Source organism: Platalea leucorodia (assembly GCF_965183815.1).
Source record: "Platalea leucorodia genome assembly, chromosome: 4".
NCBI classification, from domain to species: Eukaryota; Metazoa; Chordata; class Aves; order Pelecaniformes; family Threskiornithidae; genus Platalea; species Platalea leucorodia.
The window spans coordinates 34342748-34414836 of record NC_138826.1 but is presented as its reverse complement, the minus strand read 5'-3'; the positions used below and the strand labels follow the sequence as shown (position 1 = coordinate 34414836).

General features: G+C 40.8%; 1 protein-coding gene across 1 annotated transcript; it reads left to right on the top strand.

The window, feature by feature from the left end:
• Positions 1-32896: 32896 nt before the first annotated feature.
• RHOBTB1 (Rho related BTB domain containing 1) lies at positions 32897-56852 on the top strand (the record flags this gene model as incomplete). The annotated part of the gene is made up of 9 exons (XM_082309717.1): positions 32897-33088; positions 33432-33535; positions 46638-46823; positions 48565-49532; positions 49948-50066; positions 52470-52620; positions 54459-54547; positions 56066-56171; positions 56683-56852. 9 exons carry the CDS (start codon positions 32897-32899, stop codon positions 56850-56852), a joined length of 2085 nt encoding a protein of 694 aa, XP_082165843.1.
• Positions 56853-72089: the final 15237 nt, after the last annotated feature.

Below are 72089 nucleotides of genomic sequence, written 5' to 3'. Positions count from 1 at the left end.
TTGTATCACTTCCCTACAAAACAAAAACCTCTCCCAAATCTATTATCCTTTAAGAACTCAGGTGTTTTATGGAAGACATGAGTCATCTGGAGCTACTATAGTTAGAATAACGTAACTGCAGTTCATCTACAATGGTGCAGCAATGAAAAGACTCACAGCCATAAATATTTTTGTCACCACAGTATCTTCTGTGAATGGGGAGCAATGTAATCACAGTCTTGACATCATGACTGGTATCAGTCAGTCTGTCTGGTGACCGGGTTCAAGAGATATTGTCATAAAAGTTACGCAACTGTCAGGCAACAATTATTCTTAACAGCAAACTTAATAAAATGCTTTGGCATCCATTCCTGGAAGCCTAGAACTTACACAGCTTCTCATCTGTTCCATGTGCACTTCGAAGGATGATATCACACTCTCTGTCTCTGCTTATAGCTTCAACACCTGCAATTTTGCACAAAAAAGAAGCTGCATCTTAAAAGCATAAATGAATTTGTTTGCAAAAATCAATAAAGACAAGAAATCGAAGCTGGTGAAAACAGCAAGTGTGCTGAAAAGACCGTTAGCTTTCCATACTACTGCCTAACTAATTTAAGACTGAAACAGAATAATCATGCTTTAAAAAGCAGATAACTTACTAAATACTTGATTTTTCTGCATTAAACATGCAGTCTTAGTATTCAAGGTATAGTTTAAATGTAACAAAAATATCCTAGACCCAGTAACTACAGGGCAGTGAAGAAGTGGCAAATCTTGCCTTTGCTGGCATGAGAAAGTAAGTGAATGGGACTATCCTCAGCCTTGCAAAGTTTCCTCCCTGGTAGCATTGAGAAACTTCCCTGTGCTGGACCCAGCCTGGGATTAAACATGGGAGTTCAATTTCCAAAACTGTTGGTCAAGAACCTTTCACACAACCTAAATTAATTTTGAAGTGCCAAAGGAAATAGATGAAATAGAAGCAAGTCATTCAGAGTTCACAAAATGCAGCTGATTTAAAGCAAACTATATAACCGGTTGCGTGGGTTGACTTTTATCTCATATAGGTTTACTTAGCAGAGCTGAAAATGTTAGCCAATACAAGGTTTGAGGCCGTCTTCTGAACAGACGCAGATGATAACCTTGTGAGCTCAGCTGTCTGCTCCAATCGCCTTGCAAATGATAGTGTGTTTCCAGCACAAGTTACAGGAATTTAGACAGTTTGTTGGTCCTAATTGAAATTGCACAACTATACATTTCTGCACGCAAATGCTGTGGAAGCACTGTGGAGGCTTCCTCATTGGGGCTCTAAATATGAGTTACCAGAACTCTAAATAAACTCTTCCCAAACAAAATAATCCTTCCATTCCTAAGGAGTAACTATGGCTCAGCAATCTTTCCTTGCCCTTGGTACCACACCTGCAACAAAGGTCATTCTCTTTCAAGATTTATTAAAAATCTTAAAATTTAGCCAAGTTGTTAACACTTTTTCTTTTTGTTCCCTTAACGAGGGGCTCACAATACCAAGTATCATTTATTTTAAAGGCCCAGCTCCTGGAATCCTGTGATTATCCTCCCACAGTTCCTTTACAAAGTTAAAGCACAGGGTAAGACGGTGCTTGACAGTACTCTAAAGCGATGATTTATGTGCTGCAGACAGTCTATCCACAGCAGCATGGAGTTAGCCAGATAGGCTAATTCACCCCTGCTGCACAGTTCAGCATATTGATATAGCATGTAGTGATACAGTATGCATGTATACAGCAGTATTGATACAGTATGCATGTATACAGCAGTATTGATACAGCGTACAGCACATAAGTTTCTGGCCTTCATGACTCCACAGGAAAGCACATGAAATAAAAATCATCAAAAGAAGAAAGCAAATTCAACTAATTCCACTTTTGTTCTGGTTTTCATGATCTGGGGGCTACATTCATTAGTTCTAAACAGGATGCCTGACCTCTGCCATTGAAATAGGAGAGCATTTTGACAGCAAGCCTAGCCTGCCTCTGCCTGCTACATTGCCAGCTCCTGCTGTCTTTAGGCCCTGTATCACTTTTTCTTTAGCCTAGAAGAGCTATGTTGTCAGAAACTCTCCATAACCAACATTAAATGTCACTGCTGAGTGACATGAAGCCCTGGCAACTGCACTAAGGCTGAGGACCTGGTCTCCACAGTCCTCCAAACTCCTCCTGAACCCACAAACAGAAAGATCCAGGGCGGAAAATCAAGTCCAAGACATGGAGTAAGCAGAGAATTCCTTTAATACCATGCTACCGGGCCATTCCCCAAGCTTCACCTAAGCATTTCGGCAATATGCTCTACAACCCTTTTAGAAAACATACGGTGCTGGATTACTTATGACTTCCCACTATTGTTCTCTTTAAAGAGTTCTGTCGGTGTATTATTGATACAGAGGTCAGGCACCCTGAGGACACTGTAAATGGGAAACATCCTGGTAGGAAAACAGGCTTGCTGTTGCTTTTTTAGCTACGATTCAGCATGAAAATTCTTTGTGGGGAAACTGAGGTGAACAGTGTAGTGTAACTTACTCAGCAGGCTGAAATGTTAAACACACAAGTATACACCCTCCATCGAAATATACAGACCCCAATCCCACAACCGGATTCAACATTTCATCATGCGTGTGCTCACGCAGAGCGCGGCTGTCCTCGCTAGCCATACCGAAGAGGGGGACAGGGGACCTCCCGGCTGCGGGGACGCCCGAGCGCGGCCCCGCCAGCGCCGCCGCTGCCCTAACAGGGCCCCGCAAGATTTCCTGCCCCGGCACCCCCTCAATTCCTGGAAACGACCTCTCCCGAGGGCGGGAAGGGCGGCGGGGGGCGCAGAGCCCCGCGGCGGCCGCGGCTACAGCGGCGCCGGGGCCGCGGGAGCCCTCGCACCTCACCTGAGCGGCGGCGCGCGGCACCACAGAGCGCAGCGCCGCCCCGCCCCCTCCCTCCCCCCTTGCTTCCCGCCGCCGTCGCGCGCGGCTGTAACGGCCGCAACGGCTGTAACGGCACCGCGTGCTCGAGCACGCTCACGTGACGGCCGGGCGCAGCCCGCCCCGGGGGGCTGGTTGGCTGGCTGGGGCGCGCCGGCCGCTCCGCTCCCCGCCGGCTGGGCCGGGCCGGGCCGGGCCGGGCAGGGCGGGTCGCACCGCACCGCACCGCACCGCTGAGGAGGCGGGCCGCGCCGCGCTGGGCAGAGCGCTGCGGGCGGCGGCGGCTGGCACTTCCACCCTGTCTCCAGCGGGTCCCGCTCCGCGCTCAGGTGAGACGCGCGGCCCCGGTCGCGCTCCCGCGGGGCGGGCGGGAGGGAGGGAGGGAAGGCAGGAGGCAGGCAGGCGCCGCTGGCAGGCGCTGCCTGAGTCTCTCCGGGGCGCTTGCCGGGCCGGGCGCGTCGGGAGGCGGGTGAGCCAGCGGGGCCGGGGCCGGAGGGGGTGGCGAGCTCCGCTGGACGCGAGGGGAGCGGGAAGCTGCCGGGGCGGGAGGCGCTGGCAGCCGGTGCGGAGGAGGGAGCGGCGGGCGGCTGAGGCGCCGCGGGGGCAGATTCTGACAGGAGCCCCCGGCCCCTCCGGGCCGCTGAGCGGGGCCGCCGCGTCTCGCCCCTGGGGGAGAGCCGGCACCTGCCTGGCCCGACCTGGTGTCCTGTTCCCTTTCCCGGTAAGGCTAAAAATGCTGACGGCTCCCTGGGGTGTGCAGGCGGTCCCGCTGCAACGCTATTGAGCTATTAAATACCGCTATTTATTATTTCTCTGGTCGAACACGGCGTAAATAGTGCGCTGGGATATTTATCACTACACCTGATAGGACTTTTACTTGTTTGTGCAGAGGGCTTCTTTATACAATTTATTCTGGCTACCCCCTCTTTTTGAAAACTCGATGGACAAAACTGAAATCTGTATTTCTCTTTCTGGATATTGACCGGGCACGCTCGTCATAAAAATTAAACTTTCCTCTCATATAGATTCTCCAGGCGCTTTCTGAATGCACTTTGTTTGAAAAGCAATTTACTGAATTAACGTAGCATGCACAAAGATAACTCGAGTTGATGTACTAGCAAAGTGACATCTATCACATGAGCAAAAATGGAATATTCCTGCCCTTAGGTTCCTTTTTAATCTTAAATTATTAATGGGTCTCTGCATTACATGAATGAAATTTGCAATCGGTACAGAGTGCAAATGCATGTAGAGAACCAGATACAAGAGGCGCTGGTTATGAAGAAGGATGTGACTCTAAAAAGACTAGCAGGAGGATGAAGTTAGAGAGCCCCTTCTGTTCCTTACAGTTGTTGAGGACCTCTGGGGACAAACAGTGGGCTGTACCCTGTCGAGCTCTTTTGCAGCTCTCAGAAAAGAGGAATGAGAAAAGGGCAAAACTTTTCCCTACTTGGGGAGCATAGAAAATTAGAGCTTTAGCACATACACTTTTGTTTAGCAGCTGTTTAACCAAGTCGTCATGGGTGCTGCTAAGGTAGGGTTAGTGGCAATCATAGCATCCCGTCTTCTTTTAGAACCTGATTGTCAACTTCTCACCAAATGCCGTCATTTGTACTTAGTTAAATAGAAGTATTTACATCGCATGTCATCAGTTACTTTTGTCTATGTAATCAACACAGGAAAAAATTCCTTTATCTCTAAGGGAGACCCCAGAAAAAGCACACTTGTCTAAACTGAAGTAGGAAGGGCAAAACACTTGCATTTACTATGGATTCTGGAACATTAAAGGTTTGAAAATATGTTGAGAGGAAATGTTGGTTCAGGTATCAATGGGAAGTAAAATTTCTACTGTCTGTTCAACCATGTAATGCACAGTAAGTGAGGTGTGTCATAGTAAAGATTACAACAGTGAAACAATGTTCTGCTTTTTCCTTTACTTGAACTTCTTCCAGTATTTGAACTTTTAAAGGCAAAAGTTTGACGTAAAACCATATTAAACAAAGCAGAAACATCATGCTTATAAGCAGGTACTTTTCTTTCACATAATCTCTCAAAGTTTGTTGAAGAGATTTTGAGCAGATGTACTGAAAATACGTGATGTTACAGAAACATGAAACCAATACCTAGAGATGATAGGCTAGTAAAAGGGAGCTCTTAAGTAGGTTGAGAGGATGAAATTCTGCAATATTATTAGTTTTGTAATAATATTAAATAACAAAAAAACTGGGGCAGGAAAAAAGACTGGATCAACTTAGGCTACTGAATAACCCAAAGGTGAAGCTGGGGTGGATTTGAGGAGAAGATTGGGCTGAGTTTTCCTTGAGTTTTCTCTAGTGTCACTGTGTTAGAGGAATGACTTGTCCATAGCAGGAGAGGCTCCTAGGCCAGATCACACATGACAGGTTATGTGTTGGCGCCGAGGAGCCGTCCAGGGAGCCCAGTGTTCCACATGGTCTCGTCTGCATTCCTTCTGGGCCTGGGTTGGACTGCGATTGTATCACCTGCCAACCTGCAGGAACAACTACCTGCTCTTCCCCTTCTCACCCATTTAAAGGAAGTTCCCCACCTTGGAGAATTAGACCATATAAGTACATCCCTCACTGAATTACTCTTTGTTCCAGCTGGCTTTAATTTCCTTCAGCATACGGTGACCTTACTGAATGTCCTGCAGACAGTACCGTAGCGCGGTTGCTGTTGTGGGTGAGCATTAGTTCAGGTAATGCCTGCCTGAGTGAGGAGCAGATGGGAGAGAGAAGGAATTGCATTGCCATGACCAGAACTGGTGCTCTCTGGTGCAGGCACACAGGGTAAGAGTCACATACAGCCAGCTCTCTTTTCAGCTGTGAGCTCCTCAAGATTCAGATAAGGGAAGTTCTTCTGACTGCAGACCATCATCACAGAAATAGAAGATCTGCCTCCACTACTGTGGTAGGGAAGATGTTTATAATTTGGAGTTGTAATCAAGCAGCACAATGCTAATTAAGGTTAGAACCTTTCTTCTGAACATGAGCCAGCAGTGTGCCCAGGTGGCCAAGAGGGCCAATGGCATCCTGGCCTGTATCAAGAATAGTGTGGCCAGCAGGACTAGGGAGGCGATAGTGCCCCTGTACTCGGCATTGGTGAGGCCACACCTCGAGTTCTGTGTTCAGTTTTGGGCCCCTCACTACAAGAAGGACAACGAGGTGCTGGAGCGTGTCCAGAGGAGGGCAACGAAGTTGGTGAAGGGTCTGGAGCACAAGTCTTAGGAGGAGCGGCTGAGGGAGCTGGGGTTGTTTAGTCTGGGGAAGAGGAGGCTGAGGGGAGACCTTATTGCTCTCTACACCTACCTGAAAGGAGGTTGTAGCGAGGTGGGGGTCGGTCTCTTCTCCCTAGTAACAAGGAATAGGACGAGAGGAAATGACCTCAAGCTGTGCCAGGGGAGATTTAGGTTAGACATTAGGAAAAACTTCTTCACTGAAAGGGTGGTGAAGCATTGGAACAGGCTGCCCAGGGAAGTGGTTGAGTCTCCATCCCTGGAGGTATTTAAAGAACAGATAGATGTGGTGCTCGAGGACATGGTATAGATGGACTTGGCAGTGTTAGGTTAACGGTTAAGGGTCTTTTCCAACCATGACGATTCTATGATTCTGTGGTCCCAGCTATCTTCAAAACCAGAAAGCGGAAGTAAAATTGAGGGACAGGGGGATGGAGGCAGAAACATTTTACTGTGAAGTGGAACTTTTAGGCTTATGCTTTAGTAATGATGAAAATCAGGTTTAACTACATTTCTATCTGTTTACACTCTTCAAACAACTGGTCTGACTTTACAGACAATTAAAAAAATCTCTCAGCAAGCCGGAGAGTCTCAATGTGGCCTTTAATAGGACAATAATGTAAATAATTAATGATTTCTGAAAAAAAAAAATTATGAATGGGCTGGTGGAAGGGCTCTGCATGTCTGTTTGAGAGGGAGAAGTATCTCGATGTATCCATGGAGGCCACGTCTGTGGATTTTAATGAGGGCAAAGCAGAGAAAGGCTGGTTGAAATGTGTGGGATCTCAGTGAAATAAAACGAGAGAAAGCTGTGAGTTTATGATCACATAAACAAGATCTCCCCCTTTTTTTTTTTTTTTTTTTTTGAAAAGAGATGTTCTGAAAGAAGCTGCAAATAACTTCTAATCTGCCATGAGTTCTGAGGAAACAAATGAACAGTTAGGGATGGTACAGTATCATATAAATAGGTATTTAAACAGTTTGAGAGCCCTGTGTGTGCTAATGCCACTATTTAATTAATTCTTTGGGGTTTTGTTTCATTGTGGGATAAGGCTGTTATTTGTAGGACTCGCAAAGTGAGCTATGCATGGAGCCTGTAAGGGCCTGCCTTGGAGAAAGTCAGGGTGAAGACAATAGAAAGATGGTAAGAAGGTTCTCAACAGTCATAGCTGCATGAAACATGGCAGTTAAGGAACACTGATATGGTCCTCACCACTAAAATGCTTATGGATAAGTAGCAAAGGTGCTTGTAGGGAAGGGAAGGACTTCTAGAGGGATATAAAGATCGTGCCTCTATCTCGATTGTCAATTCCAGTGGCTTGCCTATTCCACAAAGGTGGAATGAGGTGTTTCTTCATTTTCTATGTTTGCCCTCACTGTTGTCTTGTGTAGGGTATCTACAGAAGGTGGGAATTTCTGTGAGAAACTAACTTCATTCCTAAATTCAACTCTGAAATGTTGCTGATAAGGAGGGAGAAATGCCTAGAAAAGCGAAGCAGGCCGCTAGTCTCTTCAGCTGAAGAATCTGCATTTCACTTCTGCTTTTCAAGCTAGCATGAAACCTCTGAAAGATACTTGTGTCATTGAGCATTGCTTTTAGGGCAGCATCTGAGGTGAAATCAATGTTGCTCCCACCTTAGGTTCTTGGAAAACCTCAGCCGTGCTCCTGGATGGGAACAAAGCCACAATAATGCATTTACCAAACCCAACGAAGCACTTCTATAATTAATTTCATTTGGGATCAAAGGTGGGAGCAACACAGAAGTCCCAGTTCACATGTCATCAGGCTGTCAGCTCATATTTTAGAGTCTTGTCACCTTCTTGAAGGTGGGCAAAAACGCCTTCCTCAGAGTCTGTTAGCTAACCTATGAAGAACTGGTTAACTGTGATACAACAGTCTTTGGTTCTGACACATAAGGTGATTTTTTTTTTTTAAATCCAGAGGAAAATTATTTCTTCAGTGCATTGGAGTGAACAGTTAGTATTTTAATGCAGATATTCAATTTACCTGTTTGAAACTTTGAAGAACTGTTTTGTTGACCAAGCAGGCCTGTTTTACAATATAAAACAGATCATAAGAGATGTCTTTGGATTGCATGTGTTGTAATTTTAGGTTGAAAATAGTAAGGCTTATTCCCTTTTTTTTCTTTTTCTCCTTCAGGAGTGCCACAGTAAGAGAAAGACATGAAATATCTTTAATGGAATTCTGCTTTTGATCAAGTTGTTAAAAATGGATATGAACATTATTTTCTTCTGTGAGGTAAGTATTCCCAGGGAGAAATAAAAAAAACCAACAAACAAACAAACAACAACAACAACAAAAAAAACCAAACCTGACTCATTTCACTTAGTGTTGCCTGTCACCGCTCCTATTCTGTCCAGCAGCTTTTGGTCAGGTATTTTAAAGTTACAGCATCTGTGACTTGGAGAACTTTGTACTGAAAGTCTTAACTGAAAAGTCCTAGAATTAATCCTTTCGCTTACAGGATTAGTCAGCTTTGTTCTGATATTCCAGTAGATAAAAACAAATGTATAAAGGATCTGCATTGTTGCAGAGTTAGAGTAATGGGCAGCTTCTGCACATAGTAGCTTTTGACCCAATGTCAAGCCTTTCTTCAAAGCATCAAAGAAGCGGAAGCTGCTAAGTCTAATTTTCAAGAGAGAATACTTACACAGACTAACTGCAGATGCAGGAAATGAGTGAGATCCTGGGATGAAGAAAGAGCTTGTACCACAAATACACAGGTACTCTTTCATGCAACCAGGCAGCTTTCTCTGTTCCTGCTCTGTGCAGCCTAGGGAAAAGGTGGGGCTGTTGCCAGCCTGAATTACAGGTGCATATTAATAATGCTTTTGCCAAGTCCCACGCCCAGATCTTCACAGTTTCATACAGTAAGCCTGTAAGTTAGTAAAACCACATACATCTCCTTAATTTAGGATCACAGGAAAATTCAGGTTGTAAGGAACCTCAGGAGGTCATATAGTCCAGCCCCCTACTCAAATTTTGGAGTAGTCAATTAAATTAGGTCATTTTAACCCGTTGGCCTTCCCAGTCTGTTATATGTTCAGAAGCATTAACAAAAGGTGGATTTATATCTTGTCGTATGTATTAAATGTACATTATAATAATGCAGATAGAAACATAACATGCTACTAAAATTTGTCAGAAGGGAAAATATTTTAATTAAAACAGGATTGTACAGGAATGGTCAGTTTCTCTGAACAAAGGAAACAATAAATCTCTGATGTATTCACTTCTTGCAATTACAAATGAAACCTCTACAGGTCATCTAACACAGTGACATGCTGCCAATATTTTCAAGTTGGGTTCCCTGCAAGAATGACCCCTTCCCAGGCATCTCTAGGGAATCTGTTTATTTACTTTCTCATGTAAGCAAAATTGCTTTCTCATAATAAAGGGAAAGGAAGTGAAGACGTTGCTTATCCTGCCTGATACATGTTACTGAAACATTTCCTCTGAAGTATAAATATTTGTTCATGGGAAAACATAGTGACAATGTGAATAAAAATAAGCCTCTTGTCAGGAAGCTTATGGAGCAATCTCTCCCCCGGGCTCTCAAAGTAAACACAAACCAAGCATTCCCCCCTCATAATTGTGCACTACCAAACAGAATGCTTAGTGAGCCCTAGGAATAACTACTTCAGTGTTTTGGCCAGGGAGGGTCATACAAAGACGGGGTTAATGCTGTCAGGAGAAACAGATTTCAGCATTCAGAGCCTCATAGGAGGGTCACTGAAGTGAAGAGACACTCGGTTTACTTTGGATTTATGCTTATCTCAATGTGCTTTGAATTGATCCCTCAAAATTGGTAATTTAATAGCTTTAATAGTTACATTAGTAATTTAATGAACCCCCTCCAGCACTTCATCAAAGACAAACATATACTTTGTGAACAAAAATAGAAGTCATTTTATAGGTACTGCAGTTCCTGAAAGCCAGTATATAATATTACATGTATGCAAGTTGTGATGCTATGAATTATTTAATATACACTAAGAGTGATCTCAGCATCACAAAGTACTTTTTAAGGCAAATGGCACACCTAAGAACCCCAATATGTCTCTTCACCTGTGCTCCCAATGTCAAGTCTCACTTCCCAGCCTAATTTTCTGTCTCTAAATGAATTTCTGAGTAACATGCATAGCTTATGTAATTAAGTTACAGAATAATGTTCTTGGAAACTCTACACCAGTTTCTGTTGTTTCTGTGATTGGGTCTCACTTCTTGAAGAGATCATATCTGCACATCTGGACAAAAGTTAACTTATGTATTGTCATGTGCTTGAGTCAGAAAATGCTACATCTGTGGAAGGCAGGTCTTTGTAGAGGTGTTATTTACTCCTTAATATCCTGGTCACAGCTTAATTGCTTATGGGCTTCTGTGTCACTTGAGGCATTATGAGACAAGTAGTAGTAAATTTAGCTCTCTGCTTAAAGAAGCTACTGCCCTCTCTGAGAGTAGTTTTTCCACAGTCAGTGGAATAAAATAGGTACATGTGTGTTAGTCACTACAGCACAGAGTCTGGCAATTTAATTTAGCTGACAATTCAGATAGGTAAAAACAAAGTTCTGGACTATGCAAAACCAACAGAGGGTGTGTGTGTGAAACAGTAACCTTCAGTAGAATTAAATGTGGCTGAGCAAATCTTAAATTTTAAAACTGCTTGAGCTAGTTCTTCACAAGCTTATGATTGCTTGTGACTAGAGATTAGAAAATTGGGGGACTGCTGTGTGTCTGTGGTTGGGGTGTGAGGGGAAGGGGCAGTGTTGCTGTTTGTTGCTTCTAATCTTTGTAACTAAATTTATGTTCTCTAGCACTGTCTATCACAGACTGTTGAAATCCTGTAGTAAGCACTTTTCTAACTTCATCATGGGATTTCCTGTGCTTTTGATAAAGGATAAAGATTGATTCTCACAACACCTATACAGAATAAGGAAACAATGCTTTGTTATTGTTAGGTGGGAAATGAAGAAAGAAACGATGCAGTTCTGAAATGTCCATTAATTCAGGGACCTTAAGCAACAAGGTACCCAACACAAGAAATCCAAGTTGTGATATAAGAGCAGTGCTGTCACCCCAGAGCATCCTCTTGCCAACTGGAATTACCTGTCTCTCACACTTTTGGAAGCAAGGGCCTAGCACTCTCAAGATGAGGATTTACAGCCATAAAAACATACTTAGTATGGTAACAGTACCTGAGCTTTAGATACTTGCTTGTTTTCACCACTTTGTCAGTGATGAAATGTGCTTCTACACGGGCTCCTAAATGGGCAGATGTTCCATTAACTGACCTGAGCAACGGAGACAGATACATATGTTGTGGCCCTTACAACTATCCACATTTCATTCCTTGATTTATGGCTATTGCTTAACGCTTGAACTCCTTAAATGGGGCTCTTCTATTTCAGATACATGTTTTCAACTGTCATATGTGCTTAGGCATATATGTAGATTATTGATCACTAAATAAAGAGGAATGTTTAAAAAAATACTTCCTAGTCTTCTCGGGGAAAATACTTGTGGGTCAGGCTTTTCTTGAGGCAATGCAACTGTCTCCATTGGAATTTCGCCAGGTGTGAACTGGGTTCTTTTAATCCTTTTTTCTTTGTGCGTTTGCAACAGTGGTTCCTACTGGAAACACTATAATTAAGGAACTCCCAACATTTCTCTTACAATAATAGTACAATAGTATTTAAGCTGTAGTTCTGAATTTTAGCTAGAAGCCTAATGTGAAAAATAAGTGCTATTCACCTATTTTAAATTGGAATGGTGGAGAAATGTTTATCTTCTGTAACGGATATAGTTTGACAAAATTTTATAGGCAGTTGCTTCTGTAAATAATTCATACTTTTTCCTGCAAAAATATTTTGGAGATGAGTTGGGGGAGGCATTCAGTTCACTTGAGGCTTCTATAATGCTACAAAATGCTCCCTGCTCTAGCACTTTTGCCAATATGTATGAGAGCAAATGAGATTAATACCTTTGTAGTTCTTCTCTTCTACCCTTTACCCAGGCAAAGTACTCTTGCCTGACTCAGAAAAGACTGTAAAGGGTTCTTTAAAAATAAAAAGCTACATGCCTTGCTACTTTATTGAAAAAGAAAAAAAAACACCTGTTAGTAGACTTCATGATGCTTTGGCAATATGACTTCCAAGCAATGAGTGCATGAGAAATTTCAAAGCACTGGAATACTTTTGATTTTGTTAAAGCTCCTTGAATGCCTGATTAAGTTCAAAACCACTGCTGGTGGTTCTAGTTTGTTTTTAATTTTACAAATGTAAATTCTGCTCGTGATAGATTTAAATGCTGCAGTTATCTGGTTTTGTACGTGTAATTGGAAAGTGATGTCTCTTTCTCCATACTTTGCAAATCACACAGTATACATAGTAGCTTGAATCCTTTAAGCTCTCTGTCTTTTGCCTAATCTGTATTTCAAGCCTGTGACAATGATACTTTGACAGCTCCTGGAAGTAGTATGTTCCACACCCTCTGTAAAAACTGCAAATATTTGGAAGAAAGTTGTGCTTTAATGGTTGATGGCTTTTAAATGGTCGCACTGAAAAAGAACAGAATCCTTTTTGGTAACTATTCCCAATAAAAATAATTTGGGAAAGTCTCATCAAACAGCCTGCAGTGAAACATGCAAACTGTCTTCATTAGACTTGGATCTTATGCTTCTTAGACAATATGCTTCTTAGACTCGGAATCACTTGTGTGCATTCGCTTGTATGGATCACTTGTGTGCATTCCTCTGCAATTTCTGCAATTACTGTTATCCTTCAGCTACACAGTTTTGCTAGAATTTATAGAAAGTGTTTCGGGGGGAGAAAGATGTCCACCAGAACCAACTCCGGTAATAATCTTTCTGCATACGGTCTAAGGCCTTGACTCATTGGGGAAACAAAAAAAGTGGTAACTAGATTTGCTTAGACTTATTGAAGTAAACCCCTAAAATAGATGAGAAGTGTTTGGACAGTAGAAACCTTGTGTTGATATAATCCAGTCTAACCCACTGAATTTAAGTTTGTGTTGCAAAAGTACAGTCTGCAAGGCAATCTGTGCTAGTGTAACTTGTTGTGTCATTAAACTGGTGTAAATGACTAAGAGGCACAAGGTCTTACCTTCCTGAAAAAGCGCTCTCATTCAAAAAATGTATGGTTCAAAAGTAGAGAATGTGCAGAATGTAACAGAAGTTTCCAACTTTGAATTTGGATCTTGAATGATTAAAGCCACAGTGTTGTTACTGTGCAGAATCACACTATTCAAAATAAATGAAGAATTGTACTGTAATCTTAGGGGGGGAATTGTAATCCAAACCAGTACATTCTTTGAACAACCTAGTGGAAAAAATATTAAAGTGGTAGGTGTTTCATTCAGTGCTGTTTTGTTTCAGCTAGTTTAAGTTATATGTCTTCATCTTTCTAAGACAGGTATGTTGCAACTAATTCTATGGACTTTTTCTTCTTGAATTGTCACCTGAATTGAAGCTCAGAGGAGTCAATGGAAGCTTTTCCCCATCAGTTTCAGTAGGGCTTATATCTGGCTCTTAAACCATAACTGGGGTCTTTTACTTTCGCATCTAGCTAACTATGGGACAGAGGTGCAAAAGAGTAAGTTGTAGTTAATAAGTCTGTTTCTCAAAGATTAATGATGGTCGGATTAAGCTGCCCTTGATTCTGCTATTTAATCCTGCTCTGTTGGTTTGACACCCTATAAAAATCAGAATATGGCTGTTGGCTGCTGTTCTTGTATGCAAGCAGTGATTCAGAGACCAATAATACTAGTCTCTGGCAACTGTGAAAAAGAAGAGAAAATCCACTTTGCTTCTCTTCCCCTCACCACCCCTACCCTACACCTTCCAGCTCCTGTAATTAGAGATTTGTGTTCAAGACTTGTCCTCGTCATCTCTGTGTAGCACCAGTATAAGCAACTCACAGCAGTAATGGCATGTTGTTTCAGAGATCTCTGTGTATTGCTCCTGTAGAATTTATGCAATCTTTGACCAATATTTCAGCTTCTAAAATTTGGTCTACATTTTGTATCCTTCTGCATATAAAGCTACTAGGCTTTTAATACATCATTAGGTGATTTTTACAAGCCTCAAAAGGCAGGGAGAGAATTTATAATGCTTTAAAGAATGAGAGCTGATCCATTTATATATGGCTTTTAAAGCTCAATGGCTCGGATCAAGAGTGAGAAGCAAAGACTGTGTTTGCATTGAAAACTTGCTCGTGTAGTATAAAAGGGTTCCAAGAGATCATTCTCTCTTTGAAAGTCAGTACTCAGACAGAAGTGCATTTTGACTGATCTACATAGATGAGGGACAGAGACTGACAGCTAGCCAGAACGTCAAACAGACAAAAAATCTCCCCCAGCTGACTGGTTGCTACGACTCTCATTTTATTCCGCAAAGTTCTTTCTATTCCATTAACATCTGATTAGATGGCAGGAATGTTTTAAGAAACTCTGAACAGTTATGCAGATGCCAGCACTACAGGTGAGATAATTGGATAACATAGTACAGACATGAAATCAGTTCTTCAAGGTGAAGATTTGCTCCTGGGATTACCATTTCATATATGTGTGAATGTTGTCCTGTGAAGTGGCAATAAAGAGTTATTCTGGGCTGAAAATGTATTTCTGGTATGTCCCAGTGTGCAAACAGGCAGCAGCTAGGGACAGAATTGTCAAGAAATTAGAATAATTCTTCTCATATTAGTCAAACTTTCACTGCTGCATTAAGCATAGCATTCCCCTTAATTTTGGTTAGTGAGCTTTATAAAATATTACACTCCAATAGATTGCCATAGAGGGCAAACCGTTGATTTTGAAGAGGAATCTCCTGTACCTTGGAAAACCCCTTAAATACTGGAAAAAGCTGATACAGCAGGCATGCTTTGGATAGTTGGAAAAAAGTCTTATGACACTTTGGTGCAATCACTTCCAGTTTCATTTCCTTGCCAAACAGCAAAATGACACACATTCAAAAAGAAATCCTCCTACTAGTCAGTTCCTCCCATTTAGCTTCTGTTTGGAACTATCTTTATAAGCTGATTAAATCTTTCTTACCCATGTTGTAGTTCTGAGGATCTAGAAGCAGGGAGTATAGCAAATACAAGCTGTTGCAAACTTGTTACCATTAAAAAAAAAATTACACATCTAATACAAAACTGTGCTGAATTTTCAATACAGCCTTGTCCTCTCTGGGTTGTGAATGCAGCGAGCCATAACTCTGCCACTTCTTCCCTTGGGAGACTCTTATATAACCACTCAGCTGTTTCTCTTGCTGTTCTTCATATTAAGCCAAAATTTTATTTTGCTTGATTTTATCCTGGTACACCTAACTTTGCAAACTGGGACTATTCAAATGAATCCACTCCCTTTTAACACCAGACTATGCAGCCTGTAGAAAGAGAAGTGCAGCAGCAAAGGCAGTAATAGAGTTTTGTAAGGTTTCATGAGAGAGACTCTGACAGTATAAGTGAACAGGCTGAGGCATACCTGAGTCAGCAGAGTGCCCTTCCAGCAGCGAAGGCTAACTGCATACTGGGCTGCGTTAGGACGAGTGTAGCGAGGAGGTCAATGGCAGTGATTATTCCCCTCTACTCAGCATTCATCAAGCTGCATCTGCAGTACTGTGTCCAGTTTCAGGCTTCACAGCACTGAAGAGAGATTGACCAACTGAAGAGAGTGCAATGAAGGGCCACTAATACGGTTAGGGGACTGAAACACAAGATGTGACACGGAGAGGCTGAGGGAGCTGTTTATCTGGCCTGGAGAAGAGAAGGCTAAGAGGGCATCTCATTACTACCTCAGGTACCTAACAAAGGGTTATAGGGGAAACTAGACTCTTCTCACAGTTGCACAACAAAAGGACAAGAGGCAGCAGTGATGAGTAGCAGCAAGGTAAATTCTCACTGGGTGTAAAGAAAAACATTTTCACAGTGAATGGCTAAGCAATGGAACAGGCAGGTTGGAGACTGTGGGCTTACCATCCTTGACCTGATGAAGCTTTGGAATTAGCTGTGCATTGAGGGGGAGGTTGGACTGGATGGTGTCCAGAGGCCCCTTCACGCCTAAATTGCAATTCTGTTGTGGGGTGAGGTGGGCAGAGCAGGGTCTTACAGTTAACAGGTTAAATATGGAAGTGGGGAAAGGCAAAAGCCAACATCCTAAATGTGATTAGACTAAAAACTAAAGCATTGTTGAAATATAACCCTCTGAAAAAGTGGTAGGTGTCTAATTTTTATTCCAAATTTTAAGTATTGGCATTTTCTTCTCTAGATAGTCCCCTTCTTGTTTACCCAGCTCTTTAAAATGTGTGCCTATATTCAGCATTTTATATCCCTCTACTAGTGAAAAAGAATGTGGAAATAAAATTCATAAGGCAAACAACTGCTGTCATATATCATTCATGGAATGCTCTAATAAAATCTGGTGCATTGCAGGCTTCTTAATTGATGATCGTCTTGCACTATGTTTAGCATTCAGTGAATAACTGAAAAAAACCCTAACAAATAAATGTATAGTGGTCTAATGCACACAGTGAAGATATCATTGTATACGTTACGTGTCTCCGTCTGAGAATTGAGACAATTGTGTGGGATAGTATGAAAAGGGATGCAACCGGCCTAATCAGTTTGCACAGTTGGCTAAGAACAGATGTTGACATCACTAAATAGAAGCGCCTTACGTCAAACACTAAACTCTGTCCTTATTACACTAAAGAGAAAAAAGGGCTGCATACAATACATAATAGTTTTGAAAAGAAAGCTAATTGTGAATGCATAAGCATTTGGCATGGGTACATTACACTTCTGAATGCAAACCCATTAATACAAAAATTGTATTGACAGGAAATGACTTGAATTTTATTTCAATGTGTATAGAATATGCATTTACATAGTTTTTTCAGGCATTTATTCTCTTTATGAATTTTTTATGGATAAAATCTAACGGAATATATACTAATCTGTTACAGAAGTAGTTAGAAATGATTTTGATCTACCCACATAATTAAAGTCTCTAAGCCTAATTGTGGGGAAAAAGTAGACTTCAATGACAGGAGCTGGGTAATTCTGATATTTTAATTCACATGCTGCCAGTTGGCTGAGACTACGTATATCACAAACAATGGGTGGATGGCGAAGTCCATAACTGAAGTACCACATCTCCTTATTTTGGTTGTACATCATTCATTCATGTTCTTTTGTATTGTTGAAGGCAGGTTTCATGGACTGTAGAGAGCACCTTCTGTCCCTGTGAGACTGCCATATGCAACATGGAGCCCGTATGGGATAATTTAACTTTGTTTTACATAATTCCTTGTGTATTTAAACTTACGTCCACTAACAATCTTTTAATCTTAACATGCACTTAAAGTCTAATATGAAGGGCCCCTGCATTCAGGGATAAGGGAGAGAGAGAAACTCTACCTTGTCCTGTACTATTGATTTTCAGTTTTGGACTGTCCCAGGCTGCCTCTGCAATGTCAGATCTGCCCTCTCTCAGTGCGCACTCAAGCCCAGTCCTGTAACTGTCCATGCTGACTGTTGTCAGTGTGTGTAACTTGTCTTAGGAAACTGCGATCGTGCTTGGGTGTTACTACTTAAAGCAGAGGGGAAATAATCTCAGTTGTCCAAATTAAAAGCTTGAGTGGGTCCTCAGAGAGAGCAAGGGGCCACGTCACTTTTTTTTTTTTTTTAAGCAGGTATCTTATGGTAGACCCTGCCTAGACCTTTAATACAGAGAAGAACCCCTTGCTTTCACGTGGCCTCGAGTCTGGCTGGGTGTGGGATGTAGGCTTTCTCAGAAGACTGGTAAACAGTAATATAAAAACTAAACCCCAGACTTGCCCCATGCTTAGACTATCATTCTTCTGCAGATACAGCAGACTGATTATGATGGGGTGGTAAGAAGCATGGGCTAGTCCATTTTCTCCTCTTCCAGAAGAGTTTTGACAAAGAAGCTGAAGTAAATGCTTGTAGTCCCCTCTTCCTGCACCTCCTGTTATCCATGGCTGGTATTTTTTCAACCTGTCTACTCCTGAGTCTTTCTCTGGTGTCTCAGGAGTGCAGAGGATGGAAGGGCCTGAGGGCACTGAGCTTTAGCATTTCTGAGCTGGTAGAAAGCTCCCTAAGGAGTTCTGCTAACACTGCATGTTGGTGCAGCCTCTGAAGTTAAACTAACTCTCCAGATCCAGGAGTAGAAAGGTTATTTGTAAATTCAGTTACGGTTTATGCACAACTGATGTTCTCTCCTGATGTTTTTTAACCATCTGAGAAATATATTCTCAAAAACAAAAGGTTAATTTAGCCCCAGAGTAACAAATAAGATGTTGGAGCATATGGGAATATACCTTTACATTTGCACTTCCAAATGCGTTTTGTGATTTAGCAAAATTAAAATAATTCAAAGTAAGTAGAGTACTCCATGGGTGTGAATGCATTTTTTTAGTTATTATTTTATTCTTTTTTATCCAGTTATTCTCTAAGTTGTATGATAGTGTTAAAAAGCACATAATGGAGATGCAATGATGGGACACTTGGCAGCCCATAATCATGTTTTGGAAAGCTATACGGACTTGGCAAAAGCAGGGTCTGTAGTTAAATGCTACCCATGGTCCCATGCCACGTCCTTTAGGATTGCTTGCGAAGATGGAACTTATTTCCTTCTTTCTCTAGCTGTTATTCTCCCCTGAAAACAAACAAACAAACAGAAAAATCCAAGCTAGCTACCTGAAATACTTAAACATCTAATTGAGTAAAGGTTTACCACTCATATATTTTCAAGGCTTATGCAAAGTCAGTGGGAATACTTGTGGTTTATTACTGTGCTTTCTTGTATCAAAGCCTAGAAACTGTCAGTTACTCGACACCCTATTAGAGATGCATTCCAGCCACTTCTCAAGGTGTGTCACTCAAGTTTATGGTCAAAACTCAACTGTTCAAAAATTTGGAAAAATGTAAATACAGTTCAATAGGATTCTGTGTCAGAGAACAGAGAGCTTCTAGCTGTCCTGGGATTTTAATTTATACTTTGCTGGAAAAGCTGCAATCTGAATTATATAAGAAGTTATACGTTTGTGGAGGGAAAGCACTGAATGGTAAAATTTGCTGTAGATGGTTGTTAAAATAGAAACTACATAGTAGCATGTAGCTGTTTCCACAGCTGCAGAAGCCTTCAGACTCTGGGTATCCTTTGATGAAACAGAAGAAAAGAGAGAAACTTGAGACCTTTTCTTTATCTCCATCAAAAGCAAAGCCGTGTTTCTCTTTTCCCCATTTTTACCACCCGACTAATCTTTGTCATTGCAGTATTCTGCTAAATTTACTGTTGTGCACTAAAAATAACACTTTCTCCCTTCTTCCTGCCCTCTTCCTTTATTCCTGTAGAAAAGGTCTGTAACAAGCTGGCAAGCAGATCTAAAGGTTTGGTTTGGTTTTGTTTTGTTTTTATTGCAGTCCCATATTTCTTGAGTCAGTATCAGAGCAAGACTGGTTGCTTTGTATCAGTTTTCTCCCACATGGTGCTAACTTACCCATTTTGACAATAACATTCACTCTGCAGCAGTGATAGTCTAGGTGTGTTTAATAGAGACATGGGGTTCTACCTCTGTGATTTGTCTTCAGAAAGTGATCATTTAGACTGTAAAGCAAATGTACTGATAAAGAATTAAGATTTGCCATACTGAAACAGTCCAGTAAAAGGAATACCCTTTTTATCACCCTGCTTTGCTCAGCCCCCGAATTAATTGGGATGAACCTGGGCTGTATTTTTTTCCTAAAAGTTCCATGTCCTAGAAACAAGTGCATACACAGGGATTGTTGTTCTTGCAAAGAATGAAAATTTTTAACCCTCATTTGTGGAGAAAAAATTGTTCATGTAGGGCTTGAAACTTAAAAAATGGAAGGTAATTATACTATAAATTTTAAATCGGTTTGGTTTTTTGTTTTTTTTTTTACTTTTTGTTGCTGGCATTATCAATTTGATATTTCTTTGATTGCAAGCAGATGTCTGAGTGAGAGTTGTTTTAGTTTCTGATGCATTTGTCTTGTCCATCCAAGCTCTGTGCAAAGCCAGGAAAGTAACACTTAATATTTGCAATGATGCACATTGTTCTTCTGCACCTAATAGCCTCCAGTGATATGAAGTTGCAAACTGTAATTTTTTCCTGACATAGATGTACTCAATTGAAAATTGTTGCAGTCTGACCTGGTTAATGTAAGTTTGGCTTCTGGGTATTTGAAAAATGTAAGTAATTGACTATAACCAAATGCAGTTGGATGCTGTTAGTCTGTTATTGGTCCTGTTAACTGTTAACTGTTTTTAAAACAACTTTATAACATGTTTTCCAAAAATTACTGTATTATTGCTACAAGACTGTGCAATGTGTGAGTGCAGGTTGCTGTAAAAGAATATTTTCTTTCCAACAGTCACAACTATGTCAAAAAGTTCCCTCAGCTGCCACAGTTGTGCCCTTGCCCCTTACTGGTTAGTTAGTTACATTTTTCTTCATGTCAAGAGCCGGAGAGCAGTGTTTTAGCAGGGAGCCTGGTCTGAATTGCGAGTGCTTTTCCCAGTTACAGACAGGGCCTTGAGCCATTTTCACTGGTTGGAAAACTCCAAGCCTTGATTGTCAAATTAAGAGAAAGGAGGGTTTGTGGTTTAATTGTGCGTCTGTTTTAGATGAAGGGTTCAAATATTAGTGAAAATGGAGAGAAGTCATTTCACAACATAACAGCGGCACCTGCACTAAGAAATTGTGCACCCAATGTAGGGGATTATCCCGGGAGGCCTTCAGGATCTTTGCATTGTTTATGCATACACAGTATTTATAGAGCATGTCCATATACGTGGGCGTGTGGGTATTCATTTATTTTTGACTAGTTTCGTGCCCGACCTTTTCCCGTACGAGGCCGTGGCCGCAAGCCCCGCAGTGTGCTAGTGCCGGGATGGGGAAGGAGGGCGCGCCCCTGGGCTGCCCCCGCTCGCTGTTGCCGCCGTGCGACGGGCCGGGCCGGGCCGGGCCGGGCGGAGGCGCGGGCGCGGCTCCAGCCGCCGCCCCTTTACGCGCGGCCTCGGTTTCATGAATGAAATCTAATCGCCGCGCTAAAAATAGAACGCGGGGCCGCAGACGTCACAATGCGCGCGTCTCCCGCCGGCCCTGCCGCCGCCCGAGTCAGCGCGGCGGGGCGGGCCGGGCCGGGGCGGGCGGGGAGCCCGCCGCACGCCGCGGGGCCGGGCGGGCAGAGCGGCGCCGGCGGCATGCTGCCTCCCTGCCGAGTCGGGCCGGCTCCTGGCGCTGCCCCGCCGCTGTAAGGAGCAGCGGGGAGGGGGCGCGGCGGCGGCTGCCACCCCCTCCCGTCCCGCCGGGGCCGGGGGGCCAGCCCCGCTGCGTGCACCCCGGCCGCCGGGCGTCCCGCCCTCCCGGGTAGGTCCCGCGTCGCCCGGGCGCGATCGTGCTCCGACCTGCCGGCGCAGCCTCCGCGGCTGCGTGTGCGGGGCCGGGGCCGGCTGGCAGCCAGCGGCTCCGCAGGGCGCGGGTGGCGGCGCCCTGCGCGTCCCGTCTCCCCGCAGGTGCTCTCCCGCCTCGTCGGGAGAGAGAGGAGGAGGTAGCCTCCCCTCCCCCGAGTACAGAGGGGGCTGAGTCCTTGCTGAGGCAGATCTGTCAGGCTTCACCTTCCACCGAGGCCACAAGGCGCAAGGCAAAAATAGAGGGGTACGGGAAGCAGAAACCTGGCGCTTGGTACTTCTGAGTGTCATTTACTAAAAACCTGAAGGATTTATCTTTCTCCCTCTTTTTTCCCCGCCTCTTTCCCCCTGCTCTGTCTGTGGAGTCTGTTGTGGGTTGCTGTGACAACAGGAGGCTGCTGGGGGGTCTTGCAGCACACAGATTATCAGGTGTCTGTGTCGGGACCTGTTTGGGGGCCATAGAAAGGGGCTGTAGAGACAAACAGTAGCAGACTTTAATTTGTAAAGTCGACCTTGACTGAGTATTGTGGCATCCAACATCTAGAGCAGAGAAATCCGTCACTGGACAGACTGAGGTGGACTAGTCAGAGAGCTCCGAGTTGCCTTCTATTGGTCAAGGCACTACTCAGGCTTCTGAAGGCAGCGATACACTTGTTTAAAAAATGGTAATAATAAAAGAAAGCCCTTGAAGCTCTGCATATGGTCACAGCGAGAGCAAGGAAGTGATGCCAGAATATTCTCAATGACTTTGTTCATCCTCAGTTTGTGTACTATTTCAGGACACACATCTGACTCAAAGCCAAATGTTCAGCTTGAGCTGTAATAGAAGCTGAGGTGGAAATTAGTTTGTTTCGTGTGCTCGAGGGGAGTTCTTAAGCTACCGGTCTTTCTAGGCAAAAATAAAGCATGTGGGGAGAAAACCACCGTTGTTAGGACTACATTAAAGAGTTGCCATGTACGCATAAGTATGGCACGTATCTCTGTACAGGCTGTATTTCAGGACTGGGAGTCACAGGACACGGAAACAGAACAGCTTAGTTTCTTTTCAATATTTTTCTGAGGTCCTCTCCCATTAGGTTATGCTTTTCTTTTATATACACATTGGATTTTTATGCCTGATTCTATGTCTCAGGTATACAATGTATCTATATGCTATTAACAAAAAAAAACCAACTTGGTGAGTTCAATATTTGTATTAGGGTTCTTTACCTAAGTGACACAATACTTAAGGAGCATAAGGTCTGGGGCAGGCTCAGATGCATAGAAGTATTTTTATCCAAGAAGAAATAAACATCAATTTTAGCTCTGGGGAGCTTTCTAAAACTCCTGCCCTTTTAAAACTCCAAGCTTCACAAATACTGTAGAGCATTAGGCTGAGAGGAAGAGCTGATCACTTGACCAGTAAATCCCAGTGTTTGATTCTTTGCTAATACATTTTATTCGCTGGAAAAATGCTTAAGTCCTGCATCCAGATGTTGCCCTGTGCTGAAGGAGATGAAAGGACAGAGAAGCCTTGAAGTAGGAGAAGCAAAAGAGCAACGTTTGACATGCTCCTCCCTTGCTCCCATCTATCCTGCCAGAAGAGTACGCAAATGTTGTAGAATGAAGTATGTGCTTAGGAGGGGGGGAAAGGAAAGGCTGAGCCATCCTTGCTGCATACCGCAGACTTGCAGAGCAGCTTATAGCAAGACTGGTCAGACTGGTGTGAACGTACCCTTGGATCATTGGTTGGGTTTCCATAAAACAGCTCAAAACCTTGCGCTGAAGGAGTAAATGGTGGCATGGTGCGTGAGCTACAATTGGTGCAGCCTGCAGTACGTGTGGGGATAGCTGGGCCTTTGTTACTAGGGGTAGGTTCATGAAATAAAAGTATGGATTCCCTTTGGTTCCCATCCAGCACCATTTTGCTTTTCTGGTTTCTTCTCCCTTCTGTCTGACATGAAAGAGACAAGATAGCAATTTCTCTCTTCTTTTCTTAATTTTTTTTTCCTTGCAAATGAGTGTGGCATTAGACATTACAAGTAAACTCCACATCTACTCACCTCCTGCACAATTCAGTTAATTTGCTGGATGTGCATTTGAGACATAAATGCAGAACTTGACCCAAGATCTGAAAGTAGCATTTATCTGAAGTCTGCCATCCTGAAGCGTTTACTATTCTAGTCAGTGTTTAGGTCTTTGGGGGGTTTTTACCTGCTGTCATTACGAGGTCTCACTCTCCTTGTATAGTTTCCTTGTAGCAATCACATGTGGGAGTAAATAAAATCACATATATTATCTTTCTAATATCACTGATGAACAAAGAGCAGAATGCATGATAAATGTCACATAAAGTTCAAGAAACAAGAGCCCGATTCTGTCTTTTGGAAGAAAAACAAGCACAGAAAGTGAATTCAACAGCTCTTTGTGCTAGAAGGTCACCAGTGTCTCTGGAATATTTTTCTTTGTTTGTAGCTCTGGCAAAACTTGATAAATATTTTCCCCACAGAAATGCACAAAAGTTGGGAGAATGCCTTATTTGGTGGTCATTGTTGGGGTTTTTTTCCTTCTGTAGTGTTGGGAACACTGCTCAGAATAATGTCCTTACCAAACAGAGCATACAATGTCAACACCTGTCTTTATAAATGGGTAAAATCAGTAACAACCTATGCTACAGTATCAGTAGTTCAATGCTGTACAAGCTTCTGATGCTCTTAATTACAGAAGAGTAAAATCAGGGATTTCATGCAGTTTATTACCATGAAACCCAGTAGTGTTGAATCAGGCTTTTCCAGTGATTCTTCTCCCTTTAATCTCGACTTTCATATGTTATCCCAGATACTCTTGAGCACTGCAGTCACTAAGGATTCAGCAGCAGCTTTGCTCCACTTATGTTGATCCAAATAACAAACCAGGAGCCAGAGCATCTGATGCTCTGTCTACATTAGTTGGTCGTGTGATGCAGTAGCAGGGGACCTGGGGATGAAAAAGTTGGTGCTAAGGACCCAGTGTCCCACTGCACACGTTTCAGGGACAAAGGGTGTTACTTCAGATTACCTTTAATCTGGTCCTATGGACTGAACGCTCGCTCATTAGTGGTGGGTGGTACATCTTTCACTTCAGATTAATCTGAAAGGAATTCAGTTTGTGCACTCTGTGGCTGCACCTGATGTGAACCAAACCATGGTGAGTGGTGACGACTGGGATATTTGCTTCAAAAATGTGTTCTTGATCTGAACTAAAATGCTAGTAGAGGTGCACCCTTAATCTGCTCCTGCAGTGTCATTTTTTGTTGCAGAAGGGGGACTAATCTAAGGACTCAGTGCACAATGGCATTTTATGGGTGGCTGCTTTATAAAGTACCAGCTGTTTGGTGATGGTTATCACCATCAATGAGTATTGTCCGTTCTTCAGTTACTTGGTTTTCAGCCACTTTTATTAATGTCAGCCACAGTTAATTTCAGTTTGTGATGATATGACAGATTATGACCCACAGCAATGCCAGATCTTGGTCACTGCCTAGTCCCCTGTGTCTGCTGTGGTCATCTCCGGTAAATGGAAAGAGCAGTCAGTTGTAGCACCGCAAGAAAGAAGAAACAAAAGGAGGCACAAGGGACTGCCTTGTGTCGTGGCCTGTTCTTCAGGCAGACTCTGAAGAATTGGTGAAGGGAGGGGTGGCAGTGTTGCAGGCTCTCCCGCCATATAGAAAACACTCATCCCAGATTCTCACACATGAGGTTCTGAAACAGTTAAATGTCCTTCACCTGCTGTATGGATTAATTTCTAAAGAGATGATCTCGCAAGGTATGTCACACGTCAAAATAATATGTAAACTGCTCTGTGTGATCAGCTTGTTGATTTCTGCTCTTCAGGTCTTCCAGAACTTGTTGGAAAATTGACGTAGTTCAAGTCTAATGCTGAGCTTTGCATTTGGATCTCTATTTGGTCTGATAGACTGTGAGTGTGTATAACACAAAGACAGGTCCTTGTGGACTGCACGTTTTCAGGAGGCTCAAGAGAATCAGAAGTTGTACCTAAACTTGGATGTTTTCATGCTCAGCTATTGAGCTTCAGGGCAGTCTGTTTTATACAGTAATGTGGGAAGAATATGTATTTTGCTGGTACGTCTGAGTTTTGGTCATCTAAGGAAGTGCTCATTCTTACTAATCAAAAGGTGTTGTGTCATCACAGAGGTAGGCTGGGCTTGACGAAGTGTCTTAATAACCAGCCTTTAGAAACAAATAAATCTGGAGTCAAGCATGCTGAGAAAGAGCAGACTGGCTCTGATATTACAGGCTTCTGATACTACAAGCCATGAATTATTGTTCCCTGTCTCTACAGTTTCTGCAAAGGTTGTGGCAGTGATTTGACTGAGAAGTTTTCTAGGTAAACATAGATATGTCTGTTCTGTCTCCAACTTCACATCTTCCTTAGAGGCTGCTCCTTTCATTTCTGTGTGTGGCTATGGTCAATTTTTTGTTCCCTTTTAAAGTTGAGGGGATTATGGCAGCTGAATGGAGGCTTCTGAGAACTTCTTTCTTCCAGCAGGTAATACAGACTAAGGGGTAGCATCCAGGATTAAATCTGATGCTTGTTGGCCTAAAGCTGTCATGAAAGAAGCTGGTTCAGGCAAGCCAAGTGCAGTCTGTCTTGATGACAACCTCAGTACTTACCTTCTCCAGCTGTATCAAATTTTAGCAACATTCTGTGGGATTTATTTCTTTGTTGATACTGGATCTAAGTTGAAACACCCCAGCTATCCCAGAACAGCTGAAAAAGAGTAGAACCAGGTTCTGCCCTTGTGGAAGATAAAGGTGTTCCTGCTGACCTGCACTCTCCTTTTGTGGGCAGCAACAGCCAGGGGGTTCTCTCATTTATCACCTCATGCAGTAAAGCAACATTTCAGTCAGCTACCCTTCTCTTTCTACCCATGGTAGGTCCAAGGGTCTCACATTTGAGATCAGGTTAACGTTAGAATATAAGGGCTTTTCTCTGTTCCCAGTCATTGGCTGTATCTGTTGTCATCTTCTGTTGATGGGCCAGGTAGGACAAGTGGTTGATAAATTCCAGAGTTAATCTTTAATTTCTTCCTCCCGAGTCAGTCTCTTCCTTTTCAGTCTTTCCATGTAAACTGCCAGAACTTTAAATAATGGCAATAGAGCAATGCCTCTTCATCCTGGATGAGAATCCAGCCTGATATGCATCATGCCCATCTTTGTCCCCTGGTGACCTAGTGATCTGATCCCACCTTGAGTCTTATGATCCTTTGTCACCAGCTGGTTCTTTGATGCTGACAAGGAATAGTTTTTCTTTTTAAAGCAATCTCCCTATCGGCACTCCTGCAATTTAATAAAATACTAATATTAATTTATACCTTATGAAAAATGTTTTGTAATGGTCTTTCAGCAGCTGGTATAGTTTATCTGTTACTTGATACCATGTTGTGATTTATTTCACAAATATACTTGGTGGGGCCCTAAATTCATTGATTAAATTGAGCCAAACCACAAAACAGCGTTTTGGCCCTTAACCTTTCCCCAAATCAGAGCTGTCTGTGAATTCTATACGCTTGCATAAATGAACAGTAAGTCCCCCTGCTTTTTCCCCTGGCATATATGTGTTAATCCATTAAGATTCTGAAACAACACATGGCAGGTTATATATTGAGAACGAACACTTCACACGCTTGTTCTGGCTCATGTGCTCTTCGGTCCTTGCCAGCGTGCTGGTGCCTTGGGATTCTGCAGTGTAAGGTAGTGACTTCAGTGCCTGAAGAACTTGGCATTTTGCATCTCCTTTTCCAGTTTCCATGGTTGCAAGCAGTAATTTTGCAATTTGGGGATGGAGGTAAGAGCATTGTATAGTCTTGTAAATTTTTTTATACTCCTTTTGATATGTTATTGTGTAATGGCTCTCTGAAGGAGTCACTCCAAAACTATACTCAAAAATACATCTCCAGTATAGATTGAAATATGGAGTACCTACAAATGCTCTTTCATGTAGTTTCAAAAGACTGTGTTTTTCAGAGATAAATGTTAATGATCTTACTACCATACTGGTGGCCTGAGTTTTTCAAATAATTCCTACTCACACCATTCATGTTAAGAGGTGGTAGATTTTGGTGTCTCTTTCCCTTAGATTCCTTTAATAAAATTGTGATGTTGTAATTGTGGTTGGCAACTTGTTTGTTTGAAGGACTTTCTGGTTTTCATGTTTAGTCAGATTACTTGAGACAGGTTGGAATTATTATTTTTTTTTTCCATGGAATAACTTAAAGAAAAACTTTACTGAGCAGGCAAGGTTCTTACATGCTGTCACTCTGAACCTTCAGCTGAAGAGTTTGCTCTTAACACAAGAACTAAGTAACATGCTTGCTTGTTTTCAAGCTAAGAGGTGCTATCTCAGTCTTACTGGGCGTGTTTAAGTACTGAGCTAAGAAGTAAATACCTGCAGGATCACTCCATAATCACTGATTAATGTAGACACTCTTAGTGATTTGTTTGTGACGTTTTGCTGAAGAGAAAAGGGTTGATAATTAGCTACCACTCTTTGAAAAAAAAATCTTGGTTATGTTTTGTACATGCTAAGTGATGAGTTAAAATATCTGGAAATTTCAAAATGGGCAATTAGCTGCATAGGCGGTGAGATCCATAGGGGTGGATTCCTGATCCTGCACAGGGAATCCACTGTTGGGTTTGGATCTTCATCCACTTTCTTTCCATCAGAGAAAAATGCAGTTATAGCTTTAAATGTATTAAACTGCATTCTTAAAACAAGACAAGTTCATGGTTAGGACCTGGTTTTCCTTTGTATGTGAATACACCTACATTAATACATAGAGAGAGAGGGAGATTGTGTGTGTCTATTGTGTTTAATCTGTGTACCAGTGGAGTAGATAATCAAGTGATATGCTTCATCTACAGATCTTTTGGAAAATTTCTCTAGAAAGGCAGTGTTTCATTACTGAGGCCAACTAGCCAGAAGGATCTGCATGCTATGGCAACCACAACTGTTTTTTAGTGATAATAATAACAACTCATTCAGCAACAAGGAAAAACTAAACAAAAAACCAAGCACCCTACAGCAATTTGAGGTGAAACAACAGAGAAAGAAATCAGTAACTGTAACCATCTGCAAGCCATGATTCAGACCAGTAACCTTATACTTCTTTGGAAATAAATCAGCTTTATTTGGAATAGTTCTTTTCTGCTAATTGAGTGAATTAATTAAATGGCTTTATCTTAGATCTTGAGTCTACTCACATCTCCTGATTTTTGGCTGCCTCTGTCTCCTCTTCATCTGCAAACAATCACAGGTGACAATGTAAAAATAGAAACATCTTAAGAGATTTTTGAGATCCTGTGTTATTCTTCTGGGTATCTTTTTTCATTTCTATCCATCTGCTCATCTTTCTTTAGAACTGGATTAAGCAGCTGAATCTTTTGCTGCTTTCTTTTAGGAACAGCCATATTTGATCAGATCTTTCCCCTAGTAGGTTTCTCACTGCTCCTCTCTGATGGCCTTTCTGTCTTTCTCTGGTTTGTTTGGCAGTGTCCTCTCTGAGAATGGTCACACTTCCAGTAACTTTCCTCTTACTTTACCCTATTTTGTTTTGTTGGTAAACTAAACTATTGCAGGATGTAGGTTGGTTTTAGCGAGTTTTTAATTGGTCTTGGAATTTTACGCCTTTTTTTTTTTAATTAACCTTTATATACACTGGTTTGCTCTTGTCTATCCAGTTTTGTTCTGGTTTTGTTTCAGTTCCAGTTGGTCTTCCCAGATGTTACCAGACTTTCAGAGCTCAAATCTAGATTTTTTTTTTTTTGTTTAAGTTTTGTAAATACATTTTTAGCATTTTTAATCAGTGTGATTGTATAATAGGTTTAGCACAAGCTTAACCTAGAGGCTACCTTAAAAAAACTAACCGTGGCTGTATTTTTAAGATCTTGTACATATTCCTGGCTTTAATCATTCCAGTAGCCAGAAGGCTTCTGGCTACATTTGTAAGCATTTAATCCACATGTTTTGCTAATTGTTTATACTGTAATTTGTTGTTAGCATCTGTTTTTATTTGAGGTGTCTAAATAGCTGTCCAGGCTTCTGTCTGTTAGTCTCTTCAGGAGCTATTTCTGTTTTAATCTCTTTCTGAAAACTAGTGAACAATATTAAAATGATCTGCATTTTTAATACATAGATACTCTATATATACTGGACAGGATTTAAGAACTTTCCTTAACATAGCCACAAAGCTCTAGTTCTGTTTTTATTCCAAGTTTATTTTATTCTCTGTCCTGTGCAGTATTGAGTCACACTAAAAATATCTTCATTAGACTGCCATTGATCTACAATAGGGCATTCAGGCATGCTGTGTCTGAGTTCTGTGATAACTTTGCTTTAATTTAGTAAGTATATCAGAAATGTAAAAAAATAATAATTTTTAAGTTTTATTTTCATGTGTTCCTTTTCTAGGATTTTCAGATAATTGCATTGATTTCTCTTGTTACTTTTATTTAGATTTGCCTGTTAATTTTAAACTCGCTTTGTTATCCTCTTGGAAATTTTTTTAAGATTCCAGACTCTGTGCTTAATACATATTTTGTGACTGACTGAAGTGCAGTTTTGCAGAACTACCATTTAAGAACTCTTGAAGAAGTTTAAAATCAGATTGTTATATAAAACCTCAGCTAATCTGTGTAACAGCATTTTAATGGAATATTGGGTTGGAAGAAAAATTGCTTTGGCATCTCTCTGCTTGGTGGTTTAAAACCAACCAGACACACTGGCTAGCCACGCTCCTTCATTTTGTTTTCCAGCCTTGTAAACATTTCCACATTCCATCTGTGATGTCTAGTCCATGCATGAATAAAATATGAAGTAATTTAATACCACATATAATGTCAGGGGGTTGCTGTTTATTCTCAGACTTGACATGAAACTTTTTTAGATCACATACTGAAACCTCTTGGGTTTTTGCTACTCATTCAGGGCCCTGCCTTTGAGGCTGTGGTGTACAAATACGTCTTGTTCTCTATAATGTGGAAAAAAGCATATTGTTTCTGTACTTTTATTTATATCATGACTGTGTTCTCGGAAAGGATGTGGAGGAGGAAAGAGGAGTTACCTCTCATTTCTCTTATTGTATTTGGAGTCATGGAGATGGTACAGAGTCCATGGAGCACCCCAAGTATCAGCCTCGTGAGAGCTTGCATCCAGCAAGCAGCTGTGGTTGGGTCACAGACAGGTAACTGCAAGTCTCGTAGTCCTTCACCTCAAGACTAGTTACCTTTCAGGATGCAGGTTACAATTCAGATGGCGGGATAAAGGCAATATCTTAACAGGTTTGTTTCCTTATCAGCTAAAACCTCTGTGCCGACATAGCAGGTTGGTATCACAAGGCCATTAGGGTTTACATGCAGTAGATATTGTGCATGTATGTTTGAAGCCATGTTATTTGCTCTACATTTGGCAGATTGCAATGCTCTAGTTGTGCAACCATGTACTTGAGCCGAGATGAAGAGTTTCTGGGCCCGTGTTTCAGTCTAGTGTAGGACAACTCTCTAAAATGTATTCTTGCTACAGCACAGACTAGCATGTAAAAATATATTGGAAATGTATTTTCTTCTGGAAATGCTACAACACAGACTAGCATGTATTTCTAGCAGCATTCAATGTCTGTGAAAACATATCAGTGTGACACAGTAGTGGCATAAACTCACGCTGGCACCTTGCTGTCGGTGTGGTCCCTAACTCCTCCCATCCACACATAAAGATTATAACTGTACCTTAGCCATTATAGCTATTAGCATGCAGTCCATGCCTAAAATTTTAAATAAATGGGTAACATTTAGTTCTAACACTGACTTTTGTTTCTTGGTTTACATGACTTCAAATAATGGAAGAGTGCAGTTAAATTAGTGTTTGGCTAGTAATTGCTAAACATGCTTTTTCTTAAATCAGAACATAGTGCCTCTGACAGTGAAAAATGGACACGAAAACAGCTTGTATCTATTATTTTAAACAGCCTGACAGTTAATATATATTCTATATTCATGTGCGAATGAGATGTGAATATTAAAAAAAGTATTAAAATGAATCATTTGGCTTCTTTATCTGTAGTGCTTTCTTCTCAGGAAAAAGGACACCATTGCTCCAGATGATGACCTGTGTTTTGTCAATTAAATCGCTTTAGGTTTCCTTGCTGAAATAATTATTAGGCAAGCCTTCCTGAACATGTTTGTGCCTTTCATTTTCCCTTTTCTCCCTCCTTGATTACAATTCCCTGGCAGAGACCAGTTTGCTCAGCAGACTACTAGACATTAGAAAACCAAAATCAGATATATCAAACTATGATCCCGTATTCCTTTATATGAAAATGACAGACTGTAGTAAACATGCAGGAGTTGGTTTTAGTTTTTCAAATATCCATTTTTTCCAGCTTACATTCGTATCCAGGCATTTGTTCAATATGTTGCCATAGAATATTTAAGTACATGTTTTCAATAATAACTTTCCCTGAGGACAGTAGCTTCAAAAATCTCTTTCTCTTCACTTTCCATTGTCACGTAAAAAAGAATTTGTAGGTATAGATAAGTGTATTTGCAAGTTCCTGCTGGGCTGTTTGGTTTCATTTTAGTCCATGATCTGTACAAACTTCACCTTGGAAAATTAAGTGTGTGATACATGCAGGATATAATGGGAGTTGTGGTTTGTAAAGAACAGAGTCTCTGGAGTCATCTTACAAGTCAGTTTTATTGTGTGCATATAAGTAAAACCATCTGTGTGACTTGCTGTTAGCAATATTGTTTGGACAGCCCTAAATCAAATCCTGAATGGGCAAGATTACAGAAGGCAGGTTTACACTGGTATCCTTCAGGTTAAACCCACTGATGTCCAGTCTTTTCTCCTTCTTGGCATAAAAAGTATTAGCAAGCGGTAAGTTTGTGCTAGCTGCCCTTGTTTCACCAAGATCTGTCTTCTGCAAACAGGCTCGTGTTTACAGAAACCAAAGTGAAAATAGCACGTGAACAGCGTAAACTGCGAAACAGTTGTGCATTTGCATAACTGTGAGGTATTTAAAGGAGCGGCTAGCTTACTTTGGTACAGTTTGCTACAAGCTTTTCCTCAAGAGTTTGTCCGCTTCAGGTATCTCTCAAGAAGTGGAAGTAGAAGGCTCTGATTCTAAATAGCATTGGTTTTGCACAGTAGTAGAAAACAAGTTTAACTGTCTTGTTACAGTTTTTGATAAATGGACACTGACATGGACTACGAAAGACCCAACGTTGAAACTATCAAGTGTGTGGTGGTTGGAGATAATGCAGTGGGAAAGACTCGTCTAATTTGTGCAAGAGCATGCAATACAACCTTGACTCAGTATCAGCTGCTGGCAACTCACGTACCAACTGTCTGGGCCATTGATCAGTACCGTGTCTGCCAAGAGGTAAGGACTGCAGGTGTACAAAATATGGAGCACACGCTGTGAGGTTGTACTATTATTTATTGGCAAGCCTTTCTTTGTCAGGTTGCAGCAATGAGCTCGCAAGTCTCTACTGCAGCCATGGTCTGATACGCATCTCTCGGAGTCTCTCATTCCAAAGTAATTTTTTTACCAAACCTATTTTTAGGAAGATGCATATTCTGCCAGTTTTATAAAATACAGCATTTGCTGAAAACTGTATGTGACAGACTCTTGGTCTAGTATGTTTTGGACCTTCTTACGGGGCAAATTAGAACTGTACTTGTTTGATGGAGGGAAAGAGCATGCTATGTGTGTTCTGTTCTAGGTCCTTGAACGCTCAAGAGATGTTGTGGATGAAGTGAGTGTTTCTCTCAGGCTGTGGGATACGTTTGGGGACCACCACAAAGACAGGCGCTTTGCTTACGGAAGGTAAATTGATCCAAGCAAAATTTTAAGTGATATTTGTAGTAAAATTATAGGGCAGAAAAAAATTGCAAATCTTAATTTTGAAAAGCAAGGACTTAAAAACAATCAAGGGTATTCATATTCCTGCCTGCTGCAAAGAGGATTATCTGCTGCAAGGATTAAAAAGATATAAATATTTAAAAAGCAGCGTAGTTTTACTATGCTACATTTCCTTGAACAGCCTGCTAAGCTCTGTCAACAACTGTTGTCCTATTTTGAATTGTAAAGAACATTCCCCAAAATGAGATTGTAGTTTTACAAAATTGAATATCAGCATTCCCTCCCTGTATAAGCAGTGTATGATATAATTGCCTAACAAGCAACTAACAAGGAGAGATGTTGGGAAGCATCACTCTTACTCAATGAAATATTTATTTTATTAAAACCTGTGATACTGAATGGGCAGCTAACCTCTTGAGAGCACAGCAAATTTCATGAAAGGTGAGGCTCTTCTGTATTTTCTTAATTGAGGAAAGGAAAGTTTTTTCTTCTATAAATATCAAGTGTCTGCTGGTAAATCAATTAGCCCTGGAAATTTTAAAATAAATAAATAAATATGAATGTAATCTAGATTATTCCAGCATCTATAATATAACTTGAGCATAGTTTCAACAAGGACTGAAGCCAGTCATAGTCTTTCTGTTTTGTTTAATGGTAATTAGATCTGACCATGTAGCAGTACAGGCAGCAGAACAGCTGAGTAACAGGCATTTGAATATATATATAATAAGAACAGATTACCTGTATTTGGCAAATACTGAGCTGAAGATGGATTTTGGACAGATATTTTCATAACTGACATTTGAGCAAGGTCTCGATCCTTGCACATTTTTTCACCTTCTTGCACTTTTTCGTATCCTTTTCATATCTGCTTCAGTCACTGCAAATGATCAAACTTCCATAGACAGATATGTATTTTTTTTCCAGCTGGGAACGCCCTTCGTAGAGTGTCTGTCCCAGCTTTGGATTCCATGTTGTCAAAATGCACTGTCCTACTGTTTTCCTTCTCTCTGTGCTACCTGATGAAACAAGTGACTTTGAAGGATGACACGTTTTTGTATTCTCTAGCCCTTCGAACTGCTGGAGAGGGTTCTGTTGGTTGAATCCACCAGTTAAATTTTCACACTGTAAAACTCCATACGGCAGTTTGTACAAACCGTCCTTTGTATATAGCACTGTGTTAGTTGTGTTTTCACAGAGTCATGAATTACCTTGAATTTTGTGTCAGGAGCTAAAGTAGCAACGCATCTGGGCTACACAGCCTGTACCATTTATAAATAAGCTTTGTGAGTGAGGGAAGTTACTGACTTTAAGGTAATATTGACCTTAATATTTAGTGCTACTTGAGTATGTGAATAGATATTGTTTTACCTTTTGGCAGCATATGGAGCCTACTTTGATAAATACCAATGTAACTTAACATTTCCACTAACTGTTCTTCTCTGATACGGCCTCCTGATATTCTGCAACAGATACTGTGTCACTGAGAAGATTACTAGAGATTAGGAGAACAAAATCAGGCATGTTCTGAACTCTGATCCCACGTTTACTGACAGGATGGGAGAGGGGAGGAGGCATACTTAGATTCTAATCCTGCAAACGCCATAGGAGGACATGAATAACTTGAGATCTTGTGGGATTAAGCATGTGAACACAGTGATTCGTTTGTGATGTTAGCAGAACTAAACCTGGGTAGAATCAGGTTTGCTATACCCTGATTAACTTAAAAAGACTGTTCTGGAAACCTCCTGTTCTGTTAGTGGTTTTTCTGCAAGTCTGTTAATGCAGAAAGTAACTGGAAACTCTAAATAAGCTATTTTATAAATAGAATTTCAGTTGTAAAATTTCCTAATTGTAAGCACTGATTAGGTACTTCATTGTTTTGAAAGGTATTAATGTTTCATTTAAAACCAACTGGTTAGTATTTTATCTATTTTAGCATTTTAAGAAGAGATTTCTGATATTGAATGTTCACATTTATAGGAATGGATTTTAAATCGCCTCTGTACATTGAACTACAGTCTGCTCATAGCTGAGTCAAACCTCACAGTACAGTGAAAGGCGTATTTTATGCCAAACTGCTGAAGGCTGCACCTACAAGTGCACCATGTTTCTGATTGTGTGAAGGATCATATAATAATATAATCCTTTGGTTCCCTTCAAAATTTTTTTATGCATATGCCCTTTGTGCAGGGGAAGGCTTATTGTAGCCAAGCGCTCAGCCAAGACCTCTAATTGTCCTAAACGTGGTGTAACAAGCACCAGCAGGTCATTAATTCACCTGCTGCTTGTTGGAAAAGGTTGTTCTGTACAGTTTTACAAAATGTTACATAAATAGATTATGCTATAGATGACAGGGTGAACAGTTAATAAGACTTGCAGCAAAGATAAAGCTTTCTTAACTCTTCATTTTTCACAGATAGAAACATGAAAGCAGAATGACAAAAGGAATGTGTTTTCCACTATTTTTGTGTGACAGAAAGAGAGAAACGTATTGGAATGCCACTGAGGATGGAATAGTTAATGTTTCTACTGCCATCCTTTAAAATGGGAGTATGGAGAGTGAGATCAAGCTTGCATTCTACTGTGTGGTGTTTAGTTTAATAATCACAGTCCTCTGGGAGCTTTGGGAAACAGTTCCTGACAGCTTAAGGGAGGGAGGGAGATGTGGCTGGAGGGACTTGTGGAAATATTTGCTGCAGTTTTATAGCATAACATGTTTTTTTTTTCCTTAAACTAGAGTGTGTGCTTTAGTTTTGTAAGTATCCTGTTCAGTTCAGCTTAGGCACCATGTGATGCCAAACAGTCATTTGTTAATATTGTCCCACAGGGTTTCATTTGATGCAAAATCACTCCAAAATGTTGTAAAATGACAATGTCTTTGTTATGATTAGCGTATTGATTTCCAGCCCCTACTCACCTCTTTGTTTAATAACAATCTAGTCTCAGAGCTATTGTATTCTCTAAGCCTGCAAATAAGGTGGAAACTTCATATAAAGCTCAAGTTGTTATGTACCAGTTTCCCTGGGAGGCACAAAATTGCATGTGTAAAGACATGAAAACATTTTAATTTACATTTCGACTTGTCAGGATTCACTATCCTCTATCCTCCTGTCCAGTCTGGTTTTGAATGAGAGTGTCAACATATCATTGTGTTCAAACTAATTATAAAAACAAAATGGGGAAAAAGACTGGCTTGCACTTTTTTTTTCCTTTTGCATCCTTTTCTTTTTTATTTTTTTCAGGTAAACATGTTTGACTACAATTTGATTAATATCCTGCATATCCTGGGTTTTTTATACATGCAGTTCTAGTATGTGTAAACATGAGCACAAATCTGCAAAGAGTTAATTCAGTCCCAATCAAATATTTATTCTCAATACCATGGATGTGGTTTGTCAGCTAATTCAGCCAGGATGATTTATTTACTTGCAGCTTAAATATGAGCTGTAGACCAAACAAAATCTGTTCATACAGCATGGACAGAAAACAGCTTTTTCCTCGTGACTTACAAATGTGAACGAGCCTTGCTGTGAGATTGCTGACAGAGCCTCTTAAAATATGTTTAGAGTATTTCCTCTGTTGTGAGTAGATTTCATAAGCCTTGTGGGTATTGTACATACACAGAGGAACACATGCATTCGTCTTTTTCTGTGTGATTACAATTTCCTCAACCAGTTACGTCAATGTAATTGAATCCATAAAAATATACCTTCTGAACACTGCTGAGAAGGGTCTGTGAGAACAGGGCTTTATCACTTGTATTTGAAGACTTCCACCAATCTCTTTAGGGTTGTTTTGCTTTTTGTTTCTTTTTCTTAAAGGACAGTGATGATGATATTCCTATAAAAACAAAACCTAGGTAGCTTTGATGTAAAATGGTATTTGCATTCAGCAAATTCAGTGAGATTAGGGTGAAGTGGGTATCTTCACAGGGTTACTTGGTTTGCCTTTAGTTAGATCAGTGCCCTCTGTCACTCACTGCTGGTGCCTAAGCTGAGAATGGGCCAGCAGCTCCTCTCCTTTCTTCAGAGAAGGTCCAAGGTTTCAAAAGTGCTTTGAATGAAAGCCCACACTTTCCCCTGCAGTCTTGCTATCCTTGTTTTTATGTTACGATAACTCTCCACCTTCCTAGTGCCTTACGAGCCATTTACTGGAGTGGGTTGGAGGGGATCATCAGAGATGTATCTTCACAGTAGTAGCACTTAACAGACACAAGACAGTCTTTTGCTTTGTTAGCAAAGGGTCAGCTGATGGGGAATCCAGTTGTTTTCAGATGTCTCTCAACTTGGCTGCTTCCTTTTGCTATGTTTTGCTGCCACAAAAAGTGATATACGGTATCTTCAAATCATCTTCAAATACCAAAATTTGTGAGCCTCCCCATCTACTTTATAGTGGTTTATAAGCTGTTCAGATTCTTCATCAAGCAATCCTGAAGAACTGTAAAACACATTTTTTTTTAATTTTTTTATGATTTTTTTTCTCTTTTGAGTTTGACTGAGATCAACCCCAAGAAAGACTAGAATAAGCAGAGAGGTTCACAGAGAGGTAGCTTTCTCAAGTAGTTTTATTCTGATATTGTGTGTGTATGCACTAGTTTTTTCTTCTTTTGTTATCTACAATAACATTTGAGGCTTTTTCACTCAGCCAATGGGAAAGTATATGCTTCATATACTTAAAGCAGTGAAATTAATGCAGATCTACTACTTTTCTTCTCTGCATCCCACTGTGGTTCCATACCGTGAGTAGAAAGAGGTTGCTATGGAATTGCTGTTAGGAATCCTTCCTTTAAAAAGGTACGTGCCAAATCACTGTTGGGGGGTCTGAGGCTCAACTTGACGTACATGTAATCTATCTATAATAGAGAGACACCTGTAATGCTTTAAGCCTTCCTTGACTGGAGTGAAAAAGTATGTATCAAATGTTATTTGTGGTATTACACGATTTTCCATTTTTCCTTGCTCTCCTAAGTCAGTCGCTAAGTGGCTGGGTGGAAAGAGAGCATTTGGGCTCTATCCTAAAAGACTGCAACATCAAAATTTTTGGAAATGCTAACCTGGGAAGTGACTTTCCATCAAAATCTTGATCTTAGTGAATTATTTCATTGAGAATAGGTGCTAGGTGGATTTCCTGAGCTGTTTTCTACTCCAGGGAACTCAGGATTTCAGTCTGTATTTCCTCATACATATGTCAGAATATGGAAACCACTCTCCACAATCAGATATAACTTTTAAACTGAGTTCTTATCAATAACTTTGTGACACCAACTTGCCAGTTAAAATTTCTTGACAGTTTTTCAAAATAAAATAAAAAGGAGGAGGCTGGTTTTGGTGATAGCCCAAAGAAAGCAAAAAATATGAAAGTCCATATTTTCTCTCCAGAAAGAGATTCATCTAGTATCTGTTAATGTTCAGCTTTCATGTCTTCTGTGCCTTCAGAAGTCATTCTCATACTGGATGCAAACCAAACCCTATCATTCTTTCATCTTCTCTGGATTTTTACCTCCTTCTTTGTCTTGTCCCTGGCTTCCTATCTGTGTTCTTCATCAGTACTTATAAGGAATCACGCTTTTACTGAATTTTGGGACCTAGCTTTGGATCTTCTTTTTTCTATTTTTTTCTTCCTTTTCCATCCTTACATCCCTCCCCTACCTTGAAATAATTTTTTTAACTAAATCGCTTCTTGCTTCTTTTAAACTCAGTATGTCTTTCTAATTGATCATTGGTTCCTGGGTTTTTTTAGAGGATGGGGCCAGGATTAAAGAAAGGCTTATTTCTTCTTTCATTTATTTTTCTGCAGTATCTTTGATGAAAGTTAGTTGGTTCTCTGTAGAGAAATAGCATGTAGTTCTCATCTGGAAGCTGCCTTCTTACAATAACAGAAAATAAGCTTGAAAAGCCCACCTTTCCCTATGTTTCTGGTTTCTCCATTGTTTTGTTAATTTATTTCTCATTATTGTATTTTCTGACTGACAGCAGTCAGCTGCTATGTCTTACAAAAGCATTTTTAGCTATATTCTTGTCAGTCCCTTTGTATGATATTGTGAGTTTCGGTGTTTGCCCCGGGTAGATCAGGTGTGTTCCAGCTAGCCCTGTACCTTCTCTTGCTCTATCATTTTCTTTCATCCTTCTCCATTGATTTGGTGTTCAGGCTTTGCGTCTTAATTCTGTAAATCCCGACTTTGTATGTGATACACAGAATAGTTCAGTATTTCAGCCTCAATTAACTATCTCTAGAATTCTGTTTATTATAGAATTTTTGTTTCTGAGTTAGAAATGCAGTAATCAAGATCTCTGCTCCAGGGAAGGGAAAAAGGCATGTAGTGGTATGTTATGGTGGATGTGTATACTGCAAACATACCTGATTCCAAAGAGAGTTTTACTGCGTCTACTGGCAAAATTTGGCCCAGAATCATGCTGGGGTAGCTTGCAGGCAGGCTGTTTAAACTGCAAAGTTCTATTTAGCACTAAGATGGAATTTTTCATATGTAAATGCTGAACCCGAATTATGGGTGAATTTACTTCTTTTAGCCAGCAATAAAATGAACCAAATTCCAAGACTGTGTAAGCAGTCCTTTAAATTAAAAATAAAATTGTTTTCCTCTTGTTACATTGTTCCACACGACTTTGCCATTCTTTTTAGCAGTATTGCTGGTCAGGCATTTGTACAATAAGAGGATCTCTTACATGTTTCTGCAATGAAAAATGAGATAATTTAATCATTCTTTATGACATCAAAACATTTTTTGTCATTCTCTGTAAATGCACCACTGTTTTCCCATGAGTACCTCAAAGGAAATAGAAGAGATTTTAAAATGCTTAACATTTAAGAATGATGTATTTTTTGTAAGGAACGTATGGGAAAACTCTTTCCACTTTTGAAGCACAGTCTTGAAATATGCAATTTTCTTGAAGGTAGCTTTATCTTCTTTTTATTACTGTTGTTTCCTACTAAAAATGACGTTACAGAAATTTTAGAAATAGATATGCATGCTACTCACCACAAAATCTGAATATATTTCAGGGCATTTTGACAGTTTCGCACATTACACCAGTACTTAAGAAGCTTCACTGCTGTCGGTAAAGTATAGAACTAATTGATTCTCCTGCTCACATCCAGGGTGCTGCATGGTCTTGCCCTGCCTTACCTGGATATCTTCAGTTCTTCACATGCCAGGCACCCCCTGCATTTTAGTTTTCCTAGCCTCTCATCTGTTTTGAGTGTGTGCACATAAGTCCTGTGTCTTCAGGTCATTTTGTTATGCTCACCAGTCACTTAATGAATTTCTTCTCATTTCATGTGATGGCTGCAACTGCATTTACTAAAAACTGAGTCCACTTAAAACATTATCAGCCTTGCTTATCTGCACAATTTTTTTTCAGCTCGGTGAGATGCATGCATGAAAAATGTTGTATAACTGAGGGAATCTCTCTCTTCAAAATGTGTCTGGATTGACATGGAGATGTAGCAGGGTTTTGTTCAGCCATAAATGAGATTCTCAATTTAATTCTTAGATGGCCTTCTACTGCCTAAACCCACTGTGTTTGGGAACTTGGGAGCTGGTGTTTGCACTCAATCTGCTGGCCTGCACAATCTTTCCTTTTAGGTGGTTGAAGAACTATGCAGGTGGACACTAGAGATAGCTCTTGGCAAATTCTGGTCTCAAGTGGGATAAGTTCAGCTGTGATGCAGGTTTCTGAGGAATCTTGGGAAAATTATGGGAAGTGTGTACAGAAAAAAAATGAGGACAGAAGAAGTAAAAGCAAAATGACTTTTTATTGATAAATAAATGTCTAAGGATTAGCTGTTCTGGGAAAGCCAAGAGAGTCTAACAATTTGGATGAACCTCTACCAAATTGCTTGCTCTGTAAAATTCTAATAGACTCCCTTACTTCAACCTTACTTCTCAGAGAAAGCTGATATCTAAAAATAGGGAGAAATAAAGGCTATAATAGGCGAATCCACTGTTGGTTTTTTTTTTTCCCTCCCCCCCAAGGCTATTCTTAAAGTTTGATTTGATTAAATACATGCAACAGACTTCTTGTAAACCAAAATATAATTTGTCTATCCTTAAACTGATTCTGTCAGACTTAACTCTTGGGTCTCGTTTAAGCTCTCTAAAACAAAATATGTGCTTTTGACTTGTCCTCTAGAAACTTGAGAAGATAGAATGGCAATACAGTTCAGTCTTCCTCCTTTTCCTCTTCCCCATTCCCTGCACTGATTTCCAAATCAGAGACATCTCCTCTTCACATTCTGTATTCCTCACAGCTTTATTTCTTCCACTTTCCAAACCCAACAGTATTATTCCATGACTGGATGGCAAATGGTACCCCTTACACATGACCAGCAATTCTTGCATGCAGCAATTTTTCCCAGTAACTTGTAAATTATAAACTAGAGGGAATAACTTCTTCCTAGGTAATGCAGTGTGCACATTTCAGACGGCAGCCTGTTCCTTTAACGAGACATAAACCCATGTTAGCGTATCTGCAGCCAGCACTACAGTTATAACTCTAGATTCAGACTATGAAACATTAAACTTTTAAACACATTTGCCATGGAATATATGAGATATCATTTAATATTACTATTTCCTTGAAGTTCTGTCTAAAATAAGAGTATGAGTGAAGATGGAAAATATGTAGCAGTTTCTCACTGAGAGATGGATCAGCAATGTGGTGTGTAGGTACATCTGCAGTGCAGCTCCTTACACCAGCTCTGGAACACACATAGCACGTAAGCAGATGAGTCTTTCAAAATCTCAGTCCCAAACCAATGGAGTGCTCTGTTACACAAAACAGCTCTAGTTAGAAAACAGTAACTTCTCTGCTGCTTCTAACAGCTCCATCAGAAAGGCTTGTTACATAGCTATTATACTGCTTTTTCTCCCCCACCTCACGAGTTTCTTATTGTAGTGATTGCAGAGTAACTTCCAGATGGTTACGATGGTTACCTGTAGCTTGACTACTGCTGAAGCCTGAGGTTGATAATTTAAAGTTGTCTTGTCTTTGTCAGTGTTATACTGCTTGCTTTTCGGCAGTGACTTGGACTGCTCTCTGTACACCTGATACAGTTCATAACTCACACAGTAGGAGCTCACAGGATGGCAGCACACCATGTGCTGATTCCTGCCAGAGATTTGGTTGTCTAGAGGGTTTCTTTTCATTCTCTGAAGTCGAAAAAGAGGTAGTTGCTTCCATCAAAAGTTCTTATCCAAGTTTGGGAAAATTTCGCTGAATGCATTGCGGTAATACCTATGTTAGGTAGATGGGTCGCTTCTTGAAATGGCCGTAAGGTTCGTTCTTTGCCCACAGGAGCCTCCTATAGGAAGTCCATAGCTATGTTTAGACCAAGCTGGGCTGACTTCAGATGTGTATGTTTTGCCTTAAGAATTTCTTCCGTGACTCCAAGACGAGCATTTGAAGTGCTCTTACGCTGCTCTTATGCTTTCATGTGAGACTCCAATGCGGCAGTCTGGTCAGCCAGGAAGTGACAAACGTGTGAGTGGCGGTTGATTTGCCTACAGCTGAGATCTGTTCCCCTTTTCCACCTGCCAAGTCCCACACATCTACCTTGTGCTCTCCCCTGTTTGGAGCCCCAGTGAGTAGAAAGAAACCTATTTTCTTACATTGGTGATGCTGGTGGTTGATCACACGCTGGAGCAAGTCACATAGAAGTTACGAGTTTTGGTGATAATCAAGTATGTTCAGATATTTCAAATAATATGAGCAGATGATTCACAATTTCTTCTGATAAACCTGTGAAAAGCAGAATGTAAGAATAAATGAGTTATGCATTTCCAACATGTACCACTGAATCTACAAGACAATGTGTTGGATATCCAAGCTACTGTTTCTCTTTGCTGAGTTATTTGTAATACTTTTCTTTGTTTCTTGTGGTACTTCAGTATCAAACATCAATATATGCAGTAAGTGTAATCATACGCTTTTGTTGTATTTAACAAAGGTGGATGCACACAGTGCCTTAACTATTGCCCATCTCAATTGGATGGTGCTCTAGGAGGAATGTGATAGAGAGGTTCTAAAGCTCCTTTTGGTATTCAAGTCTATGGAAATGTTTCTCAAATCATTCCTGAATTTTACTGGGAAACGGTTATGAAATTTCTTTTTCGAAAAAAGCCACTTGTATTTGTGAATATATTGCTGCAGAGAGAAAGAAGAAAGCAGAAGTAAACCTGATTCATCCTTTCTCATTCTCCAAGTAACCGAACCGCACAAAAATGGCAATAAATTAGATTTTTTTTTTTAATCCTATCCTTTTATGTTCCCTGAGAATATTAAAATAGCATTGGTAAATTTTTAATGTTTGGGAAATACTAATGCATTATTTTAACCTGATAGGTTCTGGCTTTTATGAACAAATGTCAAACCAAACTTTATACTGAGGCGTTAGCAAGTTGTAAATGTACCTTTGACATTAAAAGGAATTGTAGGTATTTTAATTAAGGTTTCCAAAGGACAGTTTTCCTCAAATGTTCAGTCCTATGTAGACAGTTAATCTTCCTCATATATTAAAGTTTCCAGCTCGTACTAATAGTGCAAATCATGCTTATGACTTGCATGAAAACTTAATTTATTATGATAAGATGGATGTATTTTGTGAGCTAGCAGACCCAGCTGTGGTGCTGGTTCAGCGTGTGAACTCTGTCACTACCCAGTGATTTCCCATCTGTCCTGCTTATGGCACAGGGCCATTTATTTCTCCCTCTTCAGTACAGAACTCTCAGGATATTCATTTTATGGGGAAGTCCAGGTTTTAACACAGGATCAATAATATGCAAATCATATTTTTTTACCTCTTTATTCTGTTTTTCACTTCAGAAGGCAGTAAGATGGAAATGTCCTGTCAGTGCAACGCTAAGTGTGTTGTGAGTTATGGGTAAACAAACGGGCTTTCCCCAGCTCAGTTTTGTGGTTGCCCAGGGAAGGTCAGAGGTGACAAGTTGCTCAAGAACCACGTGCAGCTCTCTATGGCAAAAATGTGAGACTCCCTTGGCAAGGGCTGTAACATATGCAGGGCTGTGCTGGGGCCAGTCTGCTGGATAGTCTGGGCCTGTCCTGTCCAAGGAAACAGATCATCACTGCCTCTTCGCAGGAGCCGAGATTTGTGGCCAGCCCAGCATCGGTCAGCACCAGCACCACGGTGGAGCTGTTGTCATCTCCTGCCCGTGAAGTCCTGCTGGAGCTCTGTTTCCTTTTGGTTTTCTGAGAGACGTAATGTGTGTCTTGTGGTTTGTAGAGTCAGGAGCGTTGGATACTCGTGACTGCAGTTACTTGGCTTAGGTATTAGTTTCTGAAGGACACAAGACAGTCTGTCTCTCTAAGATGCTTAGTTATAGTTAGGACCAGCCAGCCAGACAACACTTGCCTTTCCACCAGTCCTGATGATCTTGAATTAAACAACAATTGACTAGATTAGAATATGTGTAACACTTTTTTTTTTTTTTTTTTTTTTTTTTTTTTTTTTTTTATCTTAGCTGTACATTGATTTCTCCTTTCTGGGAGCTAAGCAAGTATCTGCTGGGGCCTAGGTTTTACTCTTACATGACCTTGAACAGAGCAAATTGGAGTTTAAAGGGTGTTTGCCTCAATTATGTAGAAGACCAGTGTATTAGCTGCTTACCACTTTGCTATTTAGTAGATAACTTTCCAGTTTGAAAAGGCCATGTTTCTAGATATGACAGATGTGTCACGGTTTATATAAGATACAAACTTGGAGCAGGAGCATTTCTCTTGCATTAAATTTATGCTCACAGCAGTACCTGTATTTTATGCAGCTATCTTTAGAAACAGTCTTGCTGGATATAGCTGTGCCCTCAGTGAAATGTAGAAAGCAGCAGTACTGAGGAGGTATTTCATTATTTAAAAGGTGAATGTTAAGATTCACTGCTGCTGCTCTATACATTACACAAACTGCAGACACAACACATTTGTGCTAAATTAAAGAATAACAGAAGTGAGATAGACATGGTATTGCTGAGATTATCCTGCTGACAGTTTTGTAGCAATAAGTTGCCTCCTCAAAACGTCCCTTCCCCTCAGTTTTTCTTAAGAGTTTCAATTCAGCTTTTTGTTCTTCTTTTCTTTTTTTCCCATGAGAGACCCAAGAGCTTGAGAACTGTTCTGTAACATCCCATCCCAGTTTATAAATAATGAAATTGCCCCAAGTTAGGAATGCCCTGAGACAAGTATTCAAGCATTTCTCTGCCTTAGGGTGCTAGCTCTGACAAGAGTTAGGTGATGGTTTAGTAGATGAACTGTCACCTTAATCCTCATACTTATTATTTATAAAGCAAGTTTATTTAGTGAAGTACTCTTTGTTTTCTTAAAACCTTTAAAAGCCTGCAAATATTGTCATGCTTACTCTGATTTAAGCCACTGTCCTATTCTACACTTTACTGACCTTATTTTCATTGTAATGTTTATTTTTGCTTATATTGTAGAAGTGGTCATTCTGTAGTAATTTGCCCTTCTAACAGGTTATTTATTAAAGATGTTACAGAATTGCTGTGCAAAGTACATTGCAAAGGAGACCACCTCGGGATCTAAAATGGTGCAGTAAAGGTATTTCTCCATGACAAGTTCAGAAGTGATCTGTGTCTGCCTGTGTGGCTGTTCTGAAGTTTTGCGTAACTCCTTTCTAATTCCCAAGCACCAATGATCTTTGAATTGCAATTTAGATGTCCAGTCAGCAGAATTATTTCTTGAGCAATGACAGCCTGTGAATAACTGCAGTGTAAAAGTAGAGAACGGCAAGCCCTCCCTCTTTTCTTAGTGCTCAGTTCACACGTGCAGGCATCATCTCTCGGCATAGAGGGGCAGTGCTTCCTAGATATATGGCTTTGTGCTCCCATGCTTTTGTGGTGAAATGTGTAGCTTCTATCAAACCTCTGCACAAACAACATGTATTCTGACATCTGGGTGTCAGTGTATTTTTCAAAATGCAGAATGGACTAGCTTTAAGCTGGAGTGATGAGAATAGCTGAAGCTGCAGCAGAAACCATGTTGAGTTTTAAGTGGATATTTTCTTGTTGCCTTTCTAGGTCTGATGTAGTTGTTCTGTGCTTTTCAATTGCTAATCCTAATTCCCTGAATCATGTGAAAACGATGTGGTATCAAGAAATCAAGCACTTCTGTCCTCGCACACCTGTCATTCTGGTTGGCTGCCAACTAGATCTACGCTATGCAGATCTTGAGGCTGTTAACAGAGCCAGACGGCCTTTGGCAAGGTAAAGTTTAAACAAAAATAAGAATTAAAAAAATCACCTCAGTAATCAGGTACAATACTTTCAAAAGAGAAATGGTAGAGCCTAGTTTCCTTTTTTTGTAAAATGAAAATATATGTGCTTTCGTCTTTTTCATTCTGTTGGCTGAGTTAGTTCTTTAACACACACAGTTATTGTATGTTTCCCACAATATTTTTGCACATTGGACATCTAAACTTGTTTGGGTGCCTGAACAGTACAATAATATAGAGATAATAATGGTTACTGGAGGTTTTCATATATGTCTTTCTCTAAGCATGTGTATCGTGTCCTACCCTGTCACTACTGTCAGGTACTGTTTTTCTACTTAAGTTTTCTTAATTCTCAATTATTATTATTTTTTTGTAGATGTAATCCTAGACCACGGCAGAAAATAAAGTGGTTGCAAATGAAATTTTTTAAAGATTTGAGATTAAAAGCGAGTTTGGGGTCATTCTGTAGAAGCTTTGTTTTTCCCAGATTCAAAAGGCAAGCATTCACATTGGGCAAAACAGTCCCACAGTTACCTGCTCACTTCTCATTTCCTCCTTTTATGTGAATTTGAATGAGACCAGATTCATGGAAATAGTATCCGTGATCTTGTAATTAAAGACTGTATTGTAACAAATTACCATAAAGGGCTTGAATTAATATTTCATGGGGTCTTAGAAAACTTTGCATTGCATTGCATTCAAATTCTTGACTTGGCAATATGATTTTCATAGGTTTGTTTTTTTTTGTTAAACATTTCTTCATTGTGTTGGTGGGGTGGGCTTTTTGGTTGACTCTTTAAAAGCAAATGTTTTTTCAAAACTCAAAATTCTTCTTCGGCCCTAATCCTCCTTTCTGATTTCACCATTAATAAAGTTTGAATCAGTACTCTGCATGTCTAGCACAGACTTCTGCCACCTGAACTGATTATTAGCTGGCAACTAAGGCAAGCTGTTGTCTGGAGCATGTTAAGTCTGTGCCAGCTTGTGTCTGCCCAATATCGTATGCTCAGAGAACGCGCTGTTGGGTCATGTCTTCTGGTGAGATGATTTTTTGTTGGGAAAATGGATCCTAGCCCAGACTTTTTTCTGGTTTGTTTACCCTACATCGTGTATTAGAGCTGCTCTGGAAATTCATGAGTTCCCACATAATGCTTCTGCAGCCAAAACAGGCCTAGCTCTTGAAGCGTGTGTTCAGTTACACTTTTTTCATAGGCTACTATGATTTTCTTTAAAAAGCATAAGCTTAGGAAATGTTTCTCATTTCATATTTAGCTATATTTGCGGTGCTTTATGTCATGAGAATTTCCATTTGAGTTTAAATGATGGGTACAAAGAAAGATACTGACAGAGTATCTGAGTAGAAAGGGATGTTATGAGTTTTTTTAAATAATAAAAGTTCTCAAGCATCCTATCAACTTTTTTACTGTAAATTTCCCTTTAACAGAGAGAAGCCTTGCTCCATTTTGTGCAAATGATTTCTACATTTTTTGGTAACATTGCAGAGACACCAGCAAACTTTAACAAAATAACAAGTATGTGCTATTCTAAACTCTCTGGAGTCATGGTTGTAGACTTCCAAAGGGCTTTGTGGGCTTAATTTTATATTTTGTTTCATTTGAATGATATTTATCTCAGAATTGGTGCTGAGACATTTTGTAAAATTCCATGCTTTCTGGAGTAACTTTGTGATGATCGTTGTGTGTAAGAAGGTTTAATTTTTTGTTTAACCCTAGGCCAATAAAAAGAGGAGACATTTTGCCACCAGAAAGAGGCAGAGAGGTTGCCAAGGAACTTGGGATACCGTACTATGAAACCAGTGTATTTGACCAGTTTGGGATTAAAGATGTGTTTGACAATGCAATTAGAGCTGCCCTGATCTCCAGAAGACACCTGCAGTTCTGGAAATCTCATTTAAAGAAGGTCCAAAAACCTTTGCTTCAGGCTCCATTCCTACCTCCGAAAGCCCCTCCTCCAGTTATCAAAATTCCCGAGTGTCCCATACCGAGCATGAATGAAGCTGGATATTTATTGGACAGCCCGCTGTGTGCAGATGTTATGTTTGTTCTCCATGAACAGGACTACATTTTTGCTCACAAGATTTACCTAGCTACCTCCTCTTCAAAGTTTTATGACCTTTTCTTAATGGAATGTGAGGAAAGTCCAGACTTGGATGAAACACACTGTAATAAAGAAAATACAAATAAGGATGTTCTGACAAGTCACCTTGAGACAAATGGTGACAGTGATGAGACAACCTTGAACTCTGCTGATGTTAAAATTCCCCCACCAGGAAGTACTGACTCTTTAAACATGCTAGAACCCGAACCTGGTGAAACAAATTCTGCAGCAAGATCTCTGTCATCCTGGGGTAAGGGGTTTGTTAGTGTGCATAAGGAAATGCAAGTGAATCCTGTCTCGAATAGGACGTGTCCTGTCACTGTGGTAAAAATGGATTCATCTGTGCAGGCTGGACCTTTTAAAACTGTTTTGCAGTTTTTATACACAGGGCAACTGGATGAAAATGAAAAAGATCTCACAAGACTGGCTCAGATTGCTGAAATCTTGGAAGTATTTGATTTGCGAATGATGGTGGAGAATATTATGAATAAAGAAGCCTTCATGAATCAAGAGATTACTAAAGCATTTCATGTCAGAAAAGCTAATCGGATAAAAGAGTGCCTTTCCAAAGGGACATTTTCTGGTAAGTAAATACATGCTTTAACAGGAAAAGCAGTAATTCTTTTCTCATTCATGTTACTGTTGCTTCACAGGCTTCAAAAACTGTGACAGCTTACATTGTTCTGAGAGGAGGGATCAGCCCAAAATTAGTGTTACTCAGGGCCAACTGTTTCAACCTGGGATTCTGCAGTTTAATTTCTCAAAATCTACACATAAGCTTTTAAATAAGTGACTTAGTGCTGAACATCCAATCTCCCCCTTTAAGTGAGGCTTCTTTTTTATCTATATAAAATGCTAGAGTTATCTTTGGGGTGGGGGTCGTGGGAAGTGAAAGAAGTCCTTGGTTAACAATGTGCAAGTGAAACATACCTTCTTGAGACACTGTTTCACTGTAAACGCAGACTTGCAGCCTGCCTGTTTCTTTGTTCCCATGGCAGATGTGACATTTAAATTGGATGATGGAACCATAAGTGCTCACAAGCCACTGCTGATCTGTAGCTGTGAATGGATGTCTGCTATGTTTGGAGGATCATTTATTGAAAGCTCAAACAGTGAGGTATTTGTCCATTTTGGTCCAGTTTGCTTATAATGTCTGATGGATTTAGGGTGATGGAAGTGTCATTTTATATCTATTTGAAGGGCTGCAATAATCCCTGGAATGATTCTTTATTCTTCCCTTGCAGACCTGGGATGCTTTTCTTCTTAAGGCATTAAATTAGGATGCATAGGAGGATAACACATTTCCTGCAAGGCATGAGACTTCCTCCAGTGCTGGAGCATGTGTTTAAACCTGAAATCCTTTAAAATATTAAATATTGGGGAAAAAAATTAATTATGGATTTGTGAATTTCTTTGAAATAAGTTTTAAAGTTGTGTGAATATGTATTTATACAATCAGAAACATTACAAAGAATACTTGGAGCAGGGGCATTGAGGAAGGAATTGAAGGGGAAAAAAGCTTAAAGAACATGGAATGTTAAACTAGAAAAGGGGGCTGGTTTCACAGTACTTTAGTAGAAACTAAGCTCAGATTCTCTAGTGCATCACCTTGGCTTCTTGAGTAAAGCAGGTATAAAGTACAGTATAAAAGATCTCAATGCTTTGAATTAAGATTTTGCAGCAGAAGCCTTACATTTTCAGGTGCCTTCATGGTCTGTTTTTCAAATTCTAAACACACTGCTAAAATTTTTTTTTCTTCTGTCTTATCCATACCCAGGTTTTGATTTTCTTGTTCCTTTCCATACTTAGGGGTTTTGTTTATATGAAGAGTTCAGGTTTTTTTGTGTTTAATATTCTGGCAGATTGTGTTCTACTTAGATTTTTCTTGCTTCTTCTAATACAGCTATAAACATAATTCCTTTCCCAGAGGCATGCTTGACAAGTGGTTCATTAAAAATACATAGTTTGATTCTAGTAAGCAACATTTGGCAATGAACAATATACATTTATTTTCTACCAGCCTATTTTTAATGATTAACATAACAGTCTTAGCTCATCTTTCCAATTTAAAATATTTAGCTTTCATTTTGTAGAGTTTAAAGCATTCAGTAATGCTTTTGGAAGTTTTAAAATATAGTTAAGTATGAATTGAATGGTTTCCTTTGACTGGTTTACAAAAAATAAAAGCATCTGCTTTTTACTTACTACTTTTTCTGTATTTGGGACACAATATTTTATAAACTCATTCACTGAATTTACTGTTCTCTGCACTAACAAAATATATTCATAATGAATGAGTTTCACAACTGGCTCCTCTTACTTGGAGAACTGAGCTGCTTCCCAGAGTGGCTGATATGCATAAGACGTTCATGCTTTAGCACTAACAGATCTGGGTTTGAATCTCACCCATCCAGGCAGAGCTGAAAGTAAAATTCACAAGCCCTCAAAGGTTAACAGCCAGCTACATGACAACGATTAACCCCCTTCTAGCAGGAAGTATGGGCTGACTGCTTCCCAGCAGTTGGCTTAAGTTGCACGTACATTTAATTCTTCATCATAATTTTATTATTGTTTTTCTGCTCTGCCGTTTTTTTTACTGCAAATTCTTCAGAATACCACAGTGCATTCTTCAGTGCCAGCATCTCTTTGAGTTATGAAAATGTATGTTACAAACTGCTGATTATGGCATCGACTAGCTTGGGTATTGGAGGCAGACTTACCTGCCGCAACCTTGAGCCCCGCAAGAATCAGTTTTACCCTGTTCTTTGAAGGATTGGTCATGTATGCAAACTGTAATTGAGATGCTACAGTGATAGGTTACAGTGAGGCTTTCCAATTCTCCTTCCTCTTTTAGGCTTCCCTGCGGTGAAGTGGAGTTAGGGTTGTGCTGGTGAGAAATTTGATGGTTTTTCTCCTAGTTTTAGTAGTTTCATTACACAGTGGTTACAGTTAATTACACGTGTGGCAGAAATTGTTTATATTTTCTTTGCCTCATTTCTTCAGTTCTGAGTCCCTTCCCAACCATCATTTACTTGGATGATTTGGTTGTTTATAAACAGACTGAGAGGGGTGGGGTTTTTGTTATCCTTTGGTTTGTTATTCTCAGAATCCTCAGAATATCTCTTGCCAGGAGCAGATAGATTTCATTCCTCAAGAAGTCTACCATGGGAGGTTTGGCATGGGAAGTGCTCAGTGGCTTTATGTATGTCACAAAGCTGTCCATTCGCAGGCTAGAAAGCATTCAACAGATTCGCTGTTTGATGTGGATCCGATTCCAATAACTTGGTAGAGTTGCTTGTATGTAAACTGGCAAAGGGTCTGACTCCAGCAGTATGCTTACCTGTTGGCAGCTTCTTGAACTTTAATGGGAAATTTCTTTTTTGAAAAATGTTTTCACTCCATTTCTGAAATGACTTGAAGAGAAAAAGAGACAGTCCAGCAAAGTGGCAGAAGTGAAATGCGGCCTCTATATGAAAATTGGTTAATTATTAGAGAGTCTCTGCTTAAATATCTTTTCCAGGTAGTTCTTCCCAACATAAACAAGACTTCTATGCAAGCGGTATTAGATTACTTGTATACCAAGCAACTGTCCTCAAGTCGGGAACTGGACACGCTTGAGTTAATCGCATTGGCTAATAGGTTTTGCCTTCCTCACCTGGTTGCACTAGCAGGTAAGAATTTGTGGCCTTGTCCAATGCAGTGTCTTCTGCAATGGCTGAAACATATTTTAATGGTTTTGAAATACACAGGATTTTCTCAAGTGTCAAGGAAAATACTTTTTTTTCTGAAAGGGATATTGTAATACAAATTGATATTTTCACTTAGAAAAATGTGTTTGCCTTTCTCTTGCCTCGTTTAGTTTTGTGCTAAACCAGCTCAGAACATTGAAGTATTCTGTGCTTTAAAAACAGAAAGAGTAAACCTTCTTTTAGAATCATAGAATTGTTTAGGTTGGGAAAGATCTTTGAGATCATCAAGTCCAACCGTTAACGTAGCACTGCCAAGTCTACTACTAAACCATGTCCCTAAGCACTACATCTACTTGTCTTGTCTGTGGTTTGTAATATCCATTCTATTGTTGTTAATTTACCTGGACCCCCTGGCTTTCCATTAAGTAATGAAGGAGGTGTTCCGTTATACATTTCTACTCAAAGAGAGTAACTGAGCCAATTCAAAACTGACCTAGATGATCATGTTTTTTAGAAATGCTGTCTGGATCCCTTTTCACTGCCTAGATGGGAATTGGATACTTTGGTATATACATGGGCATTCAACCCTCATTTCAGGAAGAAAGAATTTTCAATCACATATTTAGAGAAAAATTACAGGATAGGATACTACTTAGTTTTAAAATTAAATCCATACACACCACAGACCTCCAGGGTTTGGGGTTTTTTTTCTTTATTTGTTTCTCTCTGTATATGTAACTTGGCATTGTTCTGAAGACATGGCCAAGGCCAAAACTCAGAGACAGATGAAGCAAAGCTACGCGTATTTACAGGGCAACATTTAGGAAAATTTAATCACATACCAAATCCTAGCTCTCCTTCAGTTGTGTATCAGGACTATATGTACCTTGTCTCGCTGGTTCTGACGATAAATCTTTATTGCCTGATTTTATACATACATTTTAAGTGAAATGTTGGGGGTTTATAAGTAGTTGCAGCATAAACATACATATAGTATTAAGAATAGTTCATTCCATTTAATACTTGATGAAATAATTTTGAGTCCAAAGGCAGTTGCCAACAACTGAACCCAGTACAGTTAAATCAGCTGACAACATTTCCCAAAAAGCACTCAAACCTCTAAGATTCTAGGAAATCGTTCTAGGAAAGGGTTAAGGAAACTCTTGAACTGAAGTGACTTTTGGGGGAGCTGGTCAGCCTTCATCTGGATCCCTAGAAACAACTAATCTGAGAATCTTAAGAGGGCCTCAAGTGAACTTTTCTATATCAGTGCTGTAGGTATACTCATTAATAAATCCACAATGCAATGGCAAGTGCACTGTTGCCTAAAAACTTGGCTATTGCTTTTGTATTACCCGAAAGAGACAGCTGATGCATATTTCTAGTTTATATTGAATATTGCACCCATCCATTCTGCCAGAAAAGAACTAGTGGCTGCTGAACTTTGTCCTTCTGTAAGTGGTTATTAATTGCAGGCTCGCTTTCTGTAAGAGAGAGATAAGAATTGTGTGTGAAACCAGAAATAGATAGTTTGGGTTGAGGCAAAGGAGCAAATCCTCATGTGGACTGTGCTCCACTGGAACAAGACAGTTTATACCTGTGATGCAGAATCTCCAGCCACAACTCTAAAGGCCAGAATTTGACTTCACCCAAATCTGAAGTCGTTCAGGATATGCGGGTGAATGTGCCACTTGCATAATGCTAGAGTTAACACGAGGAGGAGGGAGAACATGCCTTCTTGGTTCTTTGTTACTTGTGGATGATCTGACCTTGAAACGTGACCATTTCCCATGTAAGTGATGGGTTTTCTCCTCTAACAGAACAGCATGCAGTACAAGAGCTGACAAAAGCCTCCATGAGCGGCATTGCAATAGATGGAGAAGTACTGTCCTATTTGGAATGGGCACAGGTCAGTGTGCACTGTTTTTTAAAGATATTCTGGCCAACTGCGGGACTTGCTTTTAGCACCTTACTGGTTCTGAGCATTGCTTCTGAGTGGCTCTGAGTCTGCTGTTCTGAGAGTAACTGACAATAAAATTTAGTTTTATCTTCTATTTTAAAGAAGGTTTTTCCATTAGTTCAAAGGTGAAACATCTATTTAAGTAATCTCGGAGGAATTGTCTTTCAAATATATATTTTAGTTTTTCTTGATTATGGAGCTTCCAGGCTCCACATTCTCATGGCCATGCTTCAGTAATATGAAATGCGATGTAATGAAGCTGTTCAGCTTTGTACTGGTGACTGGTTCTTGGGTTCTTTTCGATTCAGTTCTTGTAGATATATTTAGACCTGTATTGCAAAGGCAACATTATTTGTATTCTTAGACTTGACACTTAGACTGGCTGCTCAGAGCCAGTGATCTGATAGTTCAGAGTGAGTGCTAATCCTACTACTGTATGTTCAAACACGTTTCAATGTTTCTTGGGGCCCAGAAACCATGAAAAGAAAGAGCTCCCAGCTCACAGTTAAACTGCTCACCTCTGTTTTCTAAAAGGAGTGATACGGCAGTCTCCCAGATACAGTAGTACAAGCTAAAATATTTTTTAAATTTTATTATTCTTGATTTCATGCTAATGATGAGTCTGGCTGCAGCCTGGCTTGAAGTCTGGGGTTAAAGTAGCAGTGAAATACAGCACAAGCTGGTCACCGTGAAAGATTTCCTGCAGCTGCTTTCAAGCGCCTCTCTTGCAACACCTATAATGCTATTGCAAAACCAGGACTGAACCCCTTCCAAGAAAAGGCAGCTCGCTTCACTTAATTTCAATTTTATGAAGGGTGTTTTTTCTTTTTTTTTCTCCCGGTTGAAGACAGAAGTAATATGGTTAACTACTGTTAGGATATCCTCTATGCCCAGTACCTACATCAATATGATGTGTTTATAACCTGAGAAGATCATAGTAGACAGTCAGAACGCCAGAATAGATACACATGCTATACAATCTGACTTGCATTATAGCTGTGCTTCCTTACGACCATGAGAAGCTTGTACAAGATTTTGTATTGATCTTTCAGTAATGCTTGAATTCTGTCAAAGAGCATAGTTTTCCAGGGAGTTACTTCAGAGCAGGTTTTGCAGTAACTGATAGAGATATTTGATTTGTACAATCATACCAGAAAATTCAGGTCCAGCATGCTTTGGGTTCAGATCCTGTGTGGGACTGAATGCTGTGGGACTGAATTGCCAGATGCTGTGCATGCTAAGCACCTATTCATGAGCCTTTTGGGCCAATGGTTGTTCCAACAGAATTGTGCGACAAGGTCTAGGGCATCTAGAGGCCACTTCAGCCTCAAAAGCTCCCCTGTATGCTTGGGAGAGTGCTGCCAGATACGATCTGCTGGGGAACATTCTAGCTTTAGTTGTTAATTGGGGCTGCAAAATGAATTATAACCTCAGGAAATGGAATAAGCTCTTTTTTTTTCTTTACAGTTTCACAATGCTAACCAGTTGGCAGCTTGGTGCTTGCACTACATCTGCACCAATTACAACAGCGTTTGCTCCAAATTCCGGAAGGAAATCAAAGCTAAATCTTCAGGTATGGGCAACTTTCCTCCCCGATTTTCATGAGGTTTCCCCTTCCTTCTCCCCACCCAGCTGATTAAACATGAAGACAAAGATCAGTTCAGATAGCTAAGCCATGAGACTGAACCTCTGCACTATCTTGAGTAGCATTCATAAATTCTTCTTATTTGTAAAGCAAGGTCATAATGATTAGCCTGATTCCTGGGCAAGCATTATGTTCAATACCTATTTCAGTGAGGCTAAAAGGAGCAGAGCTATTTTCAGGCTCCACAATGAAAAATACACTCTGTAAAGGGCTTGCTTTTTTACACTCTTTGGTGGACTAAAGCCCCTTGAGTGCAACAGCTTTCAAAGTCTTTTAACCCTGTAAGTAAGGCATATGAGGAAACTGGGGGAATCTCCGATAAGCCAGCTGACATAGCGACTGGATAAATGATTAGCGGCATAGCGTTTTGCAGACATTTCTGGGATTTGTGTATCTTATTGGCTTGTTTGGGGGCTTTTTGATTGTTTTTTTTCATCAGATAATCAAGAATATTTTGAGAGGCATCGCTGGCCACCTGTGTGGTATTTAAAGGAAGAAGATCACTACCAGCGAGTTAAAAAAGAAAGAGAAAAGGAAGATGTTGCACTCAATAAACATCATTCAAGGCGGAAGTGGTGCTTCTGGAATTCCTCTGCTGTAGTTGCCTGAACAAAGCAAATAAGTGGAAATCCATAACCAGTGTCAGAAATTAGTCTTATTGTTAGAAATAAGATGTAGTTCAGGTTTTCAGGAAACTTTGTTCCACGTGTGCATTTAATATTGCTAGGGTCAAAAGCACAAGCTCACTGAAAGTGAGCCTGGAACAGCTCCTCAAAGTCATATGTATATTTTTGGCTAGTAAGCAGATAAATGTCTACCATTACTACATTTCTTTTTATACAAAAAAAAAAAAAAAAAATCCAACATTAATGTTTCAATCTCCAATTGGGAAATATTTTTATACTGTCTGGTGTATTTTGTTCAGATAAAATTCTGGATACCATTTTATTTTACAGACCACAAAATAACCATGTAGCAGCTTTGTAATTAGATTTTAACTATTTTTACTATGCGAGTACAGTGAAATAGACAATATTCAGTCATAAGAAACCGCTTTTAGAGTATCTCATAAAAAGTCATCTTAGGAAAAAATCTAGTTGCCTAGTATAGGTTGTCTTTTTTAAACTAAGTACTGTGCACTGGTAATATAATTAGATGGTTATTTCCCCTTTCTAAAGTAAAGGGTTAGAATAAGATCCAATAACTGCAAGATATAGAGTGCTTGATCTTTGCTCAGCTGAATAATAGGCAGTGTAATTACCTGTTCAACTGCAGGCAAATGTATTTCTAATATTTGCCATGTAAGTGCAAATAATTATGACTATGTGGGCCATGTGAAATCTAGTGATTCTAAGTATTCAGAGGTTTTATATGTCTAGATCAAAGAGAGTATTTCGAAAATCATTTAGAAGGGCTTATTAATTTATATCCTTATACAAGTGTGGATCTGAATACAAAAAGCAGTTACGCTGCTTGCATTTGAATTACTGCATGGCAGTTACCTTGTTCTGTGGGATCTTAACCGTGCAGCCATTCTTCATGCCGAATTCCTTTTTGCTTCAGTGTAAGCAAACGAAAGGGCTGCAAAAACAAGTAGGAGTTATGTAGTGTTACAGCATTTTGTACGTGAAGAAGGGTCTTCACACACAAGATCACTTCAGTTTGATCCAGATTGTTTTATAGCTTTTCCCAGGTAGAACTCAAAATGTTAGATTATTTTTAAGTAGATCGTGTATTTCCCCTGGAAGTAGATATTCCCAGAAAGCTGGGGGCAAAATGATGGCAGAAAGGCAGGAGGCAGGAATTCTGCGCAAGTGGTGCAAGAAAAAAAAAAGCCTCCAGCGTTTTCAAATAGCCTGTGTGTTTATGACTTTTTATCAACCATTACTCTAAAGCTGCAGTGTTACACTAGATTACATAAGGATGAGAGCATTTTTTTAAAAGACCAAAACTAAAATACATAGACTGTAGAACATACACATGCAATCCTGTACAGTGTCTCAGGCACAATTCTGTAACCAAGGTAGTATTGTGTATTAGGTTCATTAATATTGTTTTGTGCTGGCAGCTCAGCATACCAATGTGAAAAGCTGTTTGTTTGTGGTTTTTTCTGTATTCAAAGGCAAGGCAGTACAGTCAAACCCCAGTACTGTAGGTCAGGAAAGGCTTTGGACTGAAAGCCATAAACACCTCTACATATTTGCGTTCTGAATGGACTAATTCTTGGCAGATGCTACCACAGGATGGTAGAAGCCACCCAGCATGGAAAGAGATGCTGCTCTACAAACTTTTATAAGGAAAGCAAGTGACAGATTCCTACCCCTATAAGATTCATCACCATATGGTGATAAAGAAGGGCTATAAATGATGGTTGCAAATATGTCTCCTTAATTCTTGGTCAGTGATAATGTATATTGTGGAGGAGAAGAATGAATGAGAGAAGACGTGTCAAGACTAAGATGAGATAAATACCTGTTGTCATAAAATGTTACACAGTCATATTTTAAGTAAGTATTGCTACTAGGTTTTACACGACCAAAGCTACTGTATGATTGTAATCTTGCCAAACTGTAATGGATATATAAATGAACCTGAGGTATATGCAATAATATCCTGTTGTGCTAGTTATCAGCTATTATAACCAAGTGGCTGGTTCATTTGGTTAATGCTGTCTATGGCCTTTAATCTTGGTGGTTATTTTGTGTTTTTTATTTTGCAAAAAGAAGTCAATAAAATTGTTTAGTTACAAATTGTCTCCCAGCTCTTTGAAGAAGCTTCCTAAATTTTGCATTAGGTGTCGCCCTTTTTAGTGCTGCTTGTAAGCATTCAGTTGTGGTATCATTCATTTAATTTTACTGAACTGATACTTGCATGGCATATTAGGATTTATGGTTGGGAATGTCACAAGCAAATCCTACCGTGTTTGTATATGACAGTGAAAGGCTGGTGCTTGTCACTTACTGTTAAACTGCATAGCAAAAAAATCTCTTGCCACTTTTCCCCATGGTTTCTGATATTTAATTACCATGATATTACCCAAGGGACATGAAACTAATTAGTCATGACAGACATGGAGAGGAAGAATGCAGGTAAACAGCAGGAAGTCCATAAAGTTTTCAGTATGCTCTAAATTTTGTACAGACACTGTTTTCCCTGCTTTCTCACTGCCTTAGTTGTAAACCATTATACGGACTCTCTCATTACCTGTTAGTGGACTCTCAGCAGCTACCTTCTTGAATATAGGTTGTTTAATTGATAGAGGTAGAAAGTTGGTGCTTTTCTAGAGGATTTTTGCAAGATGTCATGCAAAGAATGCCATGTTTGTGATTTTTTTTCAAGCTCTTAAGCAATTCCAAGGACATTGGAAGTAAACACATTCAGCACACAGTGTACATTTTTTTAACATGCTAATTTATGAGAATGTTACATATCTCAGTGATTTATTTTTGAAGCAAAATTTTATTTCTTTGATCTTACCATTAGAAAAGGTAATGGGCTCAACAGAAAAAGTGGTGACAGATGTAAAAACATTTCTCTTGATTGATTGTGATAAAACCAGTAGCATCGAAGGAAGGAGCACATCAGAAGCATTGCTCGTCAGGGCATTCTTTTTAAATGTTATGACCAGTTAGAAGAAGTTGCATGTCCTTTATTTCTGGGGAGTCTCATTCAGCTTACTTCTTAGAAACAGTGTTTTTCTATTTGTTCTTTAAGACAGAATTTCTGCGAGCAAGTTCCTCTGCCTCGCAACACAAACCAGTTTCAGTGGCTTCCAACCCACAAATAGCACACCAAAGCCAGAAATAGAAGTGTTTTGTGAGTAAGATGGGATTGGCCAGACTTCAGCCACAACTCAGTAATTTCATTCACTGAAGAGCTACTCATCACTGTCTTTTAGTCAGATCAGGCCTCAAAGTGTGCAAAGGTAAGCTAGATAGTACTAAATAGTGGGTTCATTAAGAAGGGTTGCCTTGTGGAAGAAACTGATCTGGATGTCCCTTCTGAGCACTGAAAGCAGGATTGTACCAGAGCAAGTAAGGCAAGAGCAGCACAGTGCTTTATTGCCCTAATTCTTCAGTAACTTACCCATAGATGTCCCGCAGGAATAACTTATGCCATACAAGTGTTTGATCAGGGAGTTTTTTCCATGTTCCAGTAACAAGAACTGGGGGACCAGCTGAAGGCATCTTGGAAATCCTGCTCTGAGGGCCAAGTCTTCCATCTTTCGTACGAAGAGGTAAAGATCTAATGTACTAAACAGGATTAATTTTGGTACCTAAACTCCAGGATGGTGAAATATTTCAGTTCTTCCTGACTTTTTAAGATTACAGTCTGGTGAAGAGATTTGCTTTGTCAAATGAAACTACAGTTTTGTCCCTATTCTGTCCCTTTTTTTCCAGATCACAGTCTTTATACTCTTGTCACTGGATAGGCCAGCATTTATTTACTCTGGGTTGGAATCCAAGGTATGTACTATGCAGTGAGGTGTCTTTAAGGTGGCTGCTTGCCACTCCTGAATCCCCTTAGATTTTTGGTCTATTAAAATGATCTAACAGCATTTGCATGAGTCTACTTCTCCTGCAGGCAAAATTCCTATTGAAATGGATGTGATACCCCCGACACACACTTTGGGCTTTGAGGTGCCACCTAATGAATTTACACATTATCGCTTGCCTGTGTTCCAAATCTGCTAACAGAAGTTTGCTCTGTGTACTGCATGCAGGATAAGACAGTGTGTTAGCAGCCATAATCCCCATCCTGCAGGCTCTACAATGGGATAATTCATTGTCAGTTCACCTATGCCTTTGCCTTTAGCTAAGAGAATATAACCTGTGTCATGGATTCACTTTGCACTAGCAGCCAGAGTAGTGAGACTATTGTATATTTATACATGCAAACTAAATCCCTCACTGCTGCTTACATAAAAATCTTGATTTCTGGTAGAAATATGAAAAGCTTTTGGATCAGGACTGCAGGAGACTAAGAAGAAAATTTGAACATCAGAGGATGCAAGAATGATTATGCTAATGTATCCCAGCTCTAGAGAAAGTCAGACTGACATAAAGATGTGATTCAGAGAGAGCAGTTAGCATGGGACAACAGAATTGTAATGGCTCCTTTATAATTGTTCAGCCTTATTATTTCATTTGTAAGCAGGCCATATAGCTACAACATCCCACTGGGCTGTTCTGCAGCAGCAGATGTTCTCATCATGCAGGTCCCCCTGCATAGCGTGGGGGACACAGGTTACTGTGAAAACATTATATTGTTGACTCATTTCAAGTCCTTTCCTGTATAGCACTGATACCCCACAATCTGTTCTTTGGCCTGCAGAGGAGCCCCATACCACTTGCTGGACACGGTATATCCATTTTTGCCTCACGTTGAAGGATATTCCAGAATGGCAAGGACCTTACCCCAATGTATGAAGGATCTCTAGCCAGTCTCCTTCACTGGGACAGCACATAGTGGGGAAAAAAAAAGCTCTGTGGCAGCCAGGTATTGGCCTGTTTAGGGATTTCAAGATAAAAAATAGAAAATAACTTTCAAAAAACACTCAAAGTCAGAGACAGAGTCATAGAACACACAGGGATCAGCTGTGTGACAGCCTGGACAGCAGTATTTCAGGTACCATTTAAAAGATGCTAAATTGGGGAGGGGTAGATTCCCTGTAGATAGCAGCTCTGGTTTTCAGTTTTAAAGAAAAGCAGCGTTCACCATTAGATAAAATAAGCAAGCTGGGGTGCCATCCATCCGTATTGCACGGGTCTGAGCAGACACACTGGAGGGCTATTTCTTCCCCCCACCCCATTCTGGCTGCTCTGAAGTTTTAGATAACTAGTCAAGTGATGACACTTCATAGGGAGGATTTTCTTAAGAAATTTTCTTAACGTTCAAAAAAAAAGGATTCTTTATTCCCCATGAGGATTAATATTTTTTTTAAGTTATGGCTGTATAATAAGGATTACATGGCATTCCAGGTGTTAGTGCTGAGTAGTCAAATTATCCTCACAGGTTAAAAAAACCCCTACATTTAGCAACTGTTTGAGTATATGATTAAATTTGCATCTTAGTCATTAAGTGTAAGCTAGTCATTCTGACTGGATGATCAGATGTGATTGCCCCCACCTCCCAGCTATTATAAATATTAGTTGTGCACTACATATTACAAAGAAATTTCTTTAGATTTCTCTCCTGGATTCTCAATTAGACTCACAGCCTGCTTGCAAAGTTTTGTGGATCCCTATGCTGATTATATCACATCTGCATTTTCAACTCTAGAGTATCTGTGGTTAATTTTTAAATAATTAACAGATCTCATCATGTGCTGAAAGTTTGTTAGATGATGATGCCTTTTCCCACAAGCAGTATAAAGAAAGGGGGTTTCTAAGGAGCCCCCGGGGACTCTCTGAGACCAGGGAAGCTCTGTGAATCCTCCCTGTTCCTGCACAGCAGAGTCTGGGCAAAGCTGCACTGGCTTGCAGGGGATGCGATCGAGTGTCACTAGTCCTGCGGTCTGTAAGACATCTGACAGCACTTTGTAAAACAACCGCAATCAAGTGTAAGTACTCACACACTTACTACTCATCTTTGGAGATTAAGATTTGCCTCTACTTCATAGCTGTCTGAGGTGTACGCAGAGCTTTTCCTGCCTCCCTCAGGCTGGTCTGCTGAGGCAGGTCCTCCCCACCTTTGTTCCCCCCTTCATTTTGGCTGGCCAAGGGCAGTAAAGTTTGAGTACGCTGAAGTGATTTCTAGCCTGCGGGACAGAGTGCATCTCTCTGTCAGGTGCTGCAGTCAGTGGAGGACTGCAGTTCCCGCAGCTGCACAGCCTTTCCTCTCTCAAGTTTCCAAGGCTAGAAAAGGAACAGTGGTAATGAGCTGTAGAGACTGATATCTGCACTTAATGGGGTTTTTGATTTGCTCAGGGAGGTCTGTTTGTTTGTTTGCTGTAGTCACAGCAAGGTTTGTTTTGTGGAAGCTAATTTGTTAAGAAGATAGGAGGAATAAAAAATAAAAATGACTGCATCAAAAGATAATTGGGTGATTAAGTTAAAAACTTGCTTTCCTTTCTTCTTAGGCCTCTCCAGTATGTCTGAAGGTGAGGAGGGGACTGAAGGTCAGTGCAGGGGTTTCTGGGCAGAATTTTCCTAACTGTTAATAGAACTGATTGCTCCTCCATAGCTGAACAGAGGGGCAAGGAGGCTGGTGCCTCAGAGTTTGTTAGAAGCCATAAAATGATTCACCTTCAATCTTTTCTGCTACCTATTGGGTACACATTACAATAGGTGGTGTTGGTGTGAGCTTGCTGTAGGGTTCCAGGAAGGGTTCTGTGGCCTGCACTGAGTAGTGGTACATAGAGCACGTGTGCCATGCACCTGTAAAAGGCAGGCACCTGCTGCGTAAGATGCAACTGTAGGGACAGCACTTGGTGACCTTGCTGTTCTCTTCTAGCTCCACAGCTTTTGTTTTTCTGTAGGAAAAGATACCAAGGAGACATTCCTCACCCTCCCAGCCCATTAACACAGGGTGAGGCTTGGACCAGGGAGGTAACTTCTTAGCTAGACCTACATTCTCCCCTTAGGCTTCAAAAGCTTGTTTCCTTAAACCCGAGTACACAGACACCAAAGAGAAATCCAGTAGTTATGCCCGTTGCACTACCATTCCTTCTAAGCTGTTTTTCAGCCCTTGTCAGCCAGGCTGCCCACACAGAGCAGCTGAGCTGCAGAACTTGCCATGTGACACTGGGGGATGTGAAGAGCTTGCACGAGTTCCCAGGTAATCTGGAAAGGTTCATGGATGAGAAGCTTACTGGGAGTTAATAAATACATAGAAAGTATGCCCGACTGAGCAATTTCCAAAGTCAAACAAATAGCTGGGAGTTCTCAGGAGAGGTATTGCTAACTGGCCGTGCTGTTCGTTCTTTCTCTGGGCATCAGGTTTTGGCTGCTGCCAAAGGCAGCTTAAGGGACAGACGAATTCTTGGTCTGACCCAGCACTGTTGATCTCTATGCTCCAAAATATGTTGGGATGAAGGATTCAGTGCAAGGGGGAGCTTTTCCCACCTACCCATGTGCTCCTTTGCAATGAGCTATCTAATAGGGTTCTTTCCATGCCATTTTGCTGATCACCTTCCCTTATTGGAAGTTCTCATGATGCTCTAATGCTGCTGCTCTAATGCTAATAATAAATCCAGGTGGCACTGATAGTAGCATGCATTAAAAAAGTCACCTGTGCTTTTTGCAGGTTAACATGCAGCACTTCAGTGTGCATTACTGCACCACCTGCACTTAATGGGATTATTGCCCGTTCACTAAGCCACATCTTGGCAGGCTGTCCACCATCCACAAGAGGCCATAACTGCTCCAGCACACCTTACACCTCCTGGACGTTTATCCAAAAGCTGTACCATACTGGATCTGGATTGTTATCTTTATTTTGCAGCAGAGTTGAAACAGAAGTGGTTTTACCAGGGTCATGCAAGTGATCAAGACCTGCCCCTGATCTCTCTCCTTTAGGTGCACAGCTAATCATAATCACTTCTTGAATGGACTGTCAGGTGTAAGCTACAGGTTGAACTAATTTGCTCTTTCGCTGTTTCATCCACTGCTATTTTATTTCAGTGTAAGACAGATCTTCTCTTTGAATTCCCTTTTGCTCTTAGTTGCAATACCTAGGGAGAAAAATGCAGCCACAACATTTTACCGTTGTCCCTTCAGCAGTCAGCTACACTGTCGTCTTCCGATTCGGCAGCATTTGAGTGAAGCGCTAATCAAGTCAAAACCATTTGATATGGGCACTTGACATTTCATGAGCATCCTCACTCTTTGATACAGGCTATAATTGGGCATAGGGAGGGCAGGCTGGCACAAGCACTGTATTTGTGCTGAGTTGTCTGCACATTTGTAGGGAGTGGCATACTCTAGGAAACCAGAAAGCTTTTCAGGAAGCGTTAGTCCTTCTAAGCCTGCTAAGAAAGCAGGCATCTGTATTACATTAAGGGCTGTGTTCAGCCTGGGCAGGAAGAGGGGATTTGGAGAAGCCCAAACACATGGAAGGTGGAAAGGCTATCAGGGAGTAACTAAGCACTCCCATAGTGTGACAGTTGAGTGGCATCAAATGAAACTAGCACATGGCAGGTTCACAACCAAGAGCATCTCCCCACACCAGTGTTAGTTGAGCTGCAAAATTTCTTGCCAGAGAACACTGGCTGGAAGCTCACACAGCTCCTAAATTAAACCTTTGGTGAGGAAAGCTGTCCAATACAGAATCCTCACCACCGCTTCAGGGACTTAAACCCAAGGCACTGAAAGTTGGGAGTATGCCACAAAATACCATTTCATGCTTACCTTTGCTTTATGTTTCCCAAAGCATCTTCTGCTGGCCACTGTCAGAGGCAGGATTTGGGGCTGAGCAGACCTTTGGTGATCTGCTTGTGGCTGTTCCTGTGACCCTCATTAAGGACACTCCTACTTCACTGCAGAAATACCCAAGTCTGCTCCTTCTCCTCCTGTGCTGCAGGCAGAGTCCTTTGTATTTGAACAGGTTGATCTTCTATTGGGTGTCAGTTCAAGAGCTCATCACTTACCTGTTGGCAAGTACAGGCTCAGCCCATGAACGGGGAAGAGGAAAAGCAGAGGAATTCATCATTCATTCGTTCCTGGAAGATTATAATGTTCCTGCATTGTTCTGTGCAAAGGATTAGTCTTTTAGAAGAGGTCAGATCCATGAAGTGACTGTGTCTACAGACAGAAAGACTGTGAAACAAGCCCCTTTCAGCACAGGAGTCAGACCCTAGTACCGGCTCCTGGGAGTAAGACAGACTAGTCCTGCCCAATATACTTAATGATGAAATCTGGCCTCACGGTCTACAGCAAATGCTGGTTATTGTTCCGGATAATGCTAAATCACATGAGAATACACAGCATGAACACAGCATCTATCAGGGATTTTAAAGCATCTTGAATCATTTTACCCTAACCAAGTACTTAAGTAACATGTTAGATTCAGCTCTTTGTGTTGTGATCCCCAGAGTCACCTATGCTGCCTTGTTCTTTAGGAGGCACTTTTGCCTCTTGGGAGTTAATCAGTTTCTAGTTCTGGAGTTGCACAATAACATGTTTTAAAAAAAGTATTGCTCACGTGAGTAGTGATAGTAGGGAGATACGTCTTACCTTAAGTGTAGCCATCAGCCTGTTGCTGACTGTAGAGAGCCATGGTAAATGCTGTGTCCAGCCACCACTTCTGCCTACCCTCTGTCTTGCTTCTTACCCACTTTGCTTATTTTTACACATAGGGCTGACAAAGTACTGTCACTCAATGTGATACACATTTCTTCTATTGCATTGGGTATAATCTTCCATTATTATAAGCTTTTTCAATTTTCTTAAGGCCTTTTACCACTTTGCCAGTGTAGCATAATTTATTTTGTTGAGTGGTTTATATGTTAAAATGTATGAAGTTGTATTTATATGTCTCTGATGAGTTCTTTGCTGGCTAGTGGATCAGTGTTGTGCTTGTTTTTATTGTAGCTCTCTGCTTTGACAGTGCAATTTTTCACCTAAAAATAAGTCTTCAAACCTGCTGACTTCTGCCACCTCACACCACTTCAATTACCAGTTCAATTCTCAGCTCCAGATAGACAGTGTAGGGCCTGGCATCCTCCCTGCAGCAGGAGCTTCTCACTTCTGTCCAGAGCAGCTGAAGACCCTTCAAACAGCAAGCTGCAACTGTCCCTCTGAGTTGCTGTCTTTTGGTTTTCTGGCTCCATGGCCTTAGTTTAAGTAAGTTAGGTATTTTTATCCATATATTTTATATATAGTTTAAAAAGTTTAGGCTCTGTCTACCATTGCCTTTAAAATTGAAATGGTTCTTTCCTCCCCATACATCCTCCTCCCTCTTGTAGCTTAAGCTTTTCTTAAGCTATGTAACAAAGTGTGGGCATTCAGTGTGATTAAAGATGACTGTGGGTATACTCACATCAGAGTACAGGGAAAACTTAACTTGGTTTTGTGCAAGTGCCATTAGTGAGGGAGAGCTTGTGCAGCACTTCAGGTAGGACGGAACAAGGCACAGTCAGAGCTATCAGACACAGACCAGTCCTCATTATTTCTTGTGAAAGAAAAAAAAAGGGGCAACACACTCCTCCCAGATATGCCTATACCAGATTGCAGTCAAAGCACATCACTTGATTCACCATAAATGCCTTTTGGGAAGTGCCCAGGTTCAGCTAAGTGAGAACTATGTTTATGTAAGGCTTAGTGCCAGTTTTTTTACTAGAGACCCAAACCTTAGGCAGAACACTTACATTGGTCAATACAGTAAACATTGAGTCTATTGGTACTAAGGTGGTTAACAAAACCCACAGCTTTTCCTAAAAATAGGTCCAGGGGATTTAACATTCAGGGAGAATAGTGTCTTTTGTCTTTGCCCTGCATCAGTGGCATCCTGTTTTGCAGACTGAGCCCTTGGAAATACTGTGCATACTTCACTGCCTTTTGGACTGGAGAGAGGAAAAAGGAAAATAATATTTGGAGGAGGCTGAAGGGTGGGTGGTAGGCAACCCCAGGAGAAGCCAGGACTTGTTATCACATGCATATCACCACCTTGAGTGGATTCACCTGCATTCACCTTAGCTGAGAAGGGTGTTTGCAAGCCTCCTTCATGCACACAGCTCCTAATCCTTCCTCTTGCACCATCACCCTCTGACCTCCAGCTGCAGGAAATCACTGGAGCAGCTCATTAGGCAGTACCACAGGTGAGCCATTAGGACAACCTTTACACTATTCCCTTTGGATTTGTGCCAGCTGCACAGATGGCTTCTTTTTGGCTTTGCTTTCTGCTGAGTTGTACATATTAAAGCCTGCCTCAGATCAAATCTGCCTTTGCATAGCTAGCTAGAACATAGCTGTGTGGCTAGTTGTGAAAGAGCATCACATTCCCTCATAAGTATGAGGCTCAGCTCTTTTGGGATATTTTACCCACCTGCTGAGGGTTTCGAAGGTTGCCAGCAGCAGAAGAAAATATGTCAAACAAATAAAAAATGCATTACAATATCTAAAAAGAGTACATTAAGAGCTGAATGGGCTGTCAAAAGCCTGAATCAAGCAGTAGGAGTGGCTCATCATTAACTTTTCTGTAGTAGATGAGGCAGTGCTATAAAAGCATATTACTAAGATTAATTAATTTAGCACCATAGCACCACTTTTAAGTAGGTGGTTTACCCCACTGAATAGGGAAAAAGTAGTAGATAAAAATACTCTGTGGAAGCTAATTGTAAGTACATCAGCTGCACAGAGAGCCCCACGCCTATTTGTCCTCAATATCGTTGTACAAAGCTTCAGCAGCAATATCCTCTAACTTTGAGCAAGGCATTTTCCCTGCAATTAGTGATCAGCTAGGATTCATGGTCGAGATATCCCACATGACAACTCATCCCTACAGTTGTTAGATGTTTTACTACTCGTTCCTTAATTAAACACCTCTTTCTTTCCCACAATAGTGTAGTTTAGCAGCAGGGAGCAGAGACTGAAGTCTAAAGATGACAGGAGCTTACAACTGTTTCCTTGCAAGAGGCATCCTACAGTGTTGCAAGCTAGCAGAAGGCTAACCCCAATGACACCAGGAAGAGAAGGTTTCTAGCAGACCAAAGTCTTGGATACCAAAACAGGACAGAGAAAGCTGTAAGGAACCCTTAGCTCAGTCTATGAGCAAACATACAGGTTAAACACGGACCTAAACTGCTAACAGCGTGTAACTAGTGACTTGTCATGTGATGGAAGATTTCATGCAAAGGAAGAAAGGTTCCAACACACCTTGGAAACTATAGAATTCATTTTCTAGCTTACACCTCTTACACAACAGAAGAAAAATATCAGTTTAAGCCTGGTAAGTGTGGAGCAGTTTACCTTTTGCTTACTTTAGCTCTGAGTACAACTTCTCCCCTCCATCAACAAGATCTGAACTGGCCATTTCTGTTGCTGCTTCAGGTTTTATAGCCCTCCCATCCCCCAGAAGCCTTTGCAGCCTCCCCTCCTCTTCCTCCTCTCCTGGGCTTTATTTCAGTGGGCTTTAACCTACTAGGAGAGTAGATTTATTTCAGATACAGCATGGGTTTTAATTCTTGTTTCTTTCCCTCTTTTTCTGTAGAAATTGTGTTCTATTAAGCACATTGCTTTCATTATGCAAGATAAAATAGTTTACATGAAAAAAATATTTTTAAGCTTATTTTTTAGTGGATATCTATTCATAAGCTTTGACATGTTCTTCTGTTAGGCATTGTCTACTACAGCCCTATGTAAAATTTGGAGCTTGGATCTTGAACAGGGCCTCAAACAGGATCTTGAGAGAAAAAGGTAAGAGAATTCTGCTGACCAAAAAAGAAAGAGATAGTGGTGTTTAATACTTTTCTGTGTGCTGCTGCTTCTCCTTCAGTCTCCAGCTGAAGTTTTCATCAAATTGTTCAAGTACAACCTTTTTTTCTTGGTTCCATTAAGCAGCAAAGTGTGAGTAAAAAGTGTGTTTCAGTGTTATTGTCCTTTGCACAATAAAAGGAAAACAATCCTTCATAGTTGTTTTGTGACCTACTGTACAGGTGACAGGTTCACCACGTCCTTGGCAAAGCATTTCCTTTGATGCTCTATCTACTCGTATCATACATGCCGCCTTTGTTAACAGCCTACATTAGGTTTTGTGGGGAATATATGCATGTGACTAAATATATGAAGAAAATATTAGGGTCATTTACATGTTTTAGAGGTCTTCATCTGAGACGCTCTGGAGCTATATGTTTTCTTCAGCATGATGAAGCTCTCAGGGATGGTCTGTCAGTCTGGTATGTGGTCTAGGTGAACGCTCCTCATGCTGTAATTTTACCTGCTGTAGGGAAGATGCTTCCTGCCATCAAAGTGATTGTTTGGTGATTTATAAAACAGATCTGTATGGGTTTGTCTGGGTCTCTTCCCTTTGCCTGCTCCTGCTGACTCCTTTCTTGCCACAAGTGGGGTTTGCCAGTGGGGCAGCTGCCTCCTGTTGGACACGAGACAGTCCCAGGTGGCAGCTGGGAGCGAGCTGCTCATGAACGTCAGAGCAAGAGTATTGGGGACTCCAGTTCCTGTGGATGGATGGGGGCAGCTGAGCCAAGCCCCACACCCTCCTCTCTGGGCCCTTGCAGAGGTCTGGTGTGGGGCCATGGGTTTGCATGTCAGTGTCATACCTGAGGTGCTTTGCACAAGGCAGTGGCCGTGTCCTGCCAGCAGATCCAGGCTGACAAGCCAGAATCCAGTACAGTTGGTTACTACAATGGTGGAGCTTTTTGCCATCCAGTCCCTCTGTAAGGCCTAGAGACTTTAAAACAAAACAAGAAGCCTTTTAAATGAGAGCAGAGATGCTGATAATCCCATGTAGCCATAGGACATTAAGCCTATAGCATTGATGTCTCAGTTTGGCTCTTGTAACTGGTCAGAAAGTCTTATGAGGCTGATAGAGATCACATAGCTCATAATTTTATAGCCAGAAATTATTAAAAAAATTGTAATAAAATAATAATAATCATAGAATGGTTTGGGTTGGAAGGGCCCTTAAAGATCATCTGGTTCCAACCCCGCTGCCATGGGCAAGGACACCCTCCGCCAGATCAGGTTGCTCAAAGCCCCATCCAGCCTGGCCTTGAACACTTCCAGGGATGGGGCATTCACAGCTTCTCTGGGCAACCTGTTCCAGTGCTTCGCCACTCTCCCAGGGAAGAATGTCTTCCTTATATCTAATCTCAGTCTACCCTCTTTCAGTTATAAAGCCGTTACCCCTTGCCCTGTCACTACCTGCCCTTGTAAAAAGTCCCTCTCCAGCTTTCCTGTAGGCCCCCTTCAGGTACTGGAAGGCTGCTCTAAGGTCTCCCCGGAGCCTTCTCTTCTCCAGGCTGAGCAACCCCAACTCTCTCAGCCCATCTTCACAGGAGAGGTGCTGCAGCCCTCTGATCATCTCCATGGCCCTCCTCTGGACTCGCTCCAACAGGTCCATGTCCCTCTTATGTTGGGGGCCCCAGAGCTGAACGTGGTACTCCGGGTGGGGTCTCACAAGAGCAGAGTAGAGGGGGAGAATCACCTCCCTTGACCTGCTGGCCACGCTTCTTTTGATGCAGCACAGGAGATGGCTGGCTTTCTGGGCTGCACACACACGTTGCTGGGTCACGTTGAGCTTCTCATCAACCAGCACCCCCAAGTCCTTCTCCTCAGAGCTGCTCCCAATCCATTCTCTGCCCAGCCTGTATTTGTGCTTGGGATTGCCCCGACCCATCTGCAGGGTGGCCTTGTTGAACTTGATGAAATTCACATGGGCCCACCTCTCAAGCCTGCCAGGGTCCCTCTGGATGACATCCCTTGCCTCCAGCGTGTCATCTGCACCACTCAGTTTGGTGTCATCAGCAAACTTGCTGAGGGTGCACTCGATCCCACTGTCCATGTCAGCAACAAAGATGTTAAACAGCACTGGTCCCAATACCAGCCCCTGAGGAACGCCACTCATCACTGGTCTCCACTTGGACATCAAGCCGTTGATGGCAATTTTTTGAGTGTGACCATCCAGCCAATTCCTTATCCACCCAGTGGTCCATCCATCAAATCCATGTCTCTCTAATTTAGAGAGAAGGATATCGTGCAGGATAGTGCCAAATGCTTTGCACAAGTCCAGGTGGACTATTATTTATAATAATAAAGCTTCTCTTACTTTAATGATAAATCTTTCTGACGCTGACTGGTTCCTCAAGCTTGCATATAACTCTCATAACCTGCAACTCTTGAGTCCCATGCTCTCGTTCCACAATCCATGGGTAAAATTTAAAAAGCTGAC